The 72,089-nt window shown below is 31.6% G+C and overlaps 8 protein-coding genes and 1 non-coding gene across 11 annotated transcripts in view; 5 read left to right on the forward strand and 4 right to left on the reverse strand.

Annotated features, from left to right (window-relative positions):
* The window catches only part of LOC18100320 (protein STRICTOSIDINE SYNTHASE-LIKE 4), an 11,201-nt gene extending 10,012 nt beyond the window's left edge, over nt 1–1,189 (reverse strand). The window contains exons 1-3 of one of the 2 annotated variants that reach the window (XM_006381544.3): nt 799–1,188; nt 488–700; nt 208–278 (exon numbers count right to left, since the gene is read on the reverse strand). In XM_006381544.3, the coding sequence (XP_006381606.3) occupies nt 208–278; nt 488–700; nt 799–945 (431 nt within the window). In that variant the 5' untranslated portion in view covers nt 946–1,188. Of the gene's footprint in view, nt 1–207; nt 279–487; nt 701–798 lie in introns of both variants that reach the window. The other variant, XM_052453586.1, reaches the window with a different exon arrangement.
* A 14,707-nt stretch (nt 1,190–15,896) lies between these two features.
* On the forward strand, nt 15,897–16,699 carry LOC18100323 (uncharacterized). The gene has a single exon (XM_006381547.3). The coding sequence runs from the start codon at nt 16,017–16,019 to the stop codon at nt 16,470–16,472; it is 456 nt and encodes a 151-aa protein (XP_006381609.1). The 5' UTR covers nt 15,897–16,016; the 3' UTR covers nt 16,473–16,699.
* A 7,234-nt stretch (nt 16,700–23,933) lies between these two features.
* LOC18100324 (copper transporter 5) lies at nt 23,934–24,679 on the forward strand. The gene has a single exon (XM_006381549.3). It carries the CDS (start codon nt 24,071–24,073, stop codon nt 24,494–24,496), a length of 426 nt encoding a protein of 141 aa, XP_006381611.3. The 5' UTR covers nt 23,934–24,070; the 3' UTR covers nt 24,497–24,679.
* Nucleotides 24,680–24,831: 152 nt separating this feature from the next.
* LOC112327817 (uncharacterized) lies at nt 24,832–26,478 on the forward strand. Its single transcript, XM_024602501.2, has 3 exons — nt 24,832–25,821; nt 25,951–26,087; nt 26,154–26,478. The coding sequence occupies exons 1-3, from the start codon at nt 25,807–25,809 to the stop codon at nt 26,272–26,274; spliced, it is 273 nt and encodes a 90-aa protein (XP_024458269.1). The 5' UTR covers nt 24,832–25,806; the 3' UTR covers nt 26,275–26,478.
* Nucleotides 26,479–33,987: 7,509 nt separating this feature from the next.
* On the reverse strand, nt 33,988–35,790 carry LOC18100326 (protein LURP-one-related 6). The gene is made up of 3 exons (XM_006381551.3): nt 35,471–35,790; nt 34,896–35,141; nt 33,988–34,380 (listed from the first exon to the last, which is right to left on the reverse strand). The coding sequence occupies exons 1-3, from the start codon at nt 35,711–35,713 to the stop codon at nt 34,237–34,239; spliced, it is 633 nt and encodes a 210-aa protein (XP_006381613.3). The 5' UTR covers nt 35,714–35,790; the 3' UTR covers nt 33,988–34,236.
* A 14,607-nt stretch (nt 35,791–50,397) lies between these two features.
* LOC18100327 (guanine nucleotide-binding protein subunit gamma 3) lies at nt 50,398–53,408 on the forward strand. 2 transcript variants are annotated; one of them, XM_024603512.2, is made up of 5 exons: nt 50,398–51,193; nt 52,198–52,250; nt 52,360–52,404; nt 52,518–52,559; nt 52,909–53,408. In XM_024603512.2, exons 1-5 carry the CDS (start codon nt 51,044–51,046, stop codon nt 53,255–53,257), a joined length of 639 nt encoding a protein of 212 aa, XP_024459280.2. In that variant the 5' UTR covers nt 50,398–51,043; the 3' UTR covers nt 53,258–53,408. The 2 variants fall into 2 exon arrangements, with proteins under 2 accessions (XP_024459280.2, XP_006381614.3); XM_006381552.3 differs by having other exon boundaries at nt 50,405–51,193; nt 52,515–52,559.
* A 972-nt stretch (nt 53,409–54,380) lies between these two features.
* LOC18100328 (subtilisin-like protease SBT1.8) lies at nt 54,381–58,003 on the reverse strand. Its single transcript, XM_006381553.3, has 2 exons — nt 56,260–58,003; nt 54,381–55,300 (listed from the first exon to the last, which is right to left on the reverse strand). The coding sequence occupies exons 1-2, from the start codon at nt 57,899–57,901 to the stop codon at nt 54,636–54,638; spliced, it is 2,307 nt and encodes a 768-aa protein (XP_006381615.3). The 5' UTR covers nt 57,902–58,003; the 3' UTR covers nt 54,381–54,635.
* An 11,409-nt stretch (nt 58,004–69,412) lies between these two features.
* TRNAS-GCU (transfer RNA serine (anticodon GCU)) lies at nt 69,413–69,494 on the forward strand. Its single transcript has one exon. It is a non-coding gene; the product is annotated as a tRNA-Ser (tRNA).
* A 673-nt stretch (nt 69,495–70,167) lies between these two features.
* Nucleotides 70,168–72,089, reverse strand: part of LOC18100330 (RING-box protein 1a) — a 6,082-nt gene continuing 4,160 nt past the window's right edge. Inside the window, exons 4-5 of the mRNA XM_024602776.2 lie at nt 70,659–70,730; nt 70,168–70,567 (exon numbers count right to left, since the gene is read on the reverse strand). Of these exons, the coding sequence (XP_024458544.1) occupies nt 70,530–70,567; nt 70,659–70,730 (110 nt within the window). The 3' untranslated portion in view covers nt 70,168–70,529. The remainder of the gene's footprint in view (nt 70,568–70,658; nt 70,731–72,089) is intronic.

Here is a 72,089-nt window from a genome sequence, read left to right on the forward strand (position 1 = left end):
CGAAACTAACCAAGTCCTTTAAGAAAATTTTCTATTTTGATGTTCAATTGAAGGCCTGCCAGTCACCTTGTCTTTTGATGGCCTAAAAAATGGTCAAGGAGTGCAGGGTTTACCCCCACAAACTCACTGGCAGAACTGGTAAATGTGTTTCTTAAGGGGGGGAAAGAAGGGGTGCTGCAGCATGGAATTGGATTCTATAAATATTACCTTATTTTGGATCCATCGTTAATATGTGTTGCAAGAACCACCACTCCATCTTCACTAACCTTAAGCAAACCCTGAAATCATATCAATTCCTTAATTAGTGCGACTAACTAGCTGATGTTACTGTCCCAACCATTCTAACTAGTAACCTAAAGTTGCTTTGTTAGCCAACCATAATTTATTTTCATATTCTGGTTTCTGGGGTTCTTCTGTTTTGTTTTTGCTCATCTTCCTTACTATCACCAAGTCTCAACTACAAGTGCTTGTTTCGGAATTATCTTACCTTTTCAGCATCACAAACAATAAGACCACCTTCCTTGGAAGTTGCAATCCCAAGTAAAGCATCACTGTCTATCTTCTTCCAATTCTCCCAGGATCCGTTCTTATGCATTCTTTTAATCCACCCATCTCTAACAGCTGTGTAGAGGATACCATCTCTATCCACGACAACATCCTCTGGGCGATCCAGAAATCCTTCTCCAAGTTTAGTCACTTCCTACAGGGAAAATAAAAAAAGAAATCGGCGTGTGCGCTATTAGTAGAAAGCTTGAAATTATCGCTTAAGTTAAGAAAGAATCATGTTCAACTGCTTGCCTGTAAGTGCTTGTTTGTGGGAAGAGCTGAAGCTGGAGGCAGTTCAAGCAAGTCCGGAGATAAAGGTGAGAAGTAGAAGATTTGAAGTGTAAAGGCAAGCAAACAAGCTAGCAGAAAGCCTGAGCATGCTGAAACACAAGGTATCATTGCCCTATCTATCCAAGACCAGTCTGGAAGAGCTTTTTCAGTGAGATGTGTGGTACTGGGGAGGAAAATCTTGATATAGATAATGTTATGTAATATAAAACTCTCAAGCTTCTGTATATATTAGGGTAAATTATGAGTAAATGTAATACTTGGTCACTACAGGAAGTAACTCTGATATATCAGATTTATTTCTACTCAAACTGAAATGCTGGCCTGGCCTGTGTTGCTTCAGGGATGCGTATGAAGGTGTAGCAAATTCAGTTTTTTCATCGACTTCTTTCGTTAAAATCCTAATCAGTAGACTCAAACACCAAATTATACTTCGAATATTAGGTTCTAAAGCATCAAGAAATTGAAAACCATCTTATCTTTTTATTATTTCTTTTCTACTGGTGAGAACTAGAAATTCTTTTTTTTTTTTTCCAGTTTAGTCAATTACTAGCCGCCACCTGCTGCAGAAATTGTATTTTGAACTATTTTCAAATGAATCTGTACATAAAAATATTTCGAATAAGATAAAAATTAAACTTTTGCGTACATATTTCATCAATTAGAAACAAACACAGTAAATTGGTGAATTATATTTTTCGTAATTGTCCACAATAATTTTTCATATTTTGAAAAAGTTGTATGATAACCTTGTTATCATTGTAATATATTATATTGCTAATATTTTGAATTAAATTACCAAATTTGTGACCGAAATATATTATATGCTGTTAGCTTGAAATAAAAGTAATAGAAAGACTTATGCGCTGTATCAATTTCTAACTTACCACTATTAAAAATGTTAAAATACCCCAATTGATTTACAATATTTAATTTTTTTCTCTCTTGCATTTTTCTTGATTTAAAAAAATATATATTGATGGCTGGATGAAAAAAATAGATGCAAGAAAAGTTAACTCATTTTTTAAAATCAAGAAAAATGCAAGAGAGAGAAAATTTAATTCAATTGATTTACAAAATTTAATTTTTTCTCTCTTGCATTTTTCTTGATTTTAAAAAATATATATTGATGGCCGGATGAAAAAATAGATGCAAGAAAAGTTAACTCATTTTTTAAAATCAAGAAAAATGCAAGAGAGAAAAAATTTAAATTTTGTAAATCAATTGGGTTTATTTAACATTTTTAATAGTGGTAAGTTAGAAATTGATGTAGCGCATAGCAAGAATAAAAGTTAGGGTTTGAGAATCCTAAAATTATAGCCCTAAACATTATAGAGGAATAAAAAAAATCTCTAGTATTTTATAAGAAGTCTGAATAATAATCTGGTATTTAAAATACACCACAACTATTTAAATAGAGCCTAAAATCAACCTAAACAAGAAACATAAGCTAGGTAGAAAATAAATAATTAAAATCCAAAAGTTACTAGGAACATAATTAAAATAGAAAAAACAACAACTTTTATGTCTAATTTTAAGAGATCTAACAGTCCGATGATCGACATAGTGGATCTCTATATGAACTCGACCTATAGAATCATCTCATCATATTTAAGCCCGATTAAATAGTCAGATCTTGCATTATCATTGTTTTCATCAGGTTTTATATCTGATGCATTAGGGCTTCTTCGATGACTTTTTTAAACCTTAATGTTCTCTATCTAGTTTATAAACGTGTTTGCAATATATTCCATGAAGAAACCACTCAAAAAAAAATCATCAATTACTAATGAAGTCCCATAAAAATCCAAGTAGCCTAGAAATAAGGTTTCCAGGTTAGATAATCAGTTAATCAATTGGTCCTAACAATTTCATCTATTCTCCCTAGCTAAGGTGTTTTTTCGCATATACTTAGTGCTTGGTAGGCCAAGACAACTTGTGACTAGTACATGCAAAATGTCCTCTTTGGTGGAAGTGGGACTCTCTGATGCTTAAATAAATATATTTTTAAATAGAGAAATACAAGAATATTCTAAAGAGAGATGCTCTGAAAATATATATCCAATAGAGAATGAAAATTATGAACCTTTGATTTGAAGGTTTCATGGTGTATTTATAACCCATGAGTTTTGTCTTTTGTGAAGAAGATGGTCTGAAGTGTAACTTTACCTTAATAATATTTAATAAGGTATAAATATCCCTTATATCTATATTAATATTTGGTAGAAATATGGTGGATCCTTGGAGGACTTTTATACACCTAAAAAATGTAGGGAGATTAGGGTTCAAGACGTCAGATATAGCTGAGCTCTTCCCCTAAGCTAAACCCTAAGGGAGGAGGGTCATCCTCTTAAACGCGCCCTAGGCAGGATGGTCATCTCATTGGGCATGCCAAGAGAGGATGGTCATTCCCTTAGGTGTGCTAAAGGAGGATGTGATCATTTTTTTAGGCATGTCAAGGGAGGATAATCATTTCCTTGGACGTGCCAAAGGAGGATGATTGTTACTTTGAATTTTGATACCTGCTAAGTCCAGGTGTCTTGGGTTTGGATAAATACCAAGTCCAAATACCTTAGATTTGGCATGTTCGCCAAACTTACATTATCTCATTTCTTTGGACGTGCCAAGAAAGGATAGTCATTTTCTTGGGCGTGCCAAGGGAGGATGGTCGTTCTCTTAAGCATGCCAAGGGAGGATGGTCGTTACCTTGGACTTTGTTAACTGCCAAGTCCAAGTTCCTTGGGTTTGACATGTTTGTCAGACCCATGTTATCTTGGACTTGGTTAAATGCCAACTCCACGTATCTTGGGTTTGACATGTTCGTCAATCCCACATTACCTCATTCCCTTGGGCGTGCTAGGGGAGGATGGTCATTTCCTTGGGCATGCCAATGAAGGATTATCGCTACCTTGGACTTGCCGGACTATCAAGTCTAAGTTCCTTGGGCCTAACATGTTTGCTAGACGCATGTTACCTTGGACTTCGTTGATTGCCAAGTCCAAGTGCAATAGACCTAACGAACTGTCAAGTCTAAGTGCCTTGGGTCTGGCATATTTGTCAAACTCATGTTACCTTGGACTTGGCTAAATGTCAAGTCTACATACCTTTTGTCTTGCATGTTTGCTAAACCCACATTACTTCATTCTTTTGGGCGTGTCAGGGGAAAATGGTCATTCCCTTATGCGTGCTAATGAAGGATGATCATTTTCTTAGGCATCCCAAGGGAGGATGCACATTCCCTTGGGTATACATGAGGTTTAGCACACTATCAAACCCAATAGCGTCTAGGTCTGGCTAATGCCAGACCCAGCGTGCCCGGGGCTTGGCACACTGCCACGTCCAACATCTTGGAGCTTGGCACACTGCCAAGCCCAATCGCGTTTGGATCTGGCCAGCGCTAAACTCAGCGTGCTCAAGACTTGGCACACTGTCACGCCCAGCGACGTGAGGCTTTGCACACTATCAAGCCTAGCACGCCTTCACTGTGGATGCTTGTTTTCTAAAAAATTTATACCCATTAATCTTTTTTAATCTAGTATTTTTTTTATCAAGATATACTAATAAAAACTTGTTCATTAATTACAATTAACTTTAGTAGTGTTTTTTTTTTTTAATACTTGGTAAAGCATGGTTCTGCCCTTGTTTTTGTCCTTCGCGTCTTCATGTAAGATGTGAGATATTAAGCGCTATCATATTGGAAAAAAAGAGCTCACTTAACGGATTAATTTGTCAAAATTGTTAGAATAGGGCCTGTTTGGTAATCTAATACCAAATCCCAGGGCTAAAGTAGAGAAAAGACAAAATAAGCTAAATGACGAAAATAAGATAAGAAACCAATGGTTATGATTATAGTGTTCTGACGAAAATAAGCTAATTGACGAAAATAAGTTTGTACTTGCAGAAAATATTAGAAGCTGGGATGCTTAAATTTTATAACCAAGAAGATTTGCATCCATTTTTCTCCAACTCAGACACCCATAGCGGCCGCATAAAGGTGTGTGTCAAGCAGGCATACTGATGTCGGACTCTGCAAATTGTTTTTAATTTTCTTTCATATGTTCATGTATTTGGATTTTTGGAGTGAAGGGTCTGCAGCTACAATATTATGTAAAAGGCTACGTTTAATTTTGTCCCATGTGATTGCATGTTAATACACTTGCTTTCTTCACTCTTTTCCAGCCCATATGAAATCACATTCTAGCCAAATCATGTGACCACCAAACAAATCTTACAATATTTCCTGTAGTAAACTGAGCTACATATCTTTGTTCTCCCCTGCTGTTGTTCATTTTGTGGTCCAGGTTATTAGTTCCTTGGAAATTGTTGGGGCAGCACATAGGACCACAGGCTGGTGGCGTTTCCTCTCTAATCATGACAAGAAACAAGTTTTGCACTTTGGATAATACCATGTTGAAGGGGTGCGATGCAGGGTGCTTGTGAGAGAGACATGTACAAGAGAAATCATGGGATCAATTCTCCTAATCAGTGCTTGATTGATCATAAGAGCCATACGCATTCATCTCATATAGGACCAAATACTGATGCATCACTTGTAGTTATCGGTCCCAAATGAAAAGATTCCTCTAGCTAGCTATAAACATGCTAGCTAAATCCTAAAGGTAAGATAACTCATTTGGCATGGAAGCTGCCACTCCTCCACCATTTAACATGGCATACTTTCTGCGTCTCATCCGAAGATACATCACTCAGCTTGCACATGGCTCATATATACAAGTGATTATGCATCGGTTCACATGTCATTTTCTGATGTTGAATGCGAAATCATTGGCTAGAATATAGCACGAAGAAGTGCACAACCTCCTTTTCTATGCCTTCCTTTTCTTTCCTCGGCTGGAACTCAGAGCATTGAAAAACTAGTCTCCATGGTCCTCTTCAAAACTAGCTACATTTTTAAGAACGTCAGGATTATTTTTTTTTTGGGGGGGGGGGATGGTTCTCACTAATCTTAGATATTCTGTGCATCAAAATAATTCTTCAATTATTAAATTAGGATGTGGTTTGAGTTTCTAAAATACATACATACAACAAAAATGATAAATTTAAATTTTGTTGGGAGTACAAGGATATCGTTAGACAGATCTAGAGTTGTCTAGATTTTATAAAAAAATTATTTGAAGATCAGATATTCTCTTCAACTTTAAATATTTGCTTCAAGAGTGGGTTGTTGCAAACCACAAATCGTCCAAGTTTCCGACATCTAACAATAATCCACACAAACTAAATGAGAAATCTCCTAAATCTTTTAGGAGAGAGGGGTTGCTATACATTTAAGTGGTAGCTCTTTTTTGTGTGTTTTAAGTATTTTTGTATTGTACTCTACTCCCTTTTTTTTTTTTAATAAGAAGCATAACATTCTATTTATACAAAAACCTAACAACCCTATATATGATAAAATATCTATTTTCCCTTAAATTATATGACATGTATTATTTTAGGATAATTTTAGAGATTTATTCAATCAAGTCCCTACTTGGTTTTTTCTAGGTCTAAAATTGTAATCTCATATATTAATTACATTACAATCAAGTCACACTTAATTAATCATATTATTTTAATTACTGACTAATGGTTTTTATATGTGTGGTCCATTAGGTTTTCTAATAAGTTAGTTCAAATACAAATCATAATTATAAATTAAATAATTTAATTTATTATTAATTTAACAATTGATTGATTTATATTTGAAGATCAAGTACAACATCTAACAACGTGTCATGATTCCTAAAATATTAAGAAAATCATAAGTGGTTTGACTTAACCTTTTAATGATCAGTTTCTCAATGTAATTATTATCCCTTCATCATGAATGTTTTGATTTAGACATTATAGCATAAAGTATGTGTGCTTTGTTAAATCATATTCGTTCTCAACATCATAGTCATTGATTATTTGAATAAGATTTTGTAACTATTTTCAAACCTTATTTTATCTTGACCAAGAATTTCACAATCAAAACTATTCGAGAACAGATGAAATATTTTATCTAATTCATCTAGGGTGATGAATTCTTCCTTAATTACTTAAATATCTTTTGATAGTTTATGTTATACCCAATATATATCAATTTGTTACCATTGATTAAGACAACGTCTGGACATGATCAAAGCATAACAGTCCATTTATAAGATAACTTAATGATCTCAAGTCTAAGTATCATTTACACAACTATCACATGAGCCTTTCCATAGATATATGTGATCTCTCCATATAATATTCTCTTGCGGGTCAGTTTAACATACATGTCATTTGATAAGCACCTATATATTAGTTTCAAGTATCCCTCATACCTTAGTTTATTAGAGCATCTATTTCCTTTTTTAAAGGAAGGAACATAATATGCATATCTCAACATCTCTAATTAATATTCAGTTTTAATAAAATATTTACCAACATTTAGGAACAATTCTTTGATACAATAGAAATCCTATAATCATAACAACTTTATAATTTTCTTTATAAAACATTTTTGTTCCATGAATTTCATCTTTACTCTAGATTAATTAATCAAACATTGGATTAATTAATCAAATATAATTGAATATTAAAGATAAAAAAAAGATTTTATTAATAATAAATATATTTTACATTAATAAAATCAGACTTGTGTGTAACCAATGATTGGCTACATGATATATTCATTAAAAAACTCTCACTTGAACTAAATTCAAGTGTTCATGTATCTAATATCATATCCCTCTATATGGTGATAATGCTTATGTTCGGACATTGCTCTAGTAAGAGGATCTGCAAGATTTTTTTAGTGGATACTCATTTTATCTTTACATCTTTCCTCTCTATGATTTCTCTAATCAAATAAAATCGTCTATTTACATATTTAGATCTTTAATGAGACCTTGGTTTTTGTTTTGTGCAATGGCTCCATTGTTATTATAGTACAAGTTGGATCAACAATGCTAGGAACCACATCTAGTTCAATGATGAACTTCTTAATCCAAACAACCTTTTTTATCCCCTCAAATATAGAGGTGTAATCAACATTAGTTGCAGAATTTATTGTGGTCTCTTGTTTGGAACCACCATCAACATTAGTTGCAGAATTTATTGTGGTCTCTTGTTTGGAACCACCATTTAGAATAAAAATGTATTATGACTGAGATTTTTTATCATCAATATCTAATTAAAAAATAGCATATGAATATCCATGAACTTCTAGTTTATGTCTTTTATAGACTGGGAAAAAGTTCTTAGTTCTTCTTAAGTATTTAAGAATGTTTTTAACTATCTTCCAGTGATTCTCACCTGGATTAGATTGGTATCTACTCATTAGGCTCAAAGCATAAGATACATTTGGTCTTGTATATAATATTGCATACATAATAGATCTTATAGTCGAAGCATAAGGAATCATTTTCATTTTATCTCTCTCGATTTGTGTCATATAACACATATCTTTGGAGAGATATATTATATGCAAAATAGGTAAGTATCATCTTTTGGGTTCTTTCATACTAAATTGTTTTTTCATCTTGTCTATGAACATGAATTTGAACAATACAAGTAACATTTTAGATATATCTCTATAGAACTTTATTCACAATATATAGGTTGCTTCTTTCATATCTTTCATAAAGAAATTCTTGGACAATCAGATCTTTACTCTACTGAGTAAAGTAATATCATTTCCTATTAATAATATGTCATCCACATATAATATTAAGAAAATGACTCAACTCCCACTAACCTTTTTATAAACACAAGATTCATCCATTTTTTTTTATGAAATCAAACTGTTTGATTATTTCATCAAAACAAATATTCCAACTCTTTGATGATTGTTTAATTTTAGAAATGGATTTTTATTGCTTCCATACTTTGTTGATAAATTTCTTAAATTCAAAACCTTCAAGTTGTGTCATATACACATCTTCATGAAGATTCATGGAATACATGGAATCCATTTAAGATTTCATAGCTTCAAGTCATTTCTCGAAATCAATATTAGATATTATTTTTACATAGTTAGTAGGCTCATCAAGTATGAACAACTCGTCATCATTAGCTTCCACATGAAATTGATATCTCAATAGTGCATAACATGTCCTACTAGATCTATAAAGTTCTTGTGTTTCTTGAGTATCAGGTTGAACATCAAATGTTATAGCCTCAGGCTCTAATTATGTTTGGATGCTTAGTTTGTGGTTCTTAAACTTTATCAACTTCTATTTTCTTCTCACTGCTCCTTTTAAAATGTAGCGTATTTTGAAACAAACATCTTTTGTTTAATGGGATGGTAGAAGTAATATTCAATAGATTCTTTTAGATACCCAACAAACTTACAGGTATCTAACTTAGCTACTAGTTTTTCAAATACTATATGCTTCACATAAGTGTTACATCTCCAAATCTTTAAGTATGATTGTTTTGGTCGTTTACCATTCCATATCTCATATGGAGTCTTATCAACATATTTTAATGAAACCCTATTTAAAAGGCAAGTATCATTTTGCATAACATAGCCCAAGAAAGAAGATAAAAGGTCTGCATAGCTCATCATTAACCATACCATATTCAATAGGGTATGATTCCTTTCAAAAACTCTATTAAGTTATGGTGTTTCAAGAGGCGTCCATTGTGAAAGAATCTCATTATCTTTTAGATAATCTTGAAATAATTGGTTCAAGTATTCACCACCTCAATTCAATCAAAGTATTTTTACATTTTTTTCAAGTTTGTTTTTCAACATTATTTATGAATTTTTTTGAACCTTTCAAATGATTCATACTTGTGTTTTATTAAATGCACATAATTATATCTAGAATAGTCATTAGTAAATGTAATAAAATAAGTATATTCACATATGACATGAATTGTCATTGGTCCATGTATATCTGTATGTATTAGACCTAACAATTCTTTATACCTTTCATTCTTTCCAGTAAATGGGGTTCTGGTCATCTCACCTAATAAACAAACTTCACAAGTTTTATATGATTTATAATCAAAATGATCAAAATATCATTTTTTATGTAACTTAGTGATTCTTGTTTCATTAACATAACCTAGTCCACAATACCATAAATATAAAAGATATTGATTATCTAATTTGTTTTTCTTGTAGTTTATATTAAACATGGGCATCTCAAAATCAAATACATACAAACCATTTGTATAATCATCAGATCCATAAAAAAAGGACCATTATTATAAAAATAACAACATTTGCCCTCAATTATAAATTTAAATCCATTAAAAGCTAAGTAAAAAATGGATATAATATTTCTAGAAAGTACTGAAATAAAAAAAAAATTATCAAGTTCTAGTATCAATTCACTTGACAAAGTAAAATAATAAGTTTTTATAGCCAATACAACAACTTTTGCTCTATTTGCAACTTGTAAGTCCATTTTGTCTTTATATAATCTTCTATTTTTCTTTATTTTCTACATATTATTACAAATATGAAAACCACATCTGATATATAATAACCAAGAACTATTATATAAAGTAGAAAGATAGTTTTCAATCATAAACATACTTGAAGTAGAAATCTTAATAAGTTTATTTCCCTTCACGATTTCAATATACTCCTTGCATTTCCTCCTCCAATGGTCATCCGTACCACAATGATGACAAGTAACCTTATCTTTCTTATTCTTCTCCTTAGACATTCTAGAAGACTGAACTAGGAAACAAGGCCTTTTTTTCCTTCTTAAGCAACTTTGACAATGTACTATCCAACTTATTCATGTGGTAGTTTTGCAAAAAGTTTTGGGGTAATGATTGCAAACCAAATCAACATTGAACTCATGGTCCATGATAAAGCCCAATTTGACTCAATTTCTCAATATAACCAATCATTTTCAAAACATGGATGTTCACTAAGGAACCATCTATCATCTTGCAACAAAATAATTCCTTAGAGGTCTCATACCTCTTAATCCAATTGGCTACGTCAAACAACTCTTTAAGATGCATAATCATAGTATGTGTATTCATATTCTCATGTTGCCTTTGAATTTCAGGTGTCATGTTGACTAACATCACACATGAAACCTACTCATCATTATCAATACAACATTGATATGTATTCCAAACTTATTCATCATTATCCTCATTAGGGGCAAGAATAATTGGGTTTTCAAGAACATATAACATTTTTTCTTTCTTGAGAATAATTCTCATACTAAAGTACCAGTTTAAGAAGTTTGATCTAGACAATTTATTAGCAACAAATATGTTGCGTAGATATGTGTTACTACTCATTTTGATCTACCAACTTATTCATGTAAAGACAACGAGTATTAGTTTCATGCATATATATTTAAAACTAAATTTAAATAAGGTCTTTAATCAAAAATTGGTCTCCCCCTATTTTCTTACAAAGTAATAGCTCTCATTATTAATTCGGGAAATCACGTTTAGATCTCATAATGGGTTAGGATTCTATTTAATTTATATGACCTTAAGTAACTCAATAAATCAAAATAAATTAAATTAAATAGATAACATATCTTATCAATCACATTTTTATGTGACTCCTAGATTAGTTAGGTGACAACTTTTTTTTCTAAACATATAATATATGTTTGGTCTAATTACTGTCTCTAATCTTATATGATCATAAGCAACTCATTCAAATCATATAAGTTAGTTAAATATGATCCAATTTTATAGCATTAAACATATTCGATTAACGATAACATTGAGTAGCTTAATATGTTATCCATGAATAGAACTTTGGTTTTATGCATATAAAATTGGTAGGCAACAAATCATGTTCTCAATATTTACTTAATATATTAATGAAGGATTTATTAAAAAAATTTAATTAGGTCTCGTTTCATGGCATAATTTATATATCATACATAACAATTATATATTAACATATATCTCTAGCACGTCATTCTAATAGAATGATAATGGACATATCTAAACTAATTCCCTCAAGCTATTGAGGGGAATTAGATGGTAAAAATCTAGGTAGTTACTACAAATCTTCATAAGTCATTTACGAGCACCATGACTATATCCTTCACCACCATTCTTTCTTCATCTTGGATTACATAATAATTTTTCTATCTATATTTCTATATTTCTAAATTGCATAACATTTACATAATTGAATAAGAAACCTTGAGTTACAATCAAGAGAAATTATATGAGAAAAAGAATTTTACAACTCCAAAAGAAAATTAGAGAAAAGACAGAACACACAGACCCTATTTAATATTACAATCATTCAACCATAAGAATACAATCACATTGATCTTTAATGTCTGTAATCATGTATCATGCATAATAACACATTATTATGTATAAATAAATATATTACAAGCTTCAATTCTAATTCTTATTTTTATATGCAATTTTAAAATAATATTTATAATTAAAAATATTAAATCAATTCCAATTTGATAATTTTCCAAACTTAATAAATTTTATTTAATATAAACTCTTTTCCATTGAAAAAATATTTTTAAAAACTTTAATAAGAAAATCAATCATATTAAAATTCTTATTGATATCCTAAATTATTTTAGGATCAATTAAATAAAGATATTTTGGCTTAAAAACTCTCTTTAATTTAGAAAAACTATTTTCTAAACATTATTAAATTAAATGTTTTAATTAAATTCTAATTTTATTAGGATATTACATAACTCTGAAAAATTGAATTAAACATTCTAATTCAACCTAAATCCAATTAAGAAAATCAATTCTGTAATTAATTTAATTTAGGGTTTTAATTTTAATTTAAAATTATTATTTTATATATGGAGGGCTAAAATCATAATTTCAGCCTCAAATATACCTAGATGTAATTAGATATAAGTTGTAGGGGTAAGTTCATAAATTAAACCCAGAAAACCTAAATAAATCTTTAGGGTTAATTCATAAAGCATGCTCGTTATTCTTTTTGCTACAGCCAGTAGTGGGCTCACTAGCTGCAAGCCAAGGCTACCACTACTCATAAAAGTCATTGACAACAACAACCTTGTTGCCCCTTCCCATAATAGCCTTCATGCGCGACGCAGTAGCCTCACACATGGATGGACAGCAACGCCAATAGCATATGGAACTACTGTGGCAAGGCAACAATCTGCTACCTCCTCTTAGCAACGAGCTGGTTGTGCGTAAAGCACATCCAACAGAACCAACAGTGATGTGGCCATCATTGGTGGCTTTTTCAGCCACCAAAAAACCTTTTTTATAATGATTCCAACTAGATTTGAAAAATCCAATCAAATCTTACTAGAACAATAACCAAAAAAATTTTAAAAAAAAAACATGAGTGAAAAAAACACTTTTGGGAAAAACAAATTGCACACAAATTTAATTCACAATTAACACGAACAACAATTAAAACATGCAATCAACAACCCTAATTGTCTAATAAAGGCTCTGCTACAATTGTTAGGTTTCTCGAAACACATACACATGTGGAAACGGTAAATTTAAATTTTTTTAGAAGTCCCAATAATCTCATTAGACAGATCTAGAGTTATTTAAGGTTTATGTGAAAGTTACCTCAAAGTTAAATATTCTTTGCAGCTTTGAATATTTGCTTCAAGGTTGAGTTGTCGCAAATCACAAGTCTTTCAAATATCCGACCTCTAACGTTAATTCAAACGAACCACTAGTGAGAAATTTCCTAAACCCTTTTAGGAGAGAGAGATTGTTATACCTTAAAATATTAGTTCTATTCTTTTGTGTTTTAGGTGTTTTTGTATTGTACTCTACTCACTTTTTTTCTTAGAAATAAAAGGCATAGTATTCTATTCATATGGAAACCTAAAAATCTTGTATATGGCAAAATATCAATTTTCCCTTTAAATAATATCACAAATATTATTTAAGGATAGTTTTAGAAATGTATTTAATCAAGTTCCTACTTGATTTTTTCAGGTCTAGAATTGTAATCTCCTATATTAATTATATTTTAGTCCTCAATTTATAAAATTTTCTTACAATTAAGTCACACTTGATTAATCATCTTATTTTAATTTTTGACCAATGGTTCAAATCCCTTATAAGCTGACTCAAATATAAATTATAATTCTAAATCAAATAAGATTAAAAAAATTTAATCTATTATCAATTCAATAATTTTTTATTTATATTTGAAGATCAAGTACAATGTCTAGCAACCTATTATGACCCTTCAAATATTAAAAAAGTAATAAGTGGTTTGACTTAACTTTTTAATAACCAGTTTCTCATTGTAATTATTATCTCTTCATCATGCATGTTTCTATTTATACATTATACCATAGAGTATATCTGCTTTATTAAATCATATTCGTTCTTAATACTATAGTCATTGATTATTTGAATAAGATTTTATAACTCTTTTCAAAACTTATTATATCTTAGCCAAAGATTTCACAATCAATATTATTTAAGAACATAAATATTTTTTTCTAATTCACATAGGATAATGAATTTTTTCTTAATTACTTGCATATCTTCATATAGTTTATGTTATACCCAATATATGTCATGTTACCCTTGATTAGGACAACATGTGGTTAGAATCATAACATAACACTCCTTATTTAAGATAACTTACTTATCTCAAGTCTAAGATCACTTACACAACTATCACGTGAACATTTCCATAGACATGAATGATTTCTACATATAGAATTCTCTTACGAGTCAATTCAGCATACATGTCATCTGGCAAACACTTATATATAAGTTTCAGGTATCCCATGTACCTCTGTTTATAAGAGGTACATAGGATAGTGAATTTTTTCTTAATTACTTGCATATCTTCATATAGTTTATGTTATACCCAATATATGTCATGCTACCCTTGATTAGGACAACATGTGGTTAGAATCATAACATAACACTCCTTATTTAAGATAACTTACTGATCTCAAGTTTAAGATCACTTACACAACTATCACGTGAACATTTCTATAGACATGAATGATTTCTACATATAGAATTCTCTTACGAGTCAATTCAGCATACATGTCATCTGGCAAACACTTATATATAAGTTTCAGGTATCCCATGTACCTCTGTTTATAAGAGGTACATAGGATAATGAATTTTTTCTTAATTACTTGCATATCTTCATATAGTTTATGTTATACCCAATATATGTCATGCTACCCTTGATTAGGACAACATGTGGTTAGAATCATAACATAACACTCCTTATTTAAGATAACTTACTGATCTCAAGTCTAAGATCACTTACACAACTATCACGTGAACATTTCCATAGACATGAATGATTTCTACATATAGAATTCTCTTACGAGTCAATTCAGCATACATGTCATCTGGCAAACACTTATATATAAGTTTCAGGTATCCCATGTACCTTTGTTTATAAGAGGTACATAGGATAGTGACTTTTTTCTTAATTACTTGCATATCTTCATATAGTTTATGTTATACCCAATATATGTCATGCTACCCTTGATTAGGACAACATGTGATTAGAATCATAACATAACACTCCTTATTTAAGATAACTTACTGATCTCAAGTCTAAGATCACTTACACAACTATCACGTGAACATTTCCATAGACATGAATGATTTCTACATATAGAATTCTCTTACGAGTCAATTCAGCATACATGTCATCTGGCAAACACTTATATATAAATTTCAGGTATCCCATGTACCTCTGTTTATAAGAGCAGTTCCTTCCTTTCTTAAAAAAAAAAAAGCATAATATGCATCGGTCTCAATAGCTCTAATTAATATCCAGTCTTCAAAAATATTGATTAGGAACATTAAAAAACAATGTTTTGATACAATAATAATCTCATAATTGTAATAACTTTATAATTTACTTTACAAAGTATTTATGTTCTATAAAAAATATCTTTACTTTAGATTTATTAATTAAATATTAAAAAAAAATTATTAATAATAAATATATTTTACATAAATAAATTCTGTATTATTTGTAACTAATTATTAAGCCCGAAACAATCAAATAGAGATTCCATGGGGTCAAAACATTTGTACGGTGCCCCTTGGGCAATACCTGAAGAGGAAAAAAACGTTTTTTTGTTCTTTCAAATTTGTAAATTATAAAAGAGGACAAAAACAGAGAGACTCCCCACATAAAATTCCTCTCTCTCTCTCTCGTAACAACTCAGAGACTAAAGAGAAGCAGACATTTGTAGAGGGAGTTTTATCTTCAATGTTCTATTCTATCAAAAGAAATGGCAGTTGCAAGCTCAGATACCCAATCACCTCCACCAGCAAAATCAAGTCCTCAACTTGAAGTAGAGTCAGTCAAATGCCACTCTTGTGGATTCACTGAAGATTGCACTCCTCCTCAAATTTCACGCGTTCGTGAGCGACACCAAGGCCGCTGGATATGTGGGCTTTGTGTGGAGGCGGTTAAAGATGAAGTACTGAGATCAGACAGGCTCATCTCCACCGAAGAAGCCTTAAACAGACACATCACTTTTTGCAAAGACTTCAGGTCCTCAAGCACTGATCCCCTGAATCAAACAGAGCATCCTATCCTAGTCATGAGCAGGATTCTTCGAAGGAGTTTGGATTCTCCGCGAGCTCTTCGATCCGATTCTAGCAGTGCTTTGCCTGCTGTTGATAAGATTGATGGGTCTTCCTTGGTTCAATCAGGGATTTGTTTCTCTGCTTTATCTCGTTGAAATTATGGTTAGTGTTCGTGTTGCATGCTAAAGCTCAAAACTAAGGTTCATACAAAAACAGAGGAGTTCTGTGCTTGAATGATTATTTTAATCGGGTGGTCTTGTTGGTTAATTAAGCGTTCTCTTAATATTTAGGAAAAAGATTGAGATTTTAGCTTTAATTAAGGAGTTTCATAGTATGTAAACATTTTATATGCATTTCTCAATCATTTGTTAAATTCTTAGAACTTTGTGCTTTTGTTCTATTGCTTGCTTGTTTGCTTGTGTTTTCTCTCACCATGTTGTAGAATTGGAAAGACCAACATGAATGATCCAGCAACTCAATCTTCTTCACTTCTTCCACCAAGAAAAAAATAGTATATGGGCCATTGATAAATATTTCTGTTCATGTTCTTGGCTATTATAATTCACCAAACCTTATCTTGGAGTTCGTGATTTAAATGGTAACATCGTAGATTGTACAGAACTATTTGGTGTCGAAGACAACGGAGCATTTCAATTCCGTTTTCAGTAATGTCTGGACTGTATTAAATTTGGTGTCTTGTTTGCATGATTTAAGGAAATCTCACAGATAATGCTCTTAATAAAATATGGTAATTCAAGAATGATTAGGTGTTTTTTTAGTGCTTGTCAGTAATGCATTATGGTTTAGTTGGAAATTGGAACGTACGCCATATAAGGAAAACTAAGTTTTTTTTTTTTTTTTTTGAAGTTCGGTTCTCAAGACAACAATAGTTTCGAGTCCCATCTCTGCCCCTCGGATATCAATTCCTCACCAGGTAAAACCGTAAAAGATTTCTTTTTTATGTAGCCTGTTAAATAAATAAGTAAATACCAAGAGAGTTGTTTGGGTTATAGAAATAATTATTTATCAAAGTATTTTTTTTAAAGTATTTTTTACACGGAAATATATTACATAATATTTTTTTTATTTTTTTTAAATTATTTTTGACATTAACATATTAAAACAATCCAAAAACATAAAAGAAAAATTAATTTTAAATAAAAAAATCAAAATTTAATGAATAACAAATGGTAGAAATAGATTGTTGACAAAATTCATAGATGTTGTCATTGATGACACCATTGGAGTATGTTTGGTATTGTAATTGTTTTTGTTATTGTGGTTTCAGAAAAGTAATTTTTGAAAAAAAACAATTTTTTGTATAGTTGTTTTACGTAAATTATGTGTTTGGTAAAATTTATGATTGAAACTGTTTCTTCATCAAAAGCATATCATTAGTGTTTGGTTAAAATTATGATTGAAAATCATTAGTGTTTCGATAAAATTATAGTTAAAATTGTGGTTGGACAAGAAAATATGGTTTTTGTTGATTTTGGTCGTGAAGGGTAGTCACTGTAGATCTGGTTTTGATTCGTGTGTTTATAATGGTTTGTGGTTGAAAAGAAAAAGATGATGATGAAAACACTGGTTATAAAAAGAAGTTCTTCAGCATTGGAAGAGGTCGAATCACGGGTACAATGAGAGTCTTCAATTGGACTCTCACAAGAGAACTAGAGGAGGAGAAGAGAGGATAGAGATATTTTAGTAAAAAGAAATTAAATGGTCATCTAGGCTTATTATTTTTTGCACAGGAGTTTTTAGAAACGAATGAGGCATGCTTTTTATCAACCTGTGTGGTTGGATCACAATTTGAACATCGATCCCACATCTTTAAACCTATGTTTTATTCATTACCAAACGCTTAATAATTATCTTCAAACCGCACCAAACTTTTTTTAAAAAAAAAAAAAAACAAACACCCTCGAAAATCGAAATCTAATAACTGCTAAAGCCCATGTCAGTTTTTCCATTTGAGTTGGGTCTCCGGGAGGAGAGCACCTTTCTTCGCAGGCCTTTAGCCACATGTCAATCTGTAAGGATCAGCCATGACAATAAATGCTCAGAGCTGGAGCTCTCCCTCACGACCAGCTGTACATTCTGGATTAACATTGGAGACCAGATTCCTGGTTAGATGTGAACTGTTGTGATGTAATGAAGAATGACAAGAGGATATGTGGGACAGGCTTGTCGGTGCCCCATTTTCATTTTGGTCAGGTTTGGATCAACGTTTTGGGTCATGTCTATCCTTGTAATAATCCTCGGTAGGCCATCTTGCAGTGCCGTGTTGCTGTATTCTCCTCGTTTTGGGTCGAGCGTGCAACTCGTGGTTTCTGACATTATCTAAGATAATTCTGAAAGAACTTCGGTGCCTTAGAGATTCAATTTTTACTTCGCAAGACATTCTAATATATGCATCTTGAAAGACTTGTAATTTTTTATTGTGGGATTTAAGGTTTCTGAGTTTCAAGATTTTGTCAATTTAAAGCTTTTAAGATTCATTTTGTGTTCATTCATGATTGGTTTATGACATGTTAAAGTATTTATGAGCAGACCAAGATTTAATTTAACCTTGTATCTGTTCATTAACTATGTTGAAACCACTTTCCAGCAATCTCAAATGAATTAGTACATCAGTATATTAGGATAGCTAATTTCTGGCTTATCAAATTACTTAACGAATAAGTAAATATCACGTCTTGAACTATTTAGTTTTTTATATAAAATAAAACAATAATATTCATATAATTCTCTTTATAAAATTGTTTTTTTATTCTCATGGTTGTATTTTTTTTTTAACTCTGAAAAATTCTCAATTTCATAAGTCTTTTAGAGAATTTAATTTTTTAAAATCTCAAAGAAACAATCATGTTTTCTACTCATATGATCTCTCACGAACAGTATTTTTTTACACATACCACCAACCACCCCCATGTTGTTCATAACCACCCCCGAAAACAATTCTACATCATTCATGGTCACCAGCCATGTCATGTTGTTTGGCCAAACCCCGAACAAACAAACTTCTTCCTCCTCTTGTCTTTTTCAAACACAAACAAATTTATGTTATGATTGACACCATATTTTCTATCAAATAGTGACAATACAAAAATACACCATATTCAATATAATTAAACACCTCATTTCTCCCTCAATTGTTATTTTTAGTAAACATGTTGCTGACTTTCACCGTCCACTCCGCCAAAACATGCTAAACACTACATCCAATGATGAACTAATATTTTCATCAATTAATTTTTATGCAACTCTTGAGATAAGCTGACGTGATCAAGATTTATAAACACTTTAGGTCACCGATAAACAAAATAAGTCATAATTTTTTCAGACTCAATACTTTTCTACACTTTTTTTTTTTCTCAATGACTCAATATATTTTTTTCTCTCATATATCTACCGACTTAAATATTGAAAAATCTGTCTTTTCACAAGAAACTTGTTTTTTTTTTCAAGCACGATCAAACCTAAATCAGTAAACCTAAGCATAAAACCCCTAAATGTCTTGTGCCAGAATCGTAAAAAAATAAAAAAAAACCTAATTTTTATATAAAGTTTTTCCATAACCTCATCAAGTACAACTGACAAAAGCACCAATTAATTAAGTCGAAATTTGGAATTAAGAGAGACCAGTGCACCAATTATCATAACACATACTATCCTATTTTTTATCAAATAAGTCTATTCGGGTCTTGCTTATGCCATTTCGTGCTGACTCTTTTCGTTTTTTTTTTTGCATTTTTTGCATTTTTTCTCTTTTTTTTTTCAATTGGAATTTATGGTTTTTCACTGTCGTTAGGGTCTGTCTTCTTTTCCTTCTTTACTAATTCAATATGTTTTGTTGAGCCTTCAGCTTGGGCTTGAGATTCAATTCTTTTTTTCACTCATTGGTTTCACTGAGTGTTTAAGAACGACATTTGGCTCTCTCTATTTTTATTTTTTATTTTGTTCTCATTTTACTGTCTTAATTAACTACTTTCTTTTTTAAACATAAAAAATGTAATAGGTTAAAAAAAATCAAAGTTCTAAGTCATTTAAATAGGCAATTTAAATATTTATAAAAAAAACAGCAATAAATAAACTGATAAAAAAACAAGGAAAAAAAATCACACCCAAATCCATTCGGATTATCAAACAACTCAATGCTAACCTAACTAAAGAAAAAAAAAGAATCAAACTTTAAGAAAAAAAAACTTCGGCTTAAAAAAAGAGAAAAAAGCAAGCGAAACTAAGCAAAACTACTAAACCTAGTCTAATCTAAAACACTTGCAACTTGTTAAATCATGAACTCGAGTTCAATTAAGAAACTTAAATGTCATCCAATTTATTTTTGAATGATTGAATCGTTGAAAAAACTATTAATAAAAAAAACTTGCAAAAAAAAAGAAACAAAAAAAAAAGAATGGGGCTAAAATCTAATAGGAAAAAAATCAATGAGGATGAAATCTAAAAAACAATATTGCAAACAAAAAAATTGCAATTAAAAGAATTAGAACCAAATTTGAAAGATTAAAATATCATAGGAGGTGAAATTAAAAATTATTTGTAATATGATAGATTATTTATAAATTAAAACATGGTAGGAGTGAAATATAAAAAAAAAAAATTGTTGAGGGTTAACCCAATAGAATTAAACAAAAAAAATTAAGAAAAAAGAGAATTAAACCAAAAAAAATAACAAAACACAAGTTAAAAAAAATATATAAAAAATAAGATAACATCAATTTAGAAAAAGGAAAAAAAAACAGGATAAACCTCTTAAATCTAATCTAATCTCTAAAAGTTACATCCCGTGAAATGTTTTACCCAAATTTAATCAAGAAGCATAATTCTCAACCAATTTAATTTTAAATGATGAGATCGGTAGAAAAATATTAATAAAAAAACCTGCAAAAAAAAACAAAAAGAATGGGGATAAAATTTGATAAAAATAACCCAAGAATGAAGAAATTTAATGAAAAAATAAAAAATAATCCCAAATAAAATAAATATCAATTAAAAGAATAAGGATCAAATTTTAAAGATTAAAAAAATCATAAGGAGTGAAATTAAAAAATCTGTAAAAACAAAGTAAATTCGGACAAACATCCCAAACATGGTCAAATCTTAAAAGCTTGCAACTTATGAAACCATGGATCTGGATCCTATCAAAAAGTTTATTATAAGGCAATTTAAAAATATAAATTTTAAAAACTTGTCAAAGTTAAAAAAAAAAAAGATAACAAAAAAAAACATCGAGCAAACCTGACAGCCAACCTGGGTCAACAAATTAAACACATAATCTAGGACATAAAATTGGGATGACCCTGTAAATAGGAAAGTGAAAAACAAATACAGCAAAAAAATATTCAAAAAAAAAATGTTTTAAAAAAAAGATGGAAATCAACTCGTGTTAATCCTTTAGATCTATTACTCGGGTTATGAGACCAGGCTGGCCCCATAAAAGGCAAACCTGAAAAAACAAAGAAGCATGATTCTTAATCAAATAAAATTAAATCTTTAGGGATAGAATTGTAAAAAACAAATCCATTAAAAAATGATTAAAAATAGCAATTAAAAAAAATAGGACCAAATTTGACATAAAAATTAAATGAAAATAAATGTCTAGGGGTGGAATTGGAAAAAAAAATCAATCAAGAAAATGATTCAAAACAAAACAAATAGCAATTAAAAACCAAATTTGAAAACAAATCCAAAAAATCAAATTACTAGAAATGAAATTGAAAATAAAATTCAATTAGAAATAATCAATGTAAATAATACAGTTGCAAATAAGATAAGAGGGATTGAATAAAAAAATAAATAAATTGAAGGGTTGATGATTTTTTACATGGCCAGCATGCAATCCGAGAAAAAAAAGGAAAGAAAAGAAATAAAGAAAAGAAGAGTAATTTTGGGTCAAACCAATATACACGTGCCATCCAGAGAGGAGGAGGAGGACGCTGAAACGAATCAAATGATGCGATGAAATCACAGTTACAACTACTAGAGCCACTCTCACGCGCCGCCAGAAGGTGGCGTTGCGGCTGAGGCATGCGAGGCATGCATCATCAACTTTTTCTTTCTTTCTTTTTATTATTTGTACAAAACTGAAAATGCGTTTAAGACTAAACAATAATAACAAACAAATCATGATGAAATTACAACCAAGCCCCTGAAACCAATGTTTTCAATGTTAAAAAATTCAAATGGTAAGGATAATACAGTAAGTATATTGCTCTATCAAATATTAAAATACAAAAATGCCCTTGCACATAAGGTATTGAATTATTTTATTCAAAGGTTATATTAATAATTTTACTGTGCATTAAAAAAACACAATTATTAAAATAACCTCACACAATCTTCAAAAATAACATTTATATCATAATAAAAAGACCACTTCCCTCCAAAACAAAAACAAAAAATAAAATAACCAGGAAATAAAATAATAATTACACTATTATAATTAATAATAATCCTTGTCCTGGGATACAATAATATCGCCGTCGCTGGAGGATTATTTTTGTTTTTGGATAATTGCTGTACAAGGTTGTTCCAGGAAGGGTTTCTTCTGATTGCTATTCTTTTCTAGGTACGTTTGCTTTTGGCAGGTCCATTATTAATTATTTTCACGGCTACTAATAGATCAATTCGTTGATTTCAAGTTTCTCATTTTTACTGTTATTTGTGTTTTTTTTTTTTTTACTTTTATAGTCAACACATTATCTATTTGTTTTTTTTTATTATTATTAATGTGGATATTCAGACCAGTTTGCACGTGCCTCGACTAATTTCATAGGTCCTGAAGTTAACGATCATGTAAATCTCAAGTGGCTCTAAAATTTATGAAACTCAAACCGGTAATCTTTAAAAAATAAATTTAAAACCTGATTACTTAAGCTACACTCAAGGTTGTTAAAATCACGATTTTGACACGGCACGGAAAGTACTAAACAAATTCGGATCGTAAAAACTGATCGTAAAATCGTAAGGAATTTTAAAATACATTAAAAAAAATTCATGCTTCAAATAAAAATTTATAGCACCTTAAAATACATTATAGTTCAAGCACCTTAAAATACATGCTTCAAATAAAAATCCATATATAGTTCAAGCACCTTAAAATATATGGTTTAAATAAAATATATGGTTCAAATAAAAATTCATACATAATTTAAATAATTTTTCATTAACTAATAATTAACAAATTTAAAATAAATAATCTACTAGTGTGTCATGTAAACTAAAACCAGTTTGATTACCTTCATCTTTCTTATTATTTCTCGGACATTTATCAAGGAGATTTTGCAGGCAATCACATCTCTATATGCACTTCTGCAACAAGATTAATAAGTTACATGTTTTTTTTCAAAAAAAAAGTAATAATTTATTCGAGATTATACATTTTTTATTCGAGATTGAACAATAATATAAAAAATGGGATGGGAGTGGCTAGTAACAGAAAACAGAATCATTGATTGTCCTGGTCTCCTGAGGACAATGGCCTAATTGTAATAATCGATATTTCTTTTAAAACGGCGAGGCCAATAAAAAAAAAAAAAAAAAAGAATTCTGGCTGTCCCAAGAAAAAAAAAACAAAAAAAAACATTGAGGTCTCCCTTTTCTATGATCTAACATCGGCGTCATTTCACATCCACCCAGCCAACTACCATTCATTCACAAAATCCAATAGAAAATATCGAAGCAAGGCAGCTTCTTTCTCCAAATCGATCATCCTCATCATAAAAGAAAAGGAAAAATGATGCACATGACCTTGTACTGGGGCATAAAAGTGACCCTCCTCTTCGATTGCTGGAAAACAGATTCTTGGTTCAGTTACCTCCTTTCTTTACTTGCTTGTTTCCTTTTCTCTGCTTTCTACCAATACTTGGAAGATCGTCGCATCCGATTCAAGGCCATCGCTGTCTCCAACCCCTCCCAGCAACCACCACCTGTCAACGCCCCTCTTCTCACCCCTAAACGACGCGCCAGTTCAGCCAAATTCGCCACCGCTTTGTTGTTTGGGATCAACTCGGCCATCGGGTATTTGTTGATGTTGGCTATCATGTCCTTTAATGGGGGAGTGTTTTTGGCTATTGTTTTGGGTTTGACTGTTGGGTATGTATTGTTCAGGAGTGGAGATGAAGAGGTTGTTGTTGTCGATAATACATGTGCTTGTGCTTGATATCTATATCTTCTTTTATTTTCTTACCACTGAATCTCAAAGCTCAATTTGTATTATAGTTGTTGTTGTTGTAAGCTTATTTGTTGTTTTTGAATTGGGGCGTTTCATTTTCAGATCTGAATTTGTAAAACAAGAATTATGGCTTCATTTGTCAATGAATTTCAGTCGTTTGCTTACTTTTAACCTCTGATTATCGATGTTTGAATGATTTGTTAATTGTTGTCTTCTTTTGTTGATTTCATACCCTTTGCTCCTTGCTTGCCATGGAATTATGTTTTCTTTATTTCTTCACTAGGGAGATGGGGATCCTTCCAGTGTTGATATGCCCTACAAATAGTATACTATGCAATACTATACAATACATTAATGGCTTGTTCTACTCGCCTGGATTTTTTATGGGATATGAGTTGTCAGATCAAAGCTAATTTTATTGTCAATGATTCCATTAACAATCGAAAAGAGTTTCTTTTTATTGTTTAGTTCTAAGCCAGCAACCCAACAAACAGTTTCTTTTTCCATTTTGAGATTCAGAAACACAGCCTAGATCAAGTTTCTCTGGCTCTCTCTCTAATTTTCCTCGGTCACGCTCACCCCTTCTTCAATTACTAGATGAACTAGTGACCACCACCATTAACTAAATCATTCTGAACCGAACTCAATCAATGAAAACAAGAGAGCAGAGGCTGATTTGCATGAATGGACGTTAGAAAACTTGAAAAGTCATGGTGGAAAATCATCACCACTGAACCCTTCTTTTCCCTTCTGTCCAGGTATGTGACCCCTTTTTTTCTATATAATTTGCTAGGTTTAATTTAGTGGAATTTGAACTGGTGTTAGGTTTGCCCAGCAAAAAGACTCTGAATTTTCCACTTGGAGGGTACCTACCTATGGTGCATTCAACTGCAAAAACTAACCTTGGCTTGGTGATCGACATCCCAGTAACATTATGGCGCATTGCTACCAGTAGATACTGAATGAAATAAAGTGTGGAAAGAAAACAGTTACTTTTGGGATTTTCTCATATTTGTTTTGTGCAGCGGGAAGATCTTGCATATTGACTTTGGAGATTGCTTTGAAGTGTCAATAAACCTGGGAAAGTTCCCTGAGAAGGTATACTGCATTGCCATATTCTTCCTAATTAACAATGGTTCTCTAGGAATTTAAAAGGGTTAGTATGCTTGCGATGATACAATGTAGGTTCCTTTTCTCCTGCCTAGAATGCTTGTGATAGCCATGGAGGTTATTAATGGTACAGGGGGGAGTTTCTGCTTTACTTTCGAAGACATGATGCAAGTTCTTAGAACTGTGTTATGGCTAGAGTGGAGGTAATTGTGTTATGGCTAGAATGGAGGTACTAATACTGAAATTGATTGTTCCATTTTGTGTTTCTGTGTCCCTTCTTATTTTGTCTTCTGAGTAACTTTTTTATTGATCGGGATCATTTTGCACTACAGCTACTTAATTTCTCACTGTCAATTAAAGTTGGCCTGGTCGGATACTTCTCAACTGCTCATTTCTCAGTCTCGGTTATTGGTTCTGGTTCTGCACGAGGAGGCTTGTCTTTCCACCCGACCCAATGTGTAATAATAAGGTTTGCTCAACTCATTTAGGCATTGCTGCTGTTCGCTCATGTAACTTCACCTTGTGAACTGTGCAGATGGACTAATGTGAGCTGGTGCTTGCTTAGGTTTGTGATGGAGAAGCTGGTCATGGTGGTGCATCTGAGAGTACTGAAGGGAATGGCAATGGAGCTACAAAACATGCATGCACGGTTGTAGTGCAAGTGTGGAGTCAAGAAGAGAATGTAGATAATGCTAGTTTAAGTCATACATGGATGTATCGGAGACCAGCATTAATGTCAGTGTCTTATTTGATCGAACAAGTAAATCAGGTTGAATGGCTTGCCTGCATTCTATATACAAATACTACATGGAAGAGATTTGATATTCTTGACTTTAATATTAGTGAATATTTGACTAAAATTACTTTTAATTATGGCATTGGCGAATACTAATATTCTTGACTCAAACGTTAATAAATGTTGATTGAATAATATTTTAAATTTTAGCATTGGTGAATATTGCTCAAAATTTAATATTTCTAACTTATGTCAATAAATATAAAGGGTGAAAATATTTTTGTTTTGATTAATTAAGAAAACAAGGTTGGGTTACTATATTTTAAAAAAATTAGACATGTTTTTTTACAATGATAAAGCACGCAAAAAATGCAACTTATGGTAATTTTCAACATTTATCAGGCTTGGCCACGCGAGGTTTTCTTTTAAAAATAAAAATTAATGGAACCCCATTTAACAGACTCGCGCAAAACCCACGAGGAAACCTGATTTATACACGAAAATGATACGAAGGCATACAAAAAACATGGGAAAATTCAAATTAAACATGCGACAATATCACTTAGTTTTTCACACGTGGGATTATAGCATGCAAGAAAACAAGCAGACCCTAGAGGAGTTTGAACATGCTGCCCTAAAACACAGAGAAGCCTTGAAAAAGAAACATTGTCGTCACCATGTGGGAGCAAAAGACAGACTTCAGAAACGATAGATTAAGGGATCTTTCTATGCTTCAAACATCACTTTCATTGCCGAAGCTTATGCCGAGGAAGACAAGGCCTTGAGCTTAGAATCCTATACGCAATAACGCATCAGCTCACTTGGAGATTGTTTACACACTTGCAATTGATCTTTGGAAACAAATAAAGTCGGTTTAAAAGCCACAACAGACATGCCAACAAAAAATATGTCTAAACTCTCTAACCAAAGCCTCATTGTTGTTTTTTTTTTTTTTTCCAGGAAGGAAATTTTATTTCACCAACACATTAAGATATCAACTCACAAGAACAAATATAATAAGGAAAGGAGGAAATATCTTTACCTTGCTAATTGCTATAAGGTTTGCCGATGGCTCCACTTTTTCGTTGGACCAGAGGATGAATGTGCATTGTGCAGGCGAGTGGTGATTGAAATTTTTTATTAAATGTCATTTGGTGTGTTGGAGGATGATCCTTTCAAGTGAGGGAATTAATCTCATTGCCTCTTAGTAGTTGGTTATTAGGGGTGAGAAAAAAACCGAATAACCGATTAAATCGAAAAAACAAAAAAAAAACAACCAAAAAAACCGAATTAACCAATTAAAAAATCACAAAACAAATCCGGTTCGGTTTCAGTTTTTAAAGTCTGAAACCGATTGAACCGAACCAACCGAACTAGTTCAACCTGGCCATTACTTAAAAAAAACAAGTATAAATAAGATATTTTTTTGTAACCCTAAACCTAAAGTAACATTCTCTAAAGACAGACGCCCCTTCCTTTGCTCTCTGCATCTCTCACTCTCTCTTCTCTCTAATTTTCTCAATACTCCACATCCCACAATTGTTAGGAATTGTTAGGCTCCTGCTGCTCCATGCTCATCTGTCCTCCTATCACACCTTTCTTCATTTTTTATTTTAAATCTTTTAGTTCAGGCACACCTTTCTTTACTTTTACTTTTGCTTTTAACCTTGTAATTGTTATGTAATTTTTCATACCCATATAACCGAAGAAAATTGTTATGTCAAACCAGTAAAAGGTTTTTTTGTGATTTTCTTGATGTTGGTCTTGTGAGGACAACAATTGAACATCGAGTTTGGTTATTTATTGAAGAAACTGAGTATAAAAACACCACACTCAATTGATAGTGTGGATCTATGTAAAAATTTATAATTGGTTTCCTCTCGTTCTGGTTTTACATTTGAATAATTCATATATTTTGATCTTCACTTTTTTTTTCCAGTCAAATGGCTTCTTTTTTTTTGTATCTTTTGCGCAGGGATTAATTTTTGAGCAAGGATCTAACAAAAAAAAAGTTAGGGTTGAATTTCTGGATATTATCCTGTTTGGCTTGTTGAAAAAGCCAAGATTTCTCAGAAAATAAGCACAAAGCTATGAAAATAGAAACAAGACAAACCGGTTTAAACGGTTTGGAAGGAAAAAAAACCGAATCGAACCGAACATGGTTGGTTCGAACCGGTTTTCGGTTTGGTTCAAAAACTCGAAAAAAAATAATTTTAGTTTGATTATTTATTTTGGTTTAAAATCGGACCGAACCGAAAATGCAAGCGTTGGTATAATTAATTGATAGGGGAGACAAATATGCAGGGGACGAAATGAGGCAATTAGGCATTGGACATGTGTGATTTTTATTAAAAAAAAAAAAAAACAACGCATGTACTTGCATTCATCCATGGTCATTGCTACTATCTTCGAAAGGATTCTGGATCTTTTTCTCTTTGAGAAAGTGAAAAATGTGAAGAGTTACAACTTGGAGGCAAGTGGGGAAAACTTCTTACTCGCTAGATCTTGTCTTCTTGGAATTTTGATGATAAAGATCATCACTTTAAGGTCAAGACAAAAGGTTGGAGATAAGATTGATTAGGCTTAATTCTTGGATGGAGGTTGTGATTTGTAGTGGAGGCCAGCCATGGCATTTTGGGTGGAAGGAGAAAAAGGACGATGAAAAGGGTGGTGTTGTTTGCAGTACTGAGAAGAAGGGAACAAGATGTTTTAATTAGGGTTCCTCTCCTTTTCTTTTCGTTTTTAGGGGTATGCTACCTCCCTGTATCTCTCTCTTTAGAATCTCTTCATAACTCACAAGTCCACAGCATCAATTCCCCCCAACAAACTGATCATTTCCTTCAAATTTAAATTTAAATTTAAATTTAAAATTTAAAAGGATAATCTATATTAATAGTTTATTTCAACTAAATATATAAAAAAATATTTACGTTGTGTTGTGGTCTCTAATTTCCACAAATGGATAATTCTCACTCTTAATCAAAATCAATCCCTAATCTTCAACTTCCTTCTTAATTAAGTCCTCACTAATTCAACGAAATGAAAAACTCAAATTTATAATATAATTAAATTCTTAAGAAATAATTTTTAAAATTAAAATATTAATATGAATGCGTGTGATAAAACATATTTGAAAATGAGTTAATTAAAAAAAAAAAACATAAAATATAGGATTGACATGTTCTTTCCTTTGTTTCTCTCTCTTATTTATATTTGTTATTTTTTATGATTTTTCTTTTATATTTTTTTTAGTTTAATAGTGAAAAATAAATAAATTAAAATCAAGTGTCTAGATTTGAATGTAATGATAGAGGTTAAAATTATGAAATGTTTCAAAGAATATTTGCGGAAAAAAATAATTTGTTTTTGTTTTCTTTATCTTTTCTTCTTAGAGAGACATAATATATATATATATATAAACTCATTTTCTATTTCTTCCTTCACAACCAAATGCCTTATATATATATATATATATATATATATATATATATAAACTCATTTTCTATTTCTTCCTTCACAACCAAATGCCTTTCTGTCTTAATAGTTTTTTTTTTCTTTTTGTCACGAAAAAAAAACAAATGCTAAATATAGACGACATTATAATTCTAACGAAAACGGTAAAGGAAAAGCTTGATTCCGGTTTTCGATTTGACACAAATTACCCCCGTTAATTGTTGTTTAGATTCTTTTTAATGGGGATGTTTTTGTCCTTTCGAGAACATTTTCTAGTGATTAATATAATATTGATCCCACTTACTTCTCTCATTTTCTCTCTCCGTTATCTCTCACCATCAAAAAAGCCTCATATATTAATCATCTAAGTGATATCCAGTGATAAAAACTTGGGATTAAGAGGTTTGCTTTCCATATAGTTTCAGGTTCGAGCCCTGTGATTGCTCATATAATGGTCACTGGAGGCTTACATGGTCGTTAACTTGAGGGCCCGTGGGATTAGTCGAGGTACGTGCAAACTGGCCCGGACACCCACATTAAATTAAAAATAAAAAAAAAGAAGCCTCATATATTTTCTCTCGCGTAATCCCTCACCATTAAAAAGCCTACAGTAGGCTTTTTAATGGTGAGGGATAACGGAGAGAGAAAATGACAGAAGTGAGTACATTGTCGATCTAAAAAAAAACATATTGGGGTATTATTAAAATGTTTTTTAATAAATAAAAAATCTAAACTATGTGAAAATTAATTTTATATGACTAACAACTTAATAAATTTAAAAATAAATCAGATAATCAGTAAAAATATAATTTAATTTTAAGAAAAATAAAGATAATATTGTTTTAATATTGAAGCAATAACATATTGGATCGACTAAGATCAACTCGAGTTAACATGATAAATCTATGACTCGGGTTATGAAACCGTGATAATTCTATAAAAATCAAATTTAAACAAATTATGAAGCTCAATTCTCAATTAACATAATGTTAAATGATAAAATTAAAAAATATATATTTTAAAAAAACTCGAGTCAACCTTAATTAACCTATCAAACCAGCAACCTGGGTTATGAAATTAGGATACCCTCAAAGAAAATAAATCAAAATAAATTATGAAGTCTAATTCTCAACCAACTAAATATTGAAAGAAGGAATTGAAAACAAATCAAGTTAAAAAAAAAACATAAAAAATAATCTGAGTTAACTGGATTAACCCACTAAACCAAATTTATAATTTATGTTATGAGATTGAGATAATCTTACATAAAATAAATTTAAACAAATTATAAATAAACACAATTTTAAAAGATAAATTCCAAAAAAAACAAAGCATTACACATAACTTTGCAAAGAGGTGAACACTAAATTCAATTCATCTTTTTAATTTTTGTTAATCTATCTAGCCATGGATAATCGGCAAGCTACAAATCTTACTAGGCTAGAAACCAATAAAATTAATGCACTAGTCATCATTGCTAGCAATTGTCTTGTGCATGCTATAATGGGATGCCTCATGGAAGTATTCATTTCTTTTTTCTTTTTCTTTTTTGGTGTGGAAGTCGTATCCGCAAAGGATTCAAGTAAAAAGTCGAGTGTTTCATGAATAAAAGAAAAAAACATGAATCCAAAAGCTTCGACAAGTTGAACAGAGAATAACATGCTTTGCTTTTAGCATTTTAATAAATTTGCCACAGCAAAAGCTAAAGCCTCGGTCTCAACTCTCGACCGATAAAGACCAAAACGGAGGTTGCCCAGAAATCACTCGCAAAACTTAAATATAGGGCTAATGTTTCCATAAATCCGTATATTCTTTAGTTCATATTAGACGTGTATCCGCGTGCTATGCTGCAAGTTTATATTAATTTTTTTTCTTAAAAAATAAAAAATTAGTACTACAAGCATCTTTTAAATAAAAAGAAAACTTTACGACTATAGCGCTGAGTAATTAAATAAATGGTTTTATTTTAATCAAGTGTAAAAAAAGATAACAATAATAAAAGAATAAATAAAAAATAATGACGATAACTTGAGAAAAATATCTTTTCTCAAGAGCAGAAAAAAGATGTTGATCAATTTTCAACCAATTAAATATGAAATGATAAAATTAAATAAGAAAATAGATTAAAAAAAATGTGAGTTAACCCGGGTTAGCATGATAGACATGTAACCTAGCTAATAAGAAGTGAGTCACCTCGGGTTTACCCGTCAAACTCGTGTTCTGAGTCATGAGATCAGAATAACTCGATAGAAAAGAAATCGAAGAAAACCACAAAGCAAATTTTTATAAATAAAAAATTAATGTCGAACGATGAAATCAAAAAGAAAAAAAAAGAAAAAAAATGTCAACCCCCGTTAACTTTTCAAAACCATGACTCGGGTCATTAGACCAAAAGCACCATACATAGAAAAACCACGAAGCTCAATCCTCAACAAATTAAAAGTTGAAGAATAAAATCGGGGAAAAACAAAAAGCAATTACACAAAGGATCCAAGATTAAAAAAATAACAATTAAAAGAATGATGATAAAAATAAAAATAAATTAGAGAGCAACTACAATTTTTTTTATTGGAGGGTGAGATTCAAAAGAAAAATAACTTTAACAAAAGGATAAAAAAATCAAAAAAATAAGGATCAAATTGAAAAAATAATGTACCCTAAATTTAGATTGAAAGATGAAATTAAAAACCAATAAATTAGAAGAAAAAACCAAGAAAAAAAAATTAGAAATCAAAATAATGACCAAATTGAAATATATATATATATATATATATATGATTAATTAGAATTGAATGATGAAATAAAAAACAAATAAAACTCTTAAAAAACAGTTAGAAACAAATATTAGAAATCAAAAGAATAAGGATTATATTTGAAATATAAACAACAAAAATAATCAACCTGTAATTTACAGAGGAGGAGGGAGGAAAAAACAAAAAGTTACACTAGTGACAAACTGCCCTCGATGAACTTGGTAATAACAAGAAACTAGAGTTAAAAAACCATCCTTGGATGCATGATTTATTTATTTTTATTTTAAGAGTAATTTTATCATTTTACTGTATTTAAAAAATTAAAAAGACAAAAATACTCCTCTTCATCAATTTTAAATTTCTTGACTTGTAGTGTAACTAGGTCATTTTAATGTGCTTAAAACAACTAGAAACAAAAACACTTATACCCCCACTTAATTATTTAATGGCTAATGTCTCAAGTGAAAAGATCTAAATATACCTAAAACCAATGTATTTGATTTTCTGGGGAAGGGAGAAAATATAATCACATTATTATAGTGAATAATAAATTCTGTGTATAATAAAAATGCCTTCAATTTTATTTTATTTTTATATGTTTAAAAGATCTATTTATTATTTTTTAATATCAATAAACTACCAGAAAATCGATAAATATAAATGGAAATATCGAGAGAATATTTTTATTGGTAAATTACCGATGGATTTTACCGATTGATACGTTTACTAATGTACAATTTTAGTCCTTCAAATTTTCTTGAGAAATTTACTTTCACTTATATATATATATATATATATATATATATATATATATATATATATATATATATAACTTCTTATATTGTGAAACCAGGGTAGGAACTATTATCCTTCACTAGAAAATAGGGTGGCATGATTACTGAAGATTCAATTATAACTGCTCTCGTGTTTGTTTATTTATTTATTTTCTCAAGTAAACTACTCTTGTCCTTGTGGTGGTAATATCTCTTGAGGCCTAGACAATTCCAATAGCCACAATTGCACATCTCCACTGCTTCTTCTTCTCCCGCCGCTGTACTTGATGAAGGAGACCGATTCAATGTCAGCTAGATACCTTCGAAATGAAGGCAAATTCATTTAAGAAGACATTAAAGGAAAATGGAGGGGCCTACGTCCTTCTCTGGGCAATTTATAGCTTATGCTGCTCGTAGTCTAGGCGTTTTAGAGAATCATTTCAATTTTAAAAAATAAAATTGTTAGGAAAATGAAGGGCCTACGTCCTTCATTATTTTTTTTTAGATGAAAAAATTCTGACTTGAAAATTATATCTATTTATATTATTTTATACTTAATTTTTATTAAATAAATAGATATTATGATGAGATTCAAACTTAATCATTAAGATTTTGATATCATATTAAAAAATGAATTCAATTCAAAAATTCAAATTAAATAAAATCTAAAAATATAATTTATATTATTTTTTATAAAGAAATTTTCCAAACTTCTCGTAATTTATGCAAAGATCTACTTACAAGGCGTACCAACGAGTTCATTTAACCAAAAAGAAAAGGAAAAAGAAAAAGGAAAATAGGGATGTTGAGCTAGCATTAGCTTTCAGGAGACAAAAGCTACTAATTCGACATTTTTTTTAATGTGACAGAAACTATAGCTTCACATTAGAACAACTTTCTGGATCAGCACCTTGTCGATTCACCATAGATATAATCAAGAACTGCAATGACACCGAAAGTGAAAACCTGATCAATGCCTGGTCTTACAACTACATTATAGAGATCCTTGTTTGCCATCAACTGGTCTTCTTCCTTATTGATTCCAATCTGTGTGGTGTTGAAGAAAAACAATTCACATGCAGGTTAGCATCTTTGTCTTTTTAAAAAGTTCATAAATATATGATTCCGTCAAGGAGTGTGCCTTACGGTTCAATCAAATTGAGAAAAGAGACTAGAAAAAAGCAATAAGAAAAAAGGAAGAACAGTGTTTTCTTAAATTATCAGAATCTAACACATATATAATTAAAAAAAACAATTCAATTTCTTTTTCTTTTTTTCTTGTCTCTTTTCAGCGTGTCATTTTCTAATATATAGTTTAATGAATAACTCATCAAACATATGACACTTAAACTGACAGAGTTTCACTGAAAAATACACAATTATGTATCCTTTACATAATTGTAATTAAGTTTGAGGAAAGAACCTATAAAAAGAAAAAATTGTATAAGAGAAGAAATTAACCATAAAAAAAAAAAAAAAAAGATTACGATGACGGACAAAACGTGTCATTTACCCATGAAATGATCTCTATACCAATTGTGGAACATATATAAATCACATACCTGAGCTACAATATTGCCCAAGGAGTCAACAATGCTACAAGACCGATCAGGAAAATAACCTTTGATCTCAAAGTCCCAGTCTTTGTTGCTTCTTCTAGGCTCAGTGGAAACTCTGATTGCATTCTTCCTTACCAGACAAGAGAAGTTTGGTTCCTTTAAGCTGAAAACCAGCTTCTGTGATCCTTCATAGTCAAAAGTGTAACCTTTCCATTTCCTATGGATGCTTAAGGCCTGAACCATGCCTCCCTGCAGGATAAAAAAAACAGAAGGAACCAAATTAAAACACCGTGCAATTAGCCAAGGTAACTTACATATCGGATTGCATGATGAACGTGTATGGATACATTTTCCCATCCATGTTTACATTTTATTGATTCCTGGGTAAAATGCACATGATTTGGCCCTTTAAAATACTTTCTAGGTGCGTGCATGAATGATATTATGCTGTTTCTGTTTAATTTGAAGCAGTCCAAAAACAAGAACAATTGATAGCCTAGCTAGCTAGCTAGCTCTTGTAAATGGAATAATATACAATGTCTAATCTAAAGATGAATTAATGGATATATACTACGTACCTTTCGACGAATAAGTAGCAAGGCTTCACCACTACTGTCACGTAATATTAATTCCCCTTCTGAGCCACTAACTCCACATCCATCAACCCTAAAAACAACCTTTTGGCTACAATCTGTGACTACAAAACCCCCTCCGCTGACCACATGAGGCCTTTTCCTAACTACAAGCACTGCTTGAGAAGACGAACAATATAACTTGCTTATGATCGGCATGGCATCTGCCTTTGCTGCAGCCATACACATCTTAAACCTGTGTCTTTCTTGAAGCTATCTCCTTCTTCTCTCCAATAATGAGCTTCTTGCACGTTCCTTGTTGCAACACAAGAATCTATTTATACAAACGAAAAGGGAGAGAACAACAATGTAATTTATGTTTTTGCTACGTTCAAAGGTTTGGCAAGCTTTTGACTTTGTGTTACGTAGAAGTTGCCCATTCATGCGTGGCAGATGCATTCTATTTCAAAGGTTGCTTGTTAGATGAGGAATGTCGAGTCACGCGCCCCTCATCGACCAATCACAAAAGAGCGTGGGCTGGCTGGGGGGTGCATCAGCTTCTGTTGCACAAAGGGTATGTGGCTCAGATTTTCGAAGCAAAACAAATAATAATAATAATTAAAAAAAAAAAAAAAGGTTTGTAGCAGGTAGAACTAATTTTCTTTCTTTGATGGCAAGGCAACCACATAGTTTTTCAAAAGGGGTTCGTGAGCTTTTTGAAATTTGGCAGATTGGAAACTAGAAAACGAATATTATTATTTCAAACACAGGACTTGCTGTCCTCTACTGACTATACTCCAAGCCCATTTTCAACATAATTTCCTTAAGTGGATAACTTTTTGAAACTGGTTTTGGACTAACGTTTGGGGAACTTCAATAACTCATGCATGCATTTTGATTTTGTGCTAATTAAGGATATGCTAAGCATGGCACGTAGGCTTAATCAAGCAAAGGTCGCAAACCCTGCACCCTGTTCATATTTGTTGAAACAAAATTATTAATCCCCCACTTGAGGTTCGTATCATCTGAGCAACGTCTGATCGATCGATGAGAGGACATGATCATCATGATATAACGGTTTTGGAATACGATGGATTATCTATGGATTTTTTTCTTCGTCTATTGAGTAGCGAGAAATAGGTTTTTAATCTATTAATAGCTTGAATAAGTTCTTACAATAAATTAATTAGATCAAAGTATTAGGTAGGTGAACGGAAACAACTTTTCTTTTTTTCCTTTTTTTTGTTCTTGAACAATGCAAATTACCACTCCCGAAGCATTTGGGAACGCGGTTCCAAAAAATTTAATTTTTTTTTGTTAAAATTTAATATGATTTATATGTTTTGGATCGTTTTGATGTGCTGATATCAAAAATGATTTTTTAAAAATGAAAAAATATTATTAACATGCATTTTAGTACGAAAAGTTATTTAAAAAGCACCTACAACCATACTCTCAAATACACTTTAGCTGGAAATGTTGATTGTTGACTAGTCGACCGATAATAATTGTAGAGGACGGCATGCTAATTGTCAGCTAATCTCTGAAACCAAAAAGTCTTCCTCTTTTTCCTAAATTAATTTTGTGGTCATAAAGCCATAAACTAGGTGTAGACATCTACCACGACGAATCACTAACACCACCCCAGTTGGATTATTAAATCATAGAAAGTTACTAATTATTGGCTGAATGACCAAATTAAAGGTTGCATGTTGCTCTAGGGTTATGCTGTGCCAGCTTGTTCAAGGAAGTTCGAAAGGAACCTGTGAAAGTTTTATCTCAGAAAAGCCAGCCTGCGAACTAAAAGTAAACATTTTATGTTGGCTAAATCTCAATTTTCCCTGTTGTCTTCATTTCACATAAAATCTTTTATTTGTTTTAATCACGTCCCGTGTCTTTGATATTCGTTCCCCTCTCCATTCTCGTCAATTTCAATCTATAGTGATAGAAAAATATGTAAATCTCACTTTTATCTCCAAAGTTAATGTAATATTTCAATATAACTCAAAAGGTAAGAATGGATAAATTAAAATTAAAAAAATTATTAGCGAAAGATATTTTTTTAATAAAACAAATACAATAAAAAAGATTTTTTTTTTTTCATTAACACTAGCCACCGATCTTTTGATAATACAAGAATAAGATTAAGCTAAAAAAATTTATGATGAAAAAAAAGAAAAACTAACAACGTGAACCATCACAGTTGTTGCCCCTCTCTCTCTCTCTCTCATATCATATCTACATATTTTATCAAGTTTTTCATTAAAATCTTGAACAAGAACCCTAGAGGAAAAAAAAAAGTCAAAATCCCATATATTTGGAATGGTAGAATAAGGATAGGAAAAGTTCATCATCTTAAATTTATTTGAATTTATTTAACTTTAGTATTAACAAAGTAAAATATGATGGTGCAAAGTGAGAATGGTAGAATTGGAATATTTCTTGAAAAAAACTAATTGATGATGTTTCAAAATCCGATACACTTAGGAATGTTCATCTTAATATATCCTCTTCTTCGTAGCTTAGGAAGTACACAAAGAATGATAAAAGTTCTAGTACCAGCAAAATAGTCTCTTTCAGTGAGATTTGGAGACCCTATGATAATAAAGTCAATAATTTTAAACTAGGATTGTAAGAAATAATAAATAAAAAAAAAAGAACTTTAAATTTTAAGAACAAGAGTATTTGTTCTTATTTTTGTGTGATAAATGTTATAAGGGTTAAAGTATGAATGCTTGAAAAGTAGAAAAGGTAAATCATTTAACCAGGGAGTATTTATACTACTTAAACCTAGTAATGTTTTATGAATTGGAGGAACTAAAGAGTCACCTGGTCTTGATAGCATTAATGAGGGAAACAAACCTCTGACACATCATTAATGAGAGACAAATATCGCTTACTGATTATTAATGAGAGGGAAATATGATATGTCATTGGAAAATCGTTTATAGACCTACAGATGTAGGGAGATGATTATTTTAACATGACTAGCTCATGTTAATAGGTCTTAAGATAGAACCTGGACCAATTAGGTGTGGCGCGTAGTTAAATCAAAGAGGGACAAGTGTGGAAGTTTATTAGACTTATGGTGCCTTAGACTCGACTCATGGCTGAAATCAAGTATATTATGTTTGGAAGCTTATCAAATCTACGATGCATTAGGCTCGGTTCATGACACCCAAGTATATTGGGTCTGGAAGCTTGCCAAATACACTATCACTTGGGCTCGGCTCATGGTTGAATCCGAGTATATTGGGTTTGACACTTTGCTAAACTCACGATACCCTGGGCTCAGCTCATGACTAAATCCAAGTATATCAAGTCTGACAGCTTGTCGGGCCCACAATACCCTAAGCTCAGTTCATGGTTGAACTCAAGTATATTGAGTCCGGTAGCTTATCAAACTCGCGTTCACTTGGGTTCAGTTTATGGTTGTGCCCAAGTATATTAAGTCTGATAAGTTACCAGACTCACGTTCACTTGGACTCAACATGTGGCTGAGACTCAATATATTAGGTTTGACAGCTTATCGAATCCATGTTTGCTTGGGTTATGACCCTATTAAGGGCTTAAGATCTTTTAAAGCATGAAAATGTTGAGTCAAAAATACCGACTTATCACTAACCCTTTTAAGTTATATCATATTTATTTTAACTCAATATCCTTTCCCCATCGATTTTCTGCATTTGTTAATTTCAAAATAATTTATTTTTTCTTTACTTTTTGGGTGATATTGAGATGCTTCATTAAATTTTAAGGTTGAAATAAAACCTTAGAAACATTTTTCATTACTATTTCTGATATAATGAACGAAGAGAGGAAAATTGGAGCAAAAATGAATTAAAGATTGGGAGTTTATTTCAACAACAATTAATAATAGGAGTGCTAATTGAAATAAATTAAAAAGTTTCAGATGAAATTGAGACAATATATATAGACTAAGAGGGAAAATTAAAATTTAATATTAATTTTATGTTTGACTCAAAAACAGCTAAGCTATCAAAATTAATTAATAATTCTATCTTGAAGTTTTTTTTTTACACTTTTACATAATTATTGCTAGTTCAGGCATATTTTAGAAAATTAGAATATTTCTTACCACATATGTGTTGCATGTGTATCAAAAATTGAAAAATTAAACGTACGTTGATGCTTGGAAGAAATGATGTTGGAGAGCCATATGGATGTATTTCTGTGTTAAGTTTTTAATAATATTTAAGAGGTGGTGTCCGTGATTGGTTTTTACCACAACGATCTTAAGAACATATCTTCACATCAAAAAGCTTTATTTAAAAGAAATTAATAAATTATTTTATATACGGGCTTCAATATTTAAATTCAGAAACACGAGAGAAACCACCATTTATATAAATTGTATTAAGGAAAAAAAAAAAAAAAAGGAGAAGAGGAAGAGGAATTAACAAGGAAGACAAAATATGAGGGATGTATCTTCGAAATAATTGATTGATCTTCAGTAGTTGTAATTTGATGGGATAGCACGTAATGCATAAAATTGGTGCCCATTTCATTTCTCTATAGGTAAGATTATTAAGATGATGACTATTTAACTAATAAATAAGAGTGTTAAAAAAATATATATATAAATTATATTTTGAAACTACACCTAGTAGCTTAAGTATTTAGGTTGAGATGGTTTTTTGACATAGAATCAAAACCTTGATAATCAAGCAGTCACGAATTCAAATCTCACCATCCCTATTTATTTGATTAAAATTAAGCACAAGATAGTGTAGACTTGTACAAGTTTCAAACTCAAAGGGCTTTTATTTATTGGGGTATGTTAAAAAAAATAATATAAATTACATCTTGAGAACTTACTTAACAGCTTAAAATTTTAGGTTGAGATGATTTTTTGACAAATAGTAAATTTTAATTTGTGAGATTCATATGTTTTTTCAGTTTTACTTTTAAAAAAATATATTTGTTTCAATCAGAACTCACTTTTTTTTTTTGTTGTCATCTCCATTTCCATCCTTTTTTTTATAGAATAATAATTGAAATGATAAATAAATTTTACTTCTTTAAATTTATAAATTATCTCAAATGTAATTCAAATGGTAAGAATGAACAAATCAAAATTAAACAAAATCATCTAAAAACATATTTTTAATAAAAATAGATATGATAAAATAAAAGGAGTTTTTTTTCATTAAAACTATCTACTAATCCTTTGATAATACAAAAATAATATTAAGTTGAAAATAAATATGATAAAAAATTTATAAATAACATCAACTACTATTGTTTTATATATATATATATATCATTAAGTTGTCTTTCCTACACTTTTTCACTATCATACTATATCTATATTTGTTTTATCTAATTTTCATTATAATATGCTATTAACTCTTAAACAAGAATTCTAAAAAAAAATATTGAAATCCCATATGGTTGAAATGGTAGCTAAAGGATAGGATAAATTCAACATCATCTAATTAAATTGTGATTATTTACAAAGGTTCAAACTTCATTAATTACCTTGTCTATTGCTAACTACGATATGATTTAATAGGATTTTTTGAGAAACTAACTCTCTTATATTTTATCATATTTATTTTACTAAAAAATATATTTTCTATTTTTATTTTTATAAATTTCAATTCATTTATTTTTTTATTATTTAGATAATATCAAGATATTTCATAAACTTCATATAGGAAATTAAAATTTACATTATTTTTTTTTATTATCATTCCAAACAGAAATGGACAAAAAAGGGGAAGATAGAAAAGAAATGAAAGTCAGGCCGGCTTGGCCCTTCTTTTTATAATTTCCCTTTAATTTTTTGTTTTTTTTTTTCATGTTTTATAATAAGATTCTCTTAAATTATATTCAAATAATTATCTGATTATGACATTATTTTTAAATAATATTAGTGTTTTTTATGAATAATTACATATGAACTTAATAGCATAATTTTCTAAAACATTTACTTATAAATATTCCATGCAAATGAAATATTTATTTATTTTATTTATTATTATAAATTTCTATATTATTTTTATATTTTTAATACATTCATGTCAAAATTATCAATTAATAATTTGTTTTATTAAAACTATCTTTCATGATTATGATAAATTTTTATTCAAAATACAATACTTCTAATAAAAGAGAAATATTTTTGTCAAAAAAAAAAAAGAAATGCATAAATAAGAGAAGGGAGTTTTGATTAAAGAGATACATCTTTTACTGCTTATTTCAAATAATTAATTGTTTTTTGTATATTTATTTTAATTGTCTTAAGTTCTTATGTAATAAACCATATAGCTTAAAAACAATATGATTTATAGAATTTAAATCATTATTTTTTATGAAAAATCATTTTTATTGTAATATAATTAAATAAAAATTATTTAAAAAGTGCCTGCAACACGAGATAAAATATTTACATCTATCTTTTACTCATTATAATAAAAATTAGCCTATTACTTTAGATCTTAATTGACGTATATAACTCTTTTTATATTTTAAATTTATGTTATTAAATTATTTTATCAACTTTTCAATTCTCAGTTAAGATGCTAGAAAAAAAATTTACAACACATGCACATTTTAAAAATTAATTTAAAATCCTATACACAAAATGCAGCTCAAGAACTTTAACTTGTATCATCTAAGTAAAATAATAATGATTTTGGTAGAAGTAAATCTCCATTTAACTTTCTCTCTCTGGTATACTTACAGTAGCAAGATCAGAAAGTGCAGTTCTACAGAAGAATATAATAACCCTTTTCACAATTCATGATTCGGATGCAGAATTGTTTTGGATCATCCCATCTACGAAGAAAAGTGATTCAATTATAATACTTTCCATCACAATTATAATTCACAGTTCTACAGACTTTTGCTTACAATTTTGAAAAGATTACAAATTATTGCAATGGTAAGATAGAGTTTGAAAATATAGGCAAACTCGAGTTTTAAAAAAAATTAAAATTTATTTTTATTAAAAATTAATATTTTTTTATAGTATAAATAATTTTGATATATTGATTTTAAAAATAATTTTTAAAAAATAAAAAATATATCATTTTAATCATTCTAACAAGAAAAACATTTTAAAAAAAAAACACAATCATACTTTGAGTTTTTGACTGCACAGCACTTCACAATACTCAAAACAATAATTGGATGGTACTGAAACAATAATCTCGCGACTACACAATATTGAATAGCGCACAACATTACTCTAACAATACCAGCATTTTCTCTATATAAGGAAGCCTCATCAATCCAGTTTTCTAGAGAAAATTAGAGACTATTTTTCCTTAACATTTTCCTCATCAATCTTGTGAGTTTTAAATTTTTATATACAAGAAACATGGTCTCTATTCCGCTTTTAATTTCGGTATGGCTGGTTCTGGTATGTTTGTTTTGCATAAAATATTTTACATCCATAATATTTAGCTTGAAAAATATTTTCTTGTAAGTAAAATACTTTTTAATAATAGTGAGTGAGATTATGATAACGGTGATGAGATTGTGAAAAAAAACATAGAGGACAAGAAGGAAAAGATGATGGTTGTTGTCAAGGTGGTAATGAGATAACGATAATAGTGGAGGAAGAGGTGGTGATGAGATGGCCATAATAATTGTTGAAATAATTAGATGATATTTTATAAAATTTCATGAATTGAAAATATTTCTCAACAAACAAATTAAATTTAAAAATTAATTATAAAATACTTTTTATTAATCAACACTGTATATGTGGGGGTATGTGTGTGTATTGATATTTATGAAGACGATATGTTTTTATATTAAAATAGCTTAAAAACATTTATAAATCATTATTTTCATTTTTATTTTCATCTCAAACTTACTTAAAGAAACCACTTTTAAATCTGTCACCATCTATTACACTAAATTTGTGTCTGTGGACTAAATGCTTCCCTGGTTGTGTACTAGAAATTTAGAACACCACCATTGCACACTAGTATCACACACACACACACACACACACACACACACACACACCCCTCCTTTTCTACATGTCTCCGGAAACTTCCGGAAGGAATTGTCGAAATGATTTCCTCTTTTGATATTAATAAATATTTATGGACCATAGCCGAATCTTATTACATTTATTTATTTTTTTATTTTTCTAGGACATATTCTAACACACTCATGGCTTTGATTTTAATTTGGAAAAAAAAACAAATGCATCCCTATATATATATATATATATATATATATATATATATAGTTTATTTTAATATACAGATATAAAATATAACTATAAAAAAACTAGAACGATTGCTCCTTTTGGCCAAACAACAACTTACCCCACCCTCCTTACGTTAACTTTGAACAGCTAACCTGTTCTTACCACTGACACGTCACTTCACTTTCTTCTTTTGTCTTAAGAAAATTTAACCGTGTGGTGTGGTAATCCTGTCCTGTGGAAAAGATCAGGAATACGTTATCGACTTGTCGTCTCAGTGTCGGGCCCACAACACTCCCTCCCGGATTTGGGGATCCCACGATTGGGGTGGGTCCCATTTTATATTGGGAAGAATGATCACGCTTCTCGAGTGCGCGTGGTTCTCAAGGCAACAAGTCCAGAAAACTGAAGGGTATGGGATAAATGGTAATGGCAGGTTGAAATTGAGACCCGCACGGAAGGGCCAGTTAAGTTTAGATGAACGATAAGATTATGGAGGAGACCTTTAAAAATTGGTTTCCTTTCTTGCTAAACTAAATTAGCTAATTCCTTTTTTTGTTGGAATTGGTAACTGAAATTAGCGCATGATAAACTTACATCTCATGTGTTAATTAAAGATATGTTTGTTTGCATAAGATATTTTATGATAAATTTAAAAATTTAATTTATCTATAAAAATATTTTCAAATTATATAATTCAATAAAATATTTATGATATGTAATTAATTCATAAAGCAATCCAACTATTTTAATTGTTGTTATTGTTGTTACCTGATGTTGCGGCGATAATGAAAGAAGAAGAACACATTTTGATGTGTTTTTTTTGTAAAATGGCCTAAACTTATAAAATAAAACGTCACCTAGTATTATAATCATTATAATTCATAACTGGTCTTAAAAAATTTAAATTAAAGGACAAGTTATGCATAAAGAATGATGATATCACCTTTAAAGCATGTTACCTGAGATTGGATGCATTGTTGGTCTTATCTTAATTGTTTAATAGTCTGTTATGTTATACCACTGTAGTTTATTTACAGGGTGATTGTGAGTTTATCACAGTGGATTAAACTCTGATTGAGGGTTGAAATTTAATCATTTTAAAGTTCGACTGGTTTTATCACTCTCGATTACTTGGTGAATTGACAACTCTAAGTTGATCACTCTAAATCACAACTCAAGTTATGTCTATCAATCTACCAATGAGCTTATATTGGTCTCATTGAACATAGCACAAGTATCAAAGAAGGTTTTTAAAAGGAATCTCGATGAGATTCACCTAACTTATGCTACCTCAATACTTATAACTCTAGTGGTAGTAATTATTGAACTTAAAATTGTTACTTTTGTATTTTAAGAAAACATGTTACTTCTCTCAACATTCGAAGCAACGACTCGTTGTAAATTCATTTACTTCAAACATTGAAAGTAAATTACAAAATATTTTTTTTATTGTCTTGAGAAAACCAATAATGGATTTTTAGGATTTTAGATATGTTGGTTGAATGGGCTTTTTAATTTTGCACAAGTCTTAATGGACTTGATAAACTAGTTATTAATTTCAAATATGCATGCACAAACATTTTTTAAAAAATAAAGCAAGATGCTAACACAAAACAAAAACTTTTTTTTAGTTTTAGATTTTTATACTAAGACAAGTATTTTTATTGAATGCCAAAAAATATGTAAAAACAATATTCTTTGGTAAGAAAAAAAATGTAATGATAAGAATATGAAAAAATAATATATTTTTTTAAGACTTGGCCGTAATGCTCACAAAATATTTTCTTTTTATTTTTTTATTTTCTTGAACATGAGTAAACTTAACTCAAACCTATCAAACCTATGAATATAGCCCAAAACAAACTAACCCAAACTTATTAGACAAAGGAAAAACCTAAGCCCATCCCCTTATACATAAAGTCCAAAACACTAGCCCACATGCAAACACAGCCCATATGTCAGTAACCCATCATACACAGCCCAGGCCATACAAACCCAATGAAGACCAGGCAAGCCCACACGCACTACAAGCCCAAATCCACCCAAGACTCATTGTTTCCTTTTGCCCAAACCTGTTCTTGCCTTCATGCAGTAAACAGAGACAAGGATGAAACACTGTCGTTAGAAGACAGTTCCTAAGCATGCAAAGGCACAAAAAAAAGATAAAAAAAAAAAAAAAAAATTTCGTACCCAAACACCCTCTAGTCCCGTGACTTAAACACAAATCTTGATGCTAATCATATACCAATGTTCTTGTAGCAACCAAACCGTGAGCAAACAAGAGGAAAAGAGAAGAGAAAGTGTTTCCAATTATCATTTGGTTGTTTTGGGAAAGCTATATCTTAAATTAAAGAAAGATTCTGAACATAGAGAAGAGAAAGCTATTTCAAACAAAAAATCAACTAGAAATTTTCAATCCTAACCTCCTCTAAGTTGTGCTAAATTAAATCGTTATTATAAGAGTATAAATAATGTCATCATTTACAAGTTAGATATTGAGTGCAAAGAGAACATAAAAAGTGCTCAACAAAAAAAAATTGTTGATTTAAGCTATATCGTTCTTTTTTATTGTAAGTGTACTGTTATCTCAAAGATAAATATATTCAATGGTTATATAAATACAACACATGCTGAAGAAGCATATTTGAGGTTTGCAATTCATTACTCTATAAGCCCATGAAAATTAAATAATTTGTCAAAAGTTGTTTCTTATGCATATTGGAGTGTCTTGATTGGACATCCATGAAATCAAAACAAGAATAATTCAAACTTGAGGACGAGCTCTCTCCAACTTGGAAAGATTGATACAAGAGGATTTTATGAGAATTTATTTATTTTCTTAGTTATTTTTATTCCTATTTAGTTAGGAAAATATTTTATTTTATTTTATTTTTATTTTTAGTTTTTTGTATTTAGTTTAAGAAATCAAATATTGTGCATGGTGATTTTATTTTTTTCTATTTAATTTAGGAATCCTCATAATAACTCTATGATTATTTATTAGAATTTTTCCTCTACAAAATAGACCTAGAACTAATAAGTGTTTGATAGTATTGTAGCTTATAATTTCAGTTGCGTTTTGAAAATGCATTTCACTTGAAGAAACATCATATTAATGCTTTTTTTAGTGTTTTTTGATGGTTTTAATGTATTGATATATATATATATATATATATATAATTATTTTAATATATTTTCAAGTGAGAAATAATTTTGAAAAACATCTTGAACCATAATATCAAGCACCTTAGCATAAATATGTTTTTTAGCTTGTATTTCGGTAGAATATTTGAAGAGAAGATATTCAGCGATAAAATTTTAAATTAAAATTTTTATGTGGCAATTTATTCGAAAAAAACTCTATGTTATTTGTATTTATTTTTTTTTATGTTGTTTTTGTCTTCTTATATTTCGATCATTAGTACTATCTATATATATAAAAATGGACACTGGAATTAAGAAAGAAAATTAAAATGGGGGGAAAGAAAATCTAAAAGGGGAGAAGTGAAAAATTAAAAATTTGATGACATAATTCTAAATTCTGTATTTGTATAGAATTAGAGATCGAATTGTATAAAAAAATAAAAATGGAGGAAAATGAAAATTGAAATGAATTTTAAAATTTTATGATGGAATTGCGAAATTAACAATGTATGTTTATTTAATATTTTATAAAATGAACGGCGTACTTGCAATCAAAATTTAAAAGGAAATGAATTTTAAAATGAGGAAAATGAGATTTTAAATTGTGACACAAATTTAAAAAATATTTATTTATTTAACATTTTATAAAACTAACAACGAAAACTTAAAAGAAGGAAAGAGAATTTAGAAGGATAGAACATGAAAAATTTTAATTTAGTGACTAGAATTAGAAAATAATTATTTAATATTTTTTAAATTAGCGTTGTAATTGCGACAAAAAAATTATTAGGAGGGAAACGAGTTTGGAAGGTGGGAATTAAAGTCTAAAATTTGTGACAGAATTAAATTGAACATAATATTTGGAGAAACCTGTAATACCATATGTAATACATGTGCTACTTCATCTTTGTTTTTGTGTTTCAAAAACACTTTTAAAAAAATTTAAAAATTTAAATTTTTTTTCTTTATTTCAAATTAATATTTTTTTGGTGTTTTAGATCATTTTGATGCCCTGATTTTAAAAATAATTTTTTAAAAATAAAAAATATATTATTTTGATACATTTCTAAATGAAAAGCACTTTGAAAAGCAACCGCAACCAAATAGTACGGTGCAAATAAACTAAAAGAGATTAAGTACTCTCTTGATTGCATTAAAAAAGTGATTAAGTACTTTGATTAAGTATTTTGATACATTTCTAAATGAAAAGTACTTTGAAAAGCAACCGCAACCAAACAATACGGTGCAAATAAACTAAAAGAGATTAAGTACTCTCTTGATTGCATAAAAAAAGTGATTAAGTACTTTGATTAAGTATTTTGATACATTTCTAAATGAAAAACACTTTGAAAAGCAATCGTAACCGAACAGTACGGTGCAAATAAACTAAAAGAGATTAAGTACTTTCTTGATTGCATTAAAAAAGTGTAATTCATCTAATTATCTTAATTTAAAAGTGGTTTCAAAATTGATTTTATATCAACTCTAACGATGTAATATAATACCTCAACATGAATCTTAAAACTTGTAAAACTCAATATTATTTTATATTAGTTTTTTTTATTTAATTAGGAAAAAGAGGTGGCTGTTTGATGATTAAGATTCTAACATGGTATTAAAAATGCATTTTAAATAAATAAAAAAATTAAATAGTTAGATGAGGTGTGTATATATATATATAAACAAATCTATATGAACTCACTCCTTGAAACTTTTAAAATTGAATTTACTGTGATCCTTCGCCCAATTTAAGGGCAGACCGTAACATGGGAAAATTAAATAAGACTGTGTTTGAAAATAACGAGACTGCGGAAACCAAAATCAAACATAAGTGAACAGGTAACAGAAGTGTCCTACTACTCTCATTATCATATATATATATATTTGAATTATTTTAATATATTAATATTAAAAATGAATTTATAAATAAAAAAAACTTCAAAAAATAACAAAATCTCTGTTACCTCAGTTTGTCTTGTTCGTTGAGTGCTTCCTTCAAAGAAGAGGAACATCCCATCTCTTCATTTCTTTTGAAAAAGGTAACTTCAATGGGTAGACGCTCCCTCCATATCGGCGGATTTACCCTCATGGTGATTATTCCTTTTTCCTTGTCTCAAAATCAGAGCTGGTTCATGCTTGGAAAATTGCGAACTACTAATCAGTCCCCAGAATATACGCCTACTAACGGATCGATCCCTCACCTTCAGAATCTTGCTAATTGCTCCCTTTACCATCTCTTGGTCCTCGCAAGTTCATCCCCGTCAGTTTCATTACCATAAAATTGAAGACATTTAAACCCATTTTTATGAATTACACACTATAATTTTTTGTTTTATTGAGTTGAACTCAGCTTTGCTTTCCTCAGATTGAGTTTTTCTTATAAAGATATATTCATTACCCCTAATTTAACCACAAGTTACTTGCTACAATTTCACTTCAAATATTATTTGAATCTCTTGTATATAAGTAATGTTTAGTGTCCATTTCATGTAATTAATTTTATTTATGTTTTAAGTATCAGAATAAACAATTCTTAATTATTTTTCTAAATTATGAAGAACAATTAATTAGTCAAATACATATCTGGGACTAAATGAAATTAAAAAAGGATGAAACATACTCTTTTCATAGTCATATAATATTACTTAAAGAAGTGGTTTCTATGAATTCCATTTTATTGAAAGTTTTTGAGCCTGTTTGAGAGTCTAGTTATAGTTGCTTTTCAAAGTATTTTTCGTGTTGAAATACATTAAAATGATGTTTTTTTTTTATTTTTTAAAAATTATTTTTGAGATCAACACATCAAAACGATGCAAAATACAAAAAACTTAATATTTAACAAAACAAAAAAAGAATTTTTGGGAACGCGGTTTCCACCGCGTTCCCAAAAAGAGTGTCAATGATGCTATTTCACAAAAAAAAAATAATTAAATCATAAATAACTACAAGCCATTAAATTGGTGAAGCTAGGTAATAACTCCCATACCAATTGCATGATTGTAAGACTTACAATGTTTCTTGTAATATATTCTTTTTAGATTTTTTATTCAATATAGCAATTTATTGATTTTCCGGTAATCTAAACTTACAAATAGATGAAGCTGATGAAGTCCTGGGGACAAATTCACAAGAATTTAAAGATTGGAGACTGGATTGTTAGTTACTGTATACATTGGGGATTGATTCGTAGATAAAATCGCAGTCCGCCCTTCCCTCCCTAGTCCCTCCTCCACCCATTACACAAAACGATGATGCTACTTGCTCTCCTGGAAAACCCTTTTATCTCTCCTACGCAGCCATCACGTGTCATCTCAGGTACTGAAGCTACACATCGTGCTTTTCGCCTCTCCCTCTGCACATCCACCTCCACTTCCAGCGACACTCTCTCAGACCAAAAAAAAATATATGCAGACGCACGAGAGAGAAGAAAGACTTTGTCTTTGTACTTATTTATCTCTTACAATACAAGTGTAGTGAAAGGAAAAGAAGAGCACACACACAGAAGTAGCTGTAATTTTTTATTTGTTATGAAAAAAGAAAGAAAGGATCAAAGCACTTACTAGCTAGTTACTGGAGGGTGAAGTAGGGCGGGCCAAGATGGGGTCGTACACACTACACAGACTTGTTTGCAGGCTTTTCCACGGCCGACTTTACCATTATTACCATGCATAAAGCTAGTGTCTTCAGAAGATCACCATCACATATAAATACAGACGCATACATCTCTCTCTCACACGCACAGTCTCTCTGTGAAAATAATAAATCACTCTCCAATCTATCAATCTATATGGTGCAACTATTACACACACGTACACACACGTTCATTCACTCTCGTGTACCAACTCTGCTCTTATTAAATTGTTACAGTCTCTTGCTTGCCCGCTTCTTTTCTTTTCTGGGTAATGTAATTATCCTTGTCAGGTTACGTAATTACTGCCTACCTAGCTCTGTCTCTGTCTCTCCTCCCTCCCTTTCCACTCAACATCTTTTTTTTTTCTTCTCTCTTGTGCTAGTACTCTTACTGCATTCACACCTAACATTGCTTGCCCGCTTCTTGTTTGTCCCTTGCTATGTTTCCATTTCCCAGTGCTATACTATTACCTGGTGTTTTTTCTTTGGTACTCGTTAACCAATAGTACTATACTTGTTTTTATCTCCTTTTGCATTTCTTGCTTCATTCTTCTTCTTCTATTGCTAGTTTTTTGAGATTCAACTGTTAAAACAAGAGGTTACAAGGAGTCATGGCTCCTGCTACGACGGGTGGCTCTTCCTCTGTACCATCATTGCCGCCGCCTTGTCCAAAGTCACCGCCGGAGTATCCGGATTTGTATGGAAAGCGAAGGGAAATGGCTAAAGTGCAGATGCTTGAGAGAGAGATTGGTTTCTTAGAGGTGGGCTTTAAATTTGCTATCATTCTGTGTTCTCCCCCTAACTGGCATGTCGAGGTTTGGTTTCTTTAGTTTCTTATATGCTAAATCTTACTGGATATGAGAAGTTGAGGTGATACTATCATAACAATCAAATAGAGGAGAAACTAGAAAGGGTAGTTGAAACAAGCTTAACATTAGTTTTATTGGTATGCTGTAGTACAAGAAATTCTCATCACCAATGGAAAATTTGGCTGAAACTTCCTTTGTATTGTTAGCTTATAGTGTGAGTGGAATTTTAGGAGGTACGATCCTTCTAGTTGCGAACACTCAATTTAAACATAATAAAGAACCTACTACTGCAGGTAGCAGAAGGATGAAAATTGGGTATTTTTTGGTTGGTTGTTTTATCCCAGATGCACGAGGACCTAGCTGACTGATATCTTGTGATGGCATCTTACGGAAATTGTTGATGGGTTATTATTGTTCAATAATTAAAAAAAAAAAAAGATTTGTCATTGTTGCTGGCTTTGCCAAACCTGAAACTGGAAGCAATTTTCCTTCTTGAATTATATTAACTGTTCATCCAGTAGCTTTGGACGTTCTGTGTTCTGCTGACTATTTGCACTGCCAACCTATCAGACTGAGTTGTGTTTAGTACTTGTTTGTTTGTTTCAACCCAAACCACAAGATGGACTTTGTTAGTCTTAGAAGTGATTATAGCTGGTTATTTCCTGTTTTAGATATTTTCTTCAACAGTGCTATATGTATGAAAGTTTTAGTTTTGAATCTTAGCATGGTCTAACTGGGCATCCTCATAAGAGGTTTCAGTGATGGTATCATCTGTTATATGGTAGAAGATAAGCAGTCATTAATATCTGTAATTGCTCCCTACCAGCCAATTTATTTCATGAAGTTTGTGTGAAGATTGATTAATTGGATGGGAAAAAAAAATCTTCTCTGATAAGCTTTTATTCTCTCTTTTATACAATGAAAGAATATTGAATTGGCAATTTCAATTTGAGCAGGAGGAACTTAAATCTCTTCAAGGCCTCCAGCCTGCATCTAGATGCTGCAAAGAGTACGTCAGTTTTACAATCACATGGCATAGTTTCAAGTGTTCCAAAAAAATATATGCACAAGTTATAGATTCTGTTCAATTAGCGGCTAATTGGAATATATTTTTGCAGGGTCACTGACTTTGTTGTGGCAAACTCAGATCCTTTGATTCCTACGTAAGAACAGTATCATCTGTTAAACTTTGCTTTCTGGTTTTGAAGAAGAAGAATAGCTTTATGCATCTCTCTTTTCATTTTCTTTCTTCTTCTTTTTTCATTTTAACCAGAAGTCGGAAGAAACGAAGGACTTGTCTATTCTGGAAGTGGCTATGGTACTGTTTCCTCGTCCATTTTTCTTATTTTTCTGTATAGAACTCTATTCAATCCCAGTAATTGGTGTTTGCAAAATATTCATTCTGGATTCTTTTGGTTCTTGATGTTCCATGAAACTCTTTATTTTGAGAATTTAGACGAATTTAACTCTTGTAATTAATGTGTTTAACGTTCTATTATGAACTTAGTGGCATTTAGTTATGCCATCATAGCACACTGCAAAATGCAGTTAAGAAGACAAGCCTAGAGCCTTCAATCCATTTTTGTTACATAAATGACCAACAAGTTTCTCTTCCTTGCATGACCTGACCCTTTCACAAATAACGCGATTTCCTTTGTCGTTTGCAGTGGTATACGCTGTTTTAACCTATCATGGATCTGTTGCTGCTGTTCTTCGGGATGCTCTCTTCATCTTGAATGTCCGACCTGCTGTGAGTGTAATCCACGTAACTGCTGTTCCTGCATCAGCTGCCCAACTCTAAAGTGGCGATGCTGCTGCTGCTGTCCTCTTCCTAGATCCCATTGCTGTAGAAAGATCTCATGCAACAGGAACTGCTGCTGCACTTGTCAATTGCCTTCATGCCCAGATTGCTCTTGTTGCAGTTGGACGTGCTCTTGTCCCAAATGTCCAAAGGTAACCCCCCTTTGTTGCAACTGTAAAAAGGCTTGCTGTAATCCATGTTGTTTATTCTTCTAGCATTTCAGTGCGCAGTATTTTAAGGAAGCTTTTATCTACAACATGCCATTCAATTTCTACATATAGTATCAATGGTGGGAACTTTTGTATTTTTTGGTTTCTTGAACTGGCCTTGGCTAGGTCTGTAATGCAGTTAAGAAAGTTCCATCCATGCCAAGAAGCTGTCCATTCAATTATCTATTAGGCTGCACCACCACACTTGACAAACAAGCTCCAAAGGAAACTTAAAACCACAAATACTAGTATATAGTAACCTAGACACTGATTGGATTTTTTTTCGGGCCTGAATTGGTTTGGCTATATTCGTACAAGACTGATGTTCTCGTATTTGTGGTCTTATCACAGTCAGAGGTTTGTTGTTTGTTTGCTTAAGGCTTTGTCAAGAGCTTGCTGCTATGTGTCAAGGGATATGCTCTTTTTTCACCTCCATCACAGCCCTTGTTCAAGAACTTGTTAATCTTTGAGTTGAAAATAGACTTGGTGATTATTATCGATACACGCATAATTCAAAATCACTGGACCTACTACTTGCTAATTATTGATGCGAAATAATTGAACTGGGTGGCCTTATTCTGGCTGAGTTATGGTCGTTACTGGCCATAAGACTACACTCTCTGCAGAACTGTAAACTACAGGGCACAGGTGCTGTCTTGTCATTCAGTTCTCTAAATGAATCATAGTGACTAGTCAACATGATGCCATTGCCAGTGCTTCTTTTGTCAATAAATAGTACCCACTAAGGCAGGCTTCTTGTCTGAGCAGAGTGGAGGGCTTTACCAACCATATAATTTAGAGAATCAAATGGCGCTGGTTTAGAAGGCCCCTTTACCTTTACTTTGCTTCTGAAACTGTGTCAGAGCAATGAATTTGCTACGAAATCTAGCCCTAGACGGACATACAGTTTCTGAATATTTTATCTGATAAGCTACAAAAGCTACTATAAATTGCCAGGTATGCTCAAACTATCCATGATCAATATTTTCCTTCGGCGACACAAGCCCCTTCTCTTCTTTTTGCCCTTTCCCTAAATCGGCCGACATTCGGCTGGTCAAAACCTGCCACCCCCATAGGAAGGTCAACAAGTTACAGGAAGATAAGACTTTTTTTAGGCCATGGTTCGATGTTATGTTATAAGGTCGATCTTGAATTTATATCCATTCAAATAGTATTACATTAGGTTCTCGAGCACGCGGTTAATTAAAATCAAACTTTTACCAGCCCTATCCTGCCTATCAAAGGGCAAACAATACCATAAATCATATCCCAGCTCTGGCTTCTCCCTGTTTGGCAGCTCTCTCTCAAGCAAAGTTGTGACCAGGCCCATCAACAGAAAACCCATATTCATCTATAACAAATAAGAAACCTGAAGAAGAAAAGCTCACAACTGCGTCCATGAAAATGCAACTGGGCTCCTAACTTGGTGTTGAGCATTTCTCCACACGATTGCACCAAATTCAGATCTACCAGTGAGGCTGGCACCTTTTCTTGCCACAAAAGTCACTGTGTATCTAAGCTTGTCCCCAACATTTTTAAAAACAAGCTTAGAAGGCTTCACCGTCACCTGCACCGCTTGCGGCCCAGTCACGGCTACTTCATAAATGGAGCCAGCAGCGCCCACATTTGTCAATTCTCGGGTGTACCTTACAACCCTATTGTTGGTAAACACCACTGAGAACGACGGATAGTTGAGATTACCAGGGTTGTTGAATTTCCTCGAACAAGTGATGTTTGGGCGCTTGACAATGGCTTGGACATGCTCAATGGTGTAGTCCAGAGAGCACAAGAATGCTACGTATTCATCTGCTGAGATATCATACACGAGGCCCGGCGAGAGAGCTTTCTGTGGGTCTACATGACCAGACCCATGAGCCCATGGGTTTGAAAGTGCACCACCTGCAGCGTCCTGGAGCGGGGAGTTGGTGTTGTCACTAACATAGGCAGTGGTCATGAGAGCAGATTTAATTGCACTTGGGCTCCATGTTGGGTGGGCTGCTTTCAGCAATGCAGCGACACCACTTATGTGTGGGCATGACATAGATGTACCTACAATAACAAGTATACATCATGTTATGCGTAGCAACAGAAGCCTGTTGGGTGACTACTCACTAGCCTAGTGTTGCTTACTTAGCAAGTGTCTATTTGCGAGTTTCAAGATGATTTTTTTTAAAATTTATTTTTCACATATGAAATATATCGAAACAGGTTCAATTCAAACGATAAAAGATCTGTTTGCAAGCAGTGTTGTTTTTTTAAAGTGTTTTTTTATATGAAAATGATATTTTATTTTTAAATGAGCGTATCAAAATAATTGAAATCATAAAAAAAGTTGATTTTTAGCAAAAAAAAAAAAAAAAAAAAAAAAATTAAACTTCTTTGAAAAAAAAAGTTGGCCCATGTTTCCAAACACGAAAAGCAGATTCGACTCCAATATCAAAGTGCATCCTCTCGGGGAGACTCACATAAAAGAAATAGAATAGGTTGGTTAATCATAAAACCAATTAACCTAATGCTAAAAAAGCAGGAGGACCACAGACACAACACTGACCCCTAGGCTACCATCTTTTATTGACTAGTGCTAGCTCCAACGAAGCCAGATATAAAAACAAATTGGCAGTGGAAGAGTTGATAGAGTATGTGATCTGTCTAGTTCCACTTTCGCCAAGGCTTGATTGTGTAATAAATTTGTGTGCCTGTCAACACCCGAACCCAGTTTCGCCGATTGCCATTGTTATTTACCCCCAACCACCAAGATTTATTAGCACAAACAAACCAGCTCCCAGCCGTGATTAATCCATTTATTAAACTACAGACTCCACTAATCATGTATTTACCTCCACTCCAAAGCAAGCAAACTTGGCATGCTGAACCTAACCTAACCTAACCTAACCTAAGTAAGATATTACTCCTAGGTTAATAACAATAAACACAGACACACAAGGAAAACAAATAGTACGATGATGACCGTTACCAGATTAGCAAATGAGAGGGAGTGAGTAGAGCACCTGACATGATATTGAACTGAGTTTTTCTAGTGTCGGTCTCTAGTCCAGTGGGTCCAATTGTCTCTGACCAAGCAGCCAATATATTGACTCCAGGCCCAATCAAATCCGGCTTCAATATCTCCCTTGTCACCAAATTTGGCCCTCTTGAACTAAATGCTGCTACAACTGGTGAAGGCCTTACATCCAAAACTGTCCCACCAAAACTCAAAACAGCCGTTGGATTTGGATCGCTCTTAACATACTCTCGAATCACATCCCCAACTTTCCTCCCCACCGCCACAGCCGGCAACAAGTGACTGTCCGCCACCAATTCTTCCCCACTCTCCGCCGTATTGGCCAATATCATCCCAACCCCACCTGCATCCCTCACGACCGCACCCTTTTCGACACGTGGATTAATCCCCCTATCACAAATCACCACCTTACCACGGACTAACTGCGGTTCCAGTGAGCCGGGCATACACAAATTGCATGTGCTATTGCTTCCCTTCTTATAAACCAAACCCACCGGTTTTTTCCCCATTCCTGCTCCGCTATACAAAGAAACACCAGCGAACCGTTTCTTATTTCCCATTACAGCATAAGCGGGAAAATCCCGGTCCAAAGTTCCAGCACCAACGGTCATGATCCAAGGAGCCACATTTGCGAGTGAAGCTATATTAGGCCCACTGTTACCAGCCGAGCAAGACACGAAGATGCCTCTCTCCATCGCCGTAAAAGCACCGATTGCAATCGTATCGCGATAATAAGGAGCCGATCCGCCACCAAGAGAAAGGGACATGACATCCACGCCATCTTCAATTGCCCGATCCATTCCTGCCAGAATGTCTGAACCAAAACAACCAGATACCCAGCAAACCTTGTAAGAAGCAACAAGCGCGCTGGTGGCCATTCCACGCGCCGTGCCGCTAGCATACCCAAGTAAACTCGCATTAACCACTTGAGACCCGGCGGCCGTGCTTGCAGTGTGAGTGCCGTGCCCGTCTTGGTCACGCGGAGATTCGGTCTCTTTAGGCTTTTTTAAGAAACCTCTACCACCAGATGCCATATGGTATCCCTTTGAAAAATATCGAGCGCCTATCAGCTTCTTGTTGCAGAGTTTGGGGCTGAAATCAGGGCCAGACTCACATTCTCCCTTCCATCGAGTCGGGATCTCAGGCATTCCCGAATCATAAAAAGACTTCGATTCGGGCCAGATCCCAGTATCAAGAACACCTACAATAACATCATTTGATGATTGATTAATGCCCATGGCGTGATGTCCATCTAAGAGTCCTAAGTCAGTATTAAGGCCCAAAAAAGCAGGAGTGCGAGTGGTGTGGAGGGAGTAAAGAGTGTCTTCGTAAACATCGACGACAGATTGAGATTGTTTCAACAATTCAACTTCTTCGTCACTGAGGGAGGCAGCAAAGCCGTCAAATGCATTGGTGTAAGTGTAGAGGAGGGAGTCAGGAGTGGAAGTAACGGATTGGAGGCTTGCAGTGTACCAGTCATGGTGGGTTGGGAAGGAGTCTGGTTTTGTGTTGTGTTTCATGTGAACTATGTAGGTTTGTTTCGCGGTGGTGGAGATGGATAGGGAGAGGGACAGGAGGAGGGGGAGGACAGCGAGCGGCCAAATCCCGGCCATGGAGGAGGAGACCATGATGGCTGTGATGGTCAGAGTGAACAGGATAAATTTTAAAAGGAGAAGAGAAAGTGGGAAAAGATGGGCTTGCAGTACAGGCAGCCACTGTCACGGAGATTATAGGACCAGTGTCGGTTATAAAAAGCATCGGGGTTGCAAATCAGGCTTCTAAGCTTCATTTATTACACAAATGCCATTTTGAGAGAAATAAAATCTGCAGAAATGGGTGAGGGTCCCTGTGAAAACCCATGCTTATTTGGCAATTGAACTGTCTCCCATTCCTCTTTGTTTGTATCATGTCGTCTGCCAGCACGGGCATGGGCTAGTCTATACCGTGAGCTGGGCTAGTTGGATCAGCACGTCTACTGTCTCCCATTTTAGTCGAGATTTCATATTTCATTGTTATTTTAATTAAATGGCAGATTTCATATTTCAATGTTACTTTTTTTCAAGGTTCCTTCCATATTTTGCATATATAAATAACAAAATAACTTAAATACCATCAACTTCAATAACATTTAACCTCAACTAATCAATTTTAATTTTAAATAATAAAATTTAATATCATAATTTTAATTCATCATCTAAAAAGCTTGGATTTAATTTAGTTTTTTAAAAAATAAAGAAGATATTTTAAAACTACCGGTATATTTTTAGACAAAAAAAAAAGTATTTAGGCTGCTGGTTCTTTTAAGAAATTAAATCAAAGTTTTTGGATGAATAATTAAAATAATGCTATTAAATTTGAACTTTGTTTTTTTCTTTTTGAAATTAAAATTAATCCTATAAAAAATAAAAATAATCAATTAAGTTGAAGAGTACTGATATTAAGGGTGTTTAAGTTATTTTATAAGTTATATATATATATATATATATATAGAGAGAGAGAGAGAGAGAGAGGATTTTGAAAAAAACAAAAGTACATGATTTTAATTATATCAAAGTATAAAAAAGTCAAATTAAAAATTAAAAATATATAAAACTAATTTTCAAGTGATGTAAAATTCAAGAAAGGTTTGACATGTTTAGTTTATAATAAAATCAATCCTAATTCTAAGGTCCTATGGGGTTGTCTAGCACTGTATTTTTAATAAATTTTGATTTTTTTTATTTTAAATTAATTTTTTTTTGTTTCTAGATTATTTTGATATGAATATATTAAAGATAAATTTTAAAAAATATATATTATTTTAATATATTAAAAAAAAAACACTTTAAAAAACAATTTTAATTAAACTCTCAAATATCTATAATATTTTTTTTATTAACGTGGGTGTTCGGGTCAGCCTGCACACACTTCGATTAATTTCTTAGACTCTTAATAACTATGTAATTATTTAATAATTTTGAGATTTATAGAGTTTAAATTAATAATTTTTAAAAAATAAATTTAAAATTTAATCGGTTAAAATATTTGTTTGGTTTTGATATTGTACACGTAGTGCCACTTCCGTTTCTTTGTTCGATGCAAGATGCAACCTTAATTTTCTAGTATAAAATATTAAAATAATATATTTGTTTTAATTAAAAAAACATAAATTATATAAAGGAGTATGATAGTATGAAAATAAAAGCAAACATAGTGGGCATTTAAGACAAGATAAATTATTGCACGGGAAACAGTAGTTTAATTTTGTCTTGTAATTAGTTAAGTACCTTGGATAAGAGGATGCCTCCACCTCTCCTCGAAGGTAACGGCTAGATTTTACAAAATGATGTGTGAAACAGCTGAAAGCTACTGTTTTTTCCAGTATCGTACCGATAACTGTGAAACAAATGCACCAAATTAAGAAAGATGAGAAATAAGAAGAAAAAAATAACTTAATTTAGATGAAATTCGTAAGCATTCTTGGCAAAACAAATGCACCAAATTTTAGTTTAAATAAAATATTTTAAAGGACAACTAAATTTACTATATTAAAATAGACTTCTCGAATTTTGGATAAGTAGAGGAATTACTATCAATTCTTATGTTATCTTTGAGAAACTCCTGTTTATTTAGATTTTTTTTAGATATTAAAAAAAAAACCTCATGATTCTATTCAAGAACTTTTAGTTTTAGGTTAGAATGACTCCCTAAATTGTTTTTTAAGAAAATAAAAATAGCTCAATAATAAAAACAGATGGAACCAACCCCAGATAGTGAAAGCAAAAGGAAAGAAAAAAAGTAGTATAGGGGACCAGTGAGAAAGTGTTAACTTAACCACAGATTGTGCCGCAAATCGAGCCACCAAGCCACAAATACTGACAATTTTGCTGCAGAAAGGCCGCACGCTCACCATGCTTTTCCTTTATGTTATTATACCAATCCTAATCCTCATAATATCCACGCGCTTTCTGCTATCCAGCTAACGGACCTCCTTTTCTTTATTAATTTATTATTATTTTTTTCTTAAGCAAAGAGCTAAATTTATTACTGATAATAAATAATGATACACGTTTCGGTGCGGAACGCGTCCTTATTTGTCTGTGACTAGGATGTGTTCGAGAATGAGATTGAAATTATAATTATTTTTTATTTTTTTATGTTTTGAAATTATAGTAATATGATGATATTAAAAATAATTTTAAAAAAATAAAAAAATATATTATTTTGATATAATTCTGAGAAAAAAACATTTCGAATCACAATTGCTAACGTATATATTTTCAAATACCCCTTATAAAATAAAAATGTCATGTGTAACTAAGAAATTTAGCATTAAAGCGGGAGAAAAGCGTGGGAGGAGAAGCACTTGCAACTGAGTAAAATTGCTCAACTAGCTAAGGAGTTTCATAGCATATATTCTTGATACATGAGTGGTGTGTGAAGAAAATTCTCAAGAAAAATTGTCCGCTAAAGAGTTAGAAAGCTTGCAGACTTCTAGGGGAGTTCTCGTATTAACTATTAGCAATTGAAAGTTTCGGTTATGATGACAATAGTTTTGAAGACCGTCAGGTTTTATGGCAAGCTATTGTGGTAAAAGATAAAATTAAATGTTTATCTTGACAAGTAAGATAGTATAGATACAAAAGATTTGTAGGCGACAATACTCCTCTAATAATCTACTAAATTAGTGAAAGTTATTTATCCTGGGTTTGGCTTTCCCCGAAGGGTTTTTTATTTTTTCAAAAGTTCTTCAAATTTTTTTTCTTCGTAACCAAATAACTTGTTCATTTAATTTTTTCACACTTATATTTATTTGGTTACTGATTAGTGTTTGCAAAGTGTTAGTAGATTATTAATGTTTAGTTTCCCCTTTCAGGAGAAATATAGTTCCTATAAAGAAAGCTCAACTCATGCAAGAAGGTCACCAAACAAAGCTACAAATAAAAATAGAGCACGAAAAAAGAGCCCGATTAAAAATGAATACTCAAGGAAAGGTTGACAACTTAAGAAAAGAGGTAGAAAAACTTACAATTCAACTCAAACAAACACTGCAAATCATCACTATGAAGAGAAAAACACTCAAGATAAATCAAGAACATACAAAAGAACAACCCTTTCTTAGTAGATGGCTTACATTCCAAGTGCAAACAATGTTATTTGCCTTCACCCTATAAAAATAGAAAGCAAATGATGCCTCTTTAAGGTCCCAATATATTAAAGTACTTTTAATAGTTGATTGGATAAATGAAAAGTTAAGAGGAACAATTACTCAAACAATGAGTAATGTGCAAGGATGTAGCAATACTTGAATAAACAAAGTCCAGATTCTAAAGAGTTGGGGGGAAAGAAGAGCACGTTAGGTTCTAGCTTAATTACTCAAGAAAATGCATTAACTACATTAAAAAGATAAAGAGATGACCTATTAACCTATATATAACAACAACAAAATGTTTCCAATAATTACAAGAGAAATTCAGAGTATTGTAAGATTCTAAGAAAGAGAAAGATCATAAAATAACATACATAGAAGCAATACTAAAAGCTAAAAATAGCAAGCAATTGAAAGTGACTCATGAGTTAACCATAGTGAAATGGTTATAAGTTCTTAATAAAACGGAGGGAATACTTCACCACAAATTCAACCATAAGAAATTAATAGAGACGACCTTTACATATACCTCATTTCTTGATAAGAATTTCTCATATAAACATTTAGAGTATATTGGGGATTCGGTGTTGAACCTACTTTCCACAAGAAAACAGTACTTCTTATACCTAATATCAAGGAAACAGGGCTTTAATTTGGCTAAGAGTTGCTAACATGGACACAAAGAAACTAGCATGAGTGACATTTAAGCATAAATTACATTAATATTTGCACTATTAAAATCCTTGCCTTGAAAAACGTATCAGAAGATTCTCATAAGACATCCTGGACTATCCTTTACACTCCAATGAGCTCTTTGAAGTTCTAAAGACATTGGTTGACCTTATTGAGACAACTATATGAGCTATTTACATTGATAGTAGTTTCTCGATTAATATTATATGAAAGATATTTAAAGGTTTGTTGGAATCAATTATTAGCCTAAAAAAATCTGAAAGTACATCCTATGATAGAGTTGTACAAAATACACTAGAAAAAAATTTCAAAAGTAAAATTTATGGATTCATGGAAAGAAAACATAAATATAGAGGTCCTCGTTGATGGTCAACTTGTGGGCAAAGGTATTTATTGTCCAAAGAAGAAAATTACACATAATATGGCAACCAAGGATATATTAGGGAATATCAGGAAAGTCTTTGGAGACAAAAAGCATTTATGAAATACACATGCACATTTCAACTTTGCTAGAATTTTATTTAGGTTTTTCATGTTTGGAGACTATACTAGATTTTCAATAAAACATCCTTTTCTATGTCATTTTTGTTGTTTTAAAATTAAGAGATATTTTTATAAAAGCAATATCTCACATTTTATTTTCGTTCATAGTCGGATAAGTAAAGTGATGAATTTATCTAAAAATAGTTGAACTCCAAAATGTATCATGCAAATGCTAAGAGGCCATCCCACCTTCAAACCTTGAAATGTCCTTTCACTTCTAATAGATACACAGATATAAAACCTCAATCGTTTTTAGTTAGCAAACATTTGTAATTGCAAAAAGAGATTTACATTAACATTGCGTTAATTTTTTTATTTAACATTATCTACCCATCTTAATGACTTTTTTTTAATGATTTCCATTAGTACATACTAGCTTTATATCAGAGAAATGCATTGAAGAAAGGGGGCAGTGACTAACCTGTTAGGCAAATCATTTTATTCTTATTTAGAGGTAATTCCCCTTAAGTTAATGGTAACTTTATAATCCATATAGACATCACCGATAACAAGCTAATAGATGTTAAATTGTATTTTGAGTTATGCCGACACTAATTATAGTACCATTTGCAATGTTTTAAAATCTTATTGTTTCCAACCTCATATGTACCACAAAATTCTAAATTTATACTCCATTATTATTTTCTAAGGGATCATGTTACAAAAGCTAGTGATTTATAATGCTTATTAAGAGAAAAACTTTTTGTGATATGAAAAATATGATTTATGACTTCCTTGCTAAGAGAACTTCTTTATAACAAATGATCGTGAGAGATGACACCTTTTACTATCTAGTTATCGGTGCAGTGATGATTTACAAACCTATAAAGAATCTATTGAATGCATTTTATTATGGGGCCCTAAATCATTAGTAATATAGAAGCATGTTTAAGTTGATTTAATTTATAGTAGCTTTAATGTCCGACCAGAAATTTATTGCTCTACGAGAGTTCATATCTATCATGTCTTTATTAATATAAACACTTAGCTAACAACTGATTTACCTAAACATTGACCATAGTGTCCCATAACAACGAGTGATTTTTGGCTAGATACAAATTTAATTTTTAACAATGGTTGTTATTCTATACCTATGTTGATATATTTTATAAGACCTCGTATGATGTCATTTCTTTCATATTATATTTTTTTTTTATGATCCAATAGTCAATTGTAATCTATTCTAATCATAAACACAATAAATTATCTCTCATTATAGATATGGACGCGCAATGGTTTGATGCACTATAAGAGGGGGATTATGATAATGTAATGAATCGCGTTGTTGATTATGTTAATTAAGGTGGTGGTTTCGATAGCAATGAAGGTGTTGGTGATGACAACAATACAAATGATGATGATAATGATGGTGAAGAAAATGATTTAAATGACAAAAATGAGTCGTTTTTTAGTAGAGAGTTTGATCATTATAAACTAGTACTATGCATAGCCAAAGCTCTCACACTATACTATAATAATTATATTTATAAAGAACCATGTATAGTTTCATACAACACAAGAATGCGATGGTTGAATGAAATTTTACAAGAACATTGAAAATGATCTATAAACGTGTTTAGAATAGATGCGATGACATTTCAAAGTCTTTACTTTGAATTAGAAAGCCAACACAGGTTAAAAACATCAAGAAGGACAAGTATTTTTGAGAAGGTCAAAATGTTTTTCTATATATTAGCATTAGGTGCTTCAAATAAGAAAATGCAGGAGAGACTTCAATATTTAAGAGAAATTATTAGTAGATAATTTAATGAAGTTCTAAGAACAATAAGTTTACTCGTAGTATATGTCATTAAACTATAAGATCCTGAATTTTTAAACACAGTACATGAAATTGTGAACAATCCAAGATATATGCTTCATTTCAAGGTAACGATAACATACTTTTTAATCAATAATGCTATATATTAATATTTTGTATAATTTTAGGCTTTATCTAATTACATTGGTGCTTGTTGCTTATTGTTTTATGTAGAATTGTGTAGGAGCTATCGATGGAACATATCTACGGGTGTGTGTGTTTACAAAAAATTAAATACTATTTATTGACATAAAAGGTGTATCGATACAAAATATAATGATTGCATATAGCTTTGACATGCAATTCATTTTTGTTTGGGTCGATGAAAGGGTAGTAAACATGATATGCGATTTTTCTTGAGGTTATTGACAATCCTAATATCAAATTTTCTAAGCCATTAGAAGGTATTAACAAACCAAAACATGTAATGTTATTTATTTTATGAAAATTTAATGTTATTATAATTATTGGGTAATAAATAAAAAGTCAGTATATGTTATCGCGGGGAAAAACTATGTAATATTTTGGGATATCCTAACAAATATGACTTTTTATGTTCATATAAAGGTGAGATATAATTTGCAAAATTTCCTAGGTGATGACAACCACGAACTCAAGAAGAAACTTTCAATTGTGCTCACTCTTCAGTACTTTCTGTGATACATTTGGAGTGTGAAGAAAAAGTGGGGAATTTTTATAGAATATGCCTTCGTTTCCTTACGAAGTACAAGTTCAGATTGTAGTGACATCTATGACACTACATAACTATATTAAAAGAAAGTCATATGAAGATGTGACATTTAAGAAATTTTGTCGTCATCTCAATTTTATTCCTAGGGATTTTTTAACCAATTTATTTCTACATTCACAAACCGATAAAAACTAAAATCCTTTCTTTATAAATTATGTTCATGATAGAATTATAGCAAATTTAATAGAATAATAATAAAACCGGTGTTATAGTTGGCATGATTGTCTTTATAATATATTAACAATAAAATAAACATTAATATAAATGCATTAATGTTCTCTCTTCTTCCTTTCTTCTTTCTTTCTTTTTATATATTATATGAGTGGGGTCTATTCAGCTACCTAACACTAAAAAGGTTCCATTACATGGATAGAAGAATGACAAAAAAAAGAAGCTCGATCTTACAAAGGCAGTGAGTAAATTTATAAATGAGGCATATAACAATGGTGAAACACGAATGCCAAGCCATGAGAGTTCCAACACCAACAAAACCGTGCTTGTTTTGTCCTAAATAAAGAATCCACAGCCCTTATCCTCTCGCAGCCCAGCAGAGATACATCTCTGAATTTTGAAAAGAGATTAACAAATGAAAATAAAAGAAACAATCCCCTTCCTTGCGAGGTGATGAAGTCACAAACTATGAAAAGAGTTACTAAGAAGTTCTTATGGGTCGAGGGAAAGCACCTCCTTCTGCTAGAGCCTTGAGGGAATATCAAGGAGCAATTGTGGGAGTATGAGCATAGTCTTGTAAAAATTAAAGCATTTTCATCAAAATTACATGTATTGTCACTCTTGAGACGAAGAGATCTAACTATTTGATAATACTACAGTACGAATAAGGAGTGAATTTGTGTAGGTTTCTATTCAGTAATAGAAAACCTTTTTTTTTTTCTAATGAAAATTGAGAAACTTGTTCATTTGTCAAGAATGAAGAGAAATTTTTCCATAAAAAAATAAGATAAGAAAAACGTTAAGATTATAATTATTTTCCATAAAAATTTAAAATAATAATTTGTATTAGTCATCTTAATTAATTTTTATATACTCATGATAATTTAATTATAAAATATAATTTCCTTTCATTCAAATTAAAAACTATCATAAGAAAGTTATATTTGTTAACTAAAAAAGAAATTCTTTATATTTGATTTACAATAAAAAAAACTTATGACACCAGGTATATGAAAATATATATAAAAAACAATTTTAATGTTTTACATTGCTACAAAAAAAAAGCTTGTATATAAAAGAAAAAACTTATACTTTTTATGTTTTTTTATTATTTGAAAAACAGTAGAAAACTTGTACAAAAAAACTGTTGGAAACCTCTAAAATATGTTTTCCAAACTCAGAACAAATTAGAAAACTAATTTTCAGTTTTTTAGATGGAAAAATATCACATTTATACATGGAGTTTTTCTTCTCTTTTTTTCGACTTCAATTTTTCAGAAAAGTAGAGTATTTTTTTTAATAAATAAACCTTTATTTTCTAATTAAAAATAGTTGTTTGTTGTTGGGCTTTCTTGAAATTGTTTGTTTTTTTATTGGTGAAAAATTAATTATTTGGTATAATGCAAGAGGTCCCCAAGGGGCGTGTCGTGATGACAAAGGGCTTGAGATTTGCACAGCAGGTCTCGAGTTCGAGTCAGGACGTGCACCTCTTATAAGAGCCTGGGACAGCCGGAGTTTTATTCGCTCACCTGGGCCCACAAAATACGCTTTTCAGGGGTGGAGTTTTCCTAGAATCCAACAAAAAAAATGTGAATATATAAAAAAATCAATAAACATGTGACAAACAAAGAAACAACAACAACTACTACCACTGTGTATAAGCATAAAATGAACCACATACATACAAATTTATAATAACTACTGAAATTTAAAACAATGTAAATAGAATACTTCCTGAATTTTATTTGGATGAGAATAAAAGGATAAATACATTGCTATAAAGGGTCACACTTTATCTTTAAATCTAAATTGCTCATCATTTAATGTATATAATTTTAATATAAATAATCTCTCATGATTTTAATAATACCACTTTAGAAAATTACACTACTGATCAAGGCTTATAAACTTAAAAAACAGACTTGATTTTCTCCCTACAACAATCGAATCTATCTAAAATTGGATAGTAGGTAGAAAAATAGAATGGCAAAAAAAAGTTGGCGGAATAAATAAAAGACTTGCTTGGCTTGTTATACGAGATCTAGAATAGACCCAGGAAGCGTATTTATTAGCAGACAACCATAAATCCTGAACGAGACTAGTCTTATCCTTTAAAAAAGTGTGGGGATATTCGGGTAAGAACAAAAAAAAATACGAGACCTAGAATGCCATAATTAATGTTGTTGTTTTTTTAATAAATAACATTAAAAATATTTAAGATATGATATTAAACAGGACATAAAAATTGTTGAAGTCATTAATCCAAAAGTTAAAATATTTAAGACTTGAACAAAAGTATCTAGCTATTAATTAATAGGATGATAATTTATCATGCAAGTACTAAACCTAATATATTCAATGAATCCAAACAAGTAATTATTCATGAGTTGATAAAAAATATTTTTTTTTATATCAAAAAACTATTTTATAATTAATTTAAATTTAAATTGATCCTGCAGGTGGTATAATCCAAAACCCTCACTGTTCAGGGTTTTCTCTCTAAAAATTTTTAGAGTTCGATAATTTTCTCAACTAAAAATTTTTCGGATCAATTTTTGATACAGACATTTTCTAGCAAAGATTTAACCCTTAATATAAAAGCACCACATTTTTAATTAGATTTCAAATATACATGCAAGAACCAGTTTCTAAAGCATCTTGAGCCCATTCACAAGTCAAACGAGCATGATAATGCTCTTAGGCCTTCTCAAGCCTAAGCTCTACAGTCTACACCCTCCCTTCCACGCACCTATCCTACTGCACAAGCACATGCAACTACAATTATATTAACTACTTCATTACAGTTTCTACGATAATCAGCCATATTAATCAAATGAATTAATTAATAATTATGATGAGAAAGAGACCCAATAGCGTATAAATGTGCGAAAAACGAGATTAATTGTGAGAATATCAAGAAATTTACTATTAAGAATGCAGGTAGCAAAGTGCAGCAGAACAGTGGTGATGAAATATGCACAGTAAAAAGAAAAAAAAATGGCTGAGATTGAATGACAACAATAGTAACGGTAGAAAAGAAAGTAGGAAATCTAAACTGAAAATTACATACAGTGTTGAAGAGCTTGGTGGGGGAGTTTTTGATGACTTCCATTGATTGAATCTCTAAACCCAAACTCTCATTGGATGAAAATATGTTAGTGGAAGTCATCGCAACTCACACTCTCTCCCCCAATCTTCCCATAAATATCACTTATTCGTTCATCCCAAGATACGTAATTTGCTTTGGAAACATGATTTTCAGGAATAAGCAACATTCTGAATCATTTCAACGTAGAAATCATATGTAAAGACAGAATCATAAAGCAGCTAGGCCTCTGCCTGTTTGTGCGTGGTGTTTCTGATATACAGTATCAGAGTGGTTTTAAAAAAAGAAACATGGCGTGAAGGAATCAGAACGTTCTCTTCTTGCTTCCCTTTCGTTTGCTTATGAGTTGCACGCGGAGAAGATGCTTTCCCTCACCTTTATGCATGCAAAAACAAAACCATTAATTGGTAATTTGGAGTTGTCTTCAAAAGAAGAGGAAAATCATAATCATGCACTTTGGCACTAATCTGAACAGCACTAAACACCCTTTTCCTTTTCTCTTTTGTTCAAGTAATAGATGGTATACACTCCTCATTTGTCTGGGTTTAGCGAACAAGCCCTGACTTTTTACATCATCGAGTAAAAAGCTTGTTGTTGAAAAAGAAATTACAAACAATTTGTACTCAGTACACTGGGAATCAATCACTAAGCTAATGTTTTATTTGATAAAACAAGTTTTTTGCTTGCGTCGAAGAGGATGCACTGGAAAGCAGAATGCAAAGGCAATGGTGGTCATGTCATATGTAACAAGAAGATATTTAACGGGTCAGACTTGAGCGTTGTGGAAGCTCAGACGCACTATATATTTTCCTCACATTTTATTTACAGTAAATTGCTTCGTGTCTAATGATTTTGGGGCCTGGGAATATTCGTGCAGTTATGAATATATTGAATTAAATATGTCTTACGAAACAGCCATAGCACAAACGACGCTTTGGCCGAGTGGTTAAGGCGTGTGCCTGCTAAGTACATGGGGTTTCCCCGCGAGAGTTCGAATCTCTCAGGCGTCGGTTAAATTTTTTATTTTTTCAATCCCACAAATTTGGGCTAAGAGGCCGCTTATGAAGATCCACGATGGGCCCAAAGTATGGGTTCCCTACAAAGACCAGATGCTACAATGGATGTTCATTTTCTCTTCTCTTTCTCCATGCAAAAGTTCAATGGCCACTCTTCGAAGTGTTGATATTCGCCCCCCGAGTTTGCTCCTATCAGGAATGATTCCTTTCCCTCGTAGAGAGCGGCTTAGCTTACCCTTTTTCCTTTTTTTTTTTTTTTTCGAATTCTTGGTTGATGAGCGTGAGCAAGGCTCTCAAATGGATGGACCTAGATCATCTAACGGAATCACAACATGCCTAAGCACTGATATTTCACTGTTAAACAGAGAGAGGGCACAACATGAAACAGGGAGCATGCTTGCCTGTGTTTTACCCAGAGAAACGTGTACTCTATAAAAATAGGAATCTCACTCGCTTTAAGACAACAAACGTCGATAATTTGCTTTCAGGATCTTACCATGCCCTGGTAAGCGCTATTCAATCATAAAAGTATTAAATGATAACCAGGAACAAACATGTTTTATTCACACTTGGAAACTAGATGACGTTTGATAGAAGGCAGCTCTCATAAAGTGTCCAAATTCTGTTCGTGGTGAACGTTTTACCAACCACATGGATGAACTTCACATTCTAGAACCAGAATCGATGATAAGCTGCAATTGCATGAATTAATCTATTTAGTACATCAAGAAGACTTTCCCATGAACATGTATGCGAGACATCAACACACAGGAAAGGCAATACCCGTAAAACAGTTTTATCCAAGAGGGAAAAAAAAAACAAATCTTGCATCCACCCTAACAGACTGACTTTTTGATTGATACTATTAAAAATTGCGCTCAGTATGTGTGAAATTCTGAATTTCAATAAAAAAACATAAGAGTATAAGTCGAACAAACATGAGGTAAAGCGCTTAGAAGTCAGGAATCCAGGTATTCTTCTTGACACCATTGAAACAAGAATGAATGGTGCCCAGAGGCTCCAAACGTTCTAGTGGCCATACTTCTGAAACTCCCACTCACTATTATCTGCAGAGACAACACCACAAAAATAAAAACAAATGAGAAAATCTTTAGGCCATGAGATGAAAAGAATCGGGGGAAGCAACAAGAAACATACCCAATGGGCACACTTGACGAGTCTTGAGCCATCGGCTGATGCAGTGAAAGTGAAATGCATGGTTACACACCCCTGTGGACATAACAGTGAAGCTTGCTTAAACATTAGGTGCTAATGCCAGTCTAATTTTACACCCTTGACATATTTTATAACTCAAAGACACAAGCATAAGAAACAAATTAAAAAGTATGCGAAGATAAACAAACAAACATAAACAAGGTAAACATCATTATTAAACAGCTCCAATTATAAATTACATACAATATCCAAAAACAATGAAAATAAAGATAAAAACACTCAGGATTCCAGCTTAAACAACAACAATGGCAACAATAACAATTGTGGTGGTGGTAGAGAACCACTACCATTCCCTTAGAAGCAGCAGCTAACCATTCCGAAGATGCTCAACAATATTTTCATTGTTGTCAAATCGTGATTTTACAAGTCAATTTGTATTTACTTGCAAAATTGAACAACAAAATCAAAAACCAATAAAATCGGACTTGACTTGTGCAAATTCGATAAACTCGGTAAAAAGTTAGTTCGAGTCAGCGATTTTACACGAAGTATAAATAGTTCCAAAATCCTTGTCCTTCCTCTCTATTAAACTTCTTGTTTTGACATCAATCAGGTTAGTGTTTCTTAAACTTCTTGTTATATTGTCTCCTATTCTCTCTCTTTCTCCTTCCCTGTGTGAGTCTGATCTGCTCCTTCAATTCCAATTTCATGATCGTCTCCATCCAGGTTAGTGATTCTTTGTTCTAGTATGAATAACTGGTCGACCAAATACGTGATCCGAGGCTTTCAACATTTTCTATCTTTCGGTTACTTAATTTCCTACATATGTTACTTTACAATGCACAAGTTGAAATAAATGACTTTCCTTGCCTACTTTTGGTTCGGTATTTCAAATTTATTATGATACTATTTTATAATTGTGCTATATTTTCTTCCACTTGTATCAAAAGTCACAAGTCATTATACGTGGGACGTGCTTGCTATAAATCTCAAATTCATAATATAATAAAATATTATTTACGATGCAATACATCTAAATACTTATGAGTCTGTAATTCTTTTTTAGCATTTATTTTTTTAAATATACCTTTAGAGTTGTAGTTATACTATAATATTAATAACCATGGGATGATTACTTAAGTTAATGACTGATTTCAGGATTGATTTGAATTGATTCTTAAACTGTTGAATACATGACATCTAAAAAAATACCACTAGCAATAGACTTGACATGGGATGGCAACATGGTATAGATATTGATAAGAATTTAAGAAAACTTCAGTGCAAGTATTGTCAAAAAATTTTCAATGGAAGCATTTACCGTTTCAAACATCATTTGACTTGCACTCGTAAGGATGTTGACTCATGCCAATAAGTACTAGAAGATGTAAAGAAAATGATTTTGGATGTTTT

Source organism: Populus trichocarpa, chromosome 6 (assembly GCF_000002775.5).
Source record: "Populus trichocarpa isolate Nisqually-1 chromosome 6, P.trichocarpa_v4.1, whole genome shotgun sequence".
Taxonomy (NCBI): domain Eukaryota; kingdom Viridiplantae; phylum Streptophyta; class Magnoliopsida; order Malpighiales; family Salicaceae; genus Populus; species Populus trichocarpa.

Bases quoted from the DNA above. Each gene is read 5' to 3' on its own strand.
- LOC18100323 (XM_006381547.3), top strand. From the start codon at position 16,017: ATGGCAGTTGCAAGCTCAGATACCCAATCACCTCCACCAGCAAAATCA.
- LOC18100324 (XM_006381549.3), top strand. From the start codon at position 24,071: ATGATGCACATGACCTTGTACTGGGGCATAAAAGTGACCCTCCTCTTC.
- LOC112327817 (XM_024602501.2), top strand. The intron at 26,088-26,153 runs GTTTGCTCAACT...TGAACTGTGCAG, and splicing joins ACCCAATGTGTAATAATAAG to ATGGACTAATGTGAGCTGGT.
- LOC18100326 (XM_006381551.3), bottom strand. From the start codon at position 35,713: ATGTGTATGGCTGCAGCAAAGGCAGATGCCATGCCGATCATAAGCAAG. The intron at 35,142-35,470 runs GTACGTAGTATA...TTTATCCTGCAG, and splicing joins TGCTACTTATTCGTCGAAAG to GGAGGCATGGTTCAGGCCTT. The intron at 34,381-34,895 runs GTATGTGATTTA...AACACCACACAG, and splicing joins TGGGCAATATTGTAGCTCAG to ATTGGAATCAATAAGGAAGA.
- LOC18100327 (XM_006381552.3), top strand. From the start codon at position 51,044: ATGGCTCCTGCTACGACGGGTGGCTCTTCCTCTGTACCATCATTGCCG. The intron at 52,251-52,359 runs GTACGTCAGTTT...ATATTTTTGCAG, and splicing joins GCATCTAGATGCTGCAAAGA to GGTCACTGACTTTGTTGTGG. The intron at 52,560-52,908 runs GTACTGTTTCCT...TGTCGTTTGCAG, and splicing joins CTATTCTGGAAGTGGCTATG to TGGTATACGCTGTTTTAACC.
- LOC18100328 (XM_006381553.3), bottom strand. From the start codon at position 57,901: ATGGTCTCCTCCTCCATGGCCGGGATTTGGCCGCTCGCTGTCCTCCCC. The intron at 55,301-56,259 runs GTGCTCTACTCA...TTGTTATTGTAG, and splicing joins TCAGTTCAATATCATGTCAG to GTACATCTATGTCATGCCCA.